The following is a 58837-nucleotide window of genomic DNA, read 5'->3' as shown; positions in this document are numbered from 1 at the left end:
TTATTCAGTAGCTCACAACTTCAATGCCAATAGCTCATGAAGCAGAAGTTTTGCTCCCAAGGCTCCACAGCGTAGAGGGAGGATAGGTTGCCTACTTCAACAACGCCCCCTTACAGCCCAGACCACAATCTTCCAGCGACTCCTCCATCAACCCGCAAAACAGGTCTGGATCCATTCCTCCTCGGAAGAAAGATGACCTGGTGACGGCATACATGCATAACTTATTTATTCCTTTTAAAGGTAGCGCATTTCTTCCATTTCTCCTGCAGAAAAGGGCTGCTTTGGAAAGCGAACTGCGGGACAGGAGATCCGATCGAGGCCGAGCCGAGCCACTGGACTCCAACTTTGTTCTTTTGCTTCGGAGCAACATGGCTACCCGCCTGAATCTAAATTTGAGTGTGATTCTTTTCTGCCCCACCTCCTTAGACCTGCTGACTTGCCCTTCTCCTTTCCCGAGATAGCCTGAGGTGCAGAGCAGTTGAAATGTTGTGTTGCTAAGACAGAGATCTCCTCCCAGTTAAAATCATTTGCTCCTTCCCTTTTTTCTTTTTGACAAAGGCGTAAGAGTTCCAGTTCTTCACGGGCGGAGGGGGGGGATGCCTTGTGAGCCGGAAAGACCCTCTGCACCGCGGCTGGGAGAAAGACCTTCGCAGCAGCCATAACCCAATGGAAGCAGGCCAAGGCGAGGGCAGCGGCCCCGTTCCCCTCGTGGAGAAGGCGGTTAGCCATCCAAGTGGCCCCCGGTGCGGCCATAATAAGGGGGCCGAGCGTCTTTTGAGTATCACTTTCAGCTATTCTGAAAGTTAAATGCCTGTTTAGAGCCCCCTATTGAAGGCCGAGACAGGGGTCTGGCATTGTTGAAGCCCCCTTCCCGCCTTTGTTCCTCCCCCCCCCCCGCCTTTCAAGGAGCCTGTGAATGGAAAGAGTGCGCTCCCTTCCCCCCCCCTCCCATCCATCCAGCCACCCACCCACCCAACCTACCCCTCCAACCCGGCAGTCTGAACAGAAGTGCCTCCTAAGGGAAGGCAGATAGTTTCCTGCAGGCCCTAATGACATACAGGCCTCTTTTGGTTGGGGCTCCCGCTTCCTTTTAGCTGCAGTTTAACCCAGGCTCCGAGGACGGCCTCCACCTTACTGATCTCTGCTTGACATCCAATTACCACATGAATAGGGAAGAAAAGGCTTTAACTCCCTCTGACCTTCCCTTCCCTTCCCCCCCACTCCTTCTCTTCTCTCCCCCCCCCCCCCAAACCCTTTTCTCTGATGCAGAAGGGAGTTCAAAACTGAGACTCGCGGAACTGAACAAAGCCTTCCCCCAGTCACTGCTGCTGTCATGGCTCCAACGTCTCCCCCTCTATTCTTCAAGCCTTGAAGCTTGACTTGCCTGGGCCGAGGCCTGCAAACAGCTGTTTACGGATTCCCTCTGACCGCCTGATGGAGAAATAATTTGAACCCTTCCGACGGGGAGAGCTCTGATTTAAAACGTCTCCTCGCCGGGACTGGCTCTCCTACGTCAAACGGCACAAGCGTCGCTCTCGGCCTTTTTGAAAAATTAAAAATAGACCGCCGGCCCCTTGTTCTCGAAGTAGCATCACATTAACTGTTCGGTGGAGTGTGCTACAGGAATAGGATTTCTCCTCGCAGCAGCACAGGATACGGGAAGACAAAGATCATCCCGGCGTTTCTCAAATGAAAACGAGGGCATTTATAGAGGCCTGTGGCCAGGCCTCGGATTCAGTAGAAGCTCACAGGAGCACAGCTCCTGAACCTTTCCGAGGGTTCCCCCTCTTCCTCCTCACCTACCTTGTCCATTGAATAGTAGGCACAGCTGCATAACAATCCTTGGATTAGGAGAGCAGCCAGCTACCTGGAGAAGCCCATACCACCCTTTCTCCACTTTTTATATGATTTTGGGAAGTGGGTGGCTTGCTGGGCTTTTGACTGGGGAGGCAGTCCAGGAGAGCCCCAGGCAAGCGAGACCTGCTTGGGCTGGCTGGATCTCTAGCCTGCCCAAGCAGACCTCACTTGCCCAGGGCTCTCCTTTCTTGCATCAGGTTGCTTTTGGCTGGGGGAGGGTGTGGCATATGCTAATGAGTTATACTAATGAGCTCCACCGCCTGTTTTTCTACAAAATGACCCCTGCTTTTGGCGCCTCTCTTTTCGCATCCGCTGAGCTGCACGTCTCCAGTCGCTTCAAGCGGTGCTGTCTTTTTGAAACTAGGTGGCGTTAGTAAGCCGACTCCCTTTTAAAAGCTCCGATAGGTTTGCTATGATGCTTAGTAGGGTTGCCAACCTCAAGGCAGTGGCTGGAGAGCTCCCAGAATTACAACTGGTCTCCACACAATACGAGGTCCGTTCCCCTGGAGAAAAATGACTGCTTTGGAAGTTGGACTTTATGACATTATTAGGATTAAAGCCTGTTGTGGAGGAAAATACTATGGGCTCTAGAAAGAGGCTCTGGGTGAGTGCCCCCCCCCAGCCCTGCTGTCTTCCCACCCACCCAAGTGAAGGCATTCTCTCCTTGCCCCACACACACACATACCTCAAGGGTAAGTAAGTAAGTAAGTAAGTAAAATTTTATTTGTATCCCGCCCTCCCCGCCTAGGCAGGCTCAGGGCGGCTAACAACATTTCATAAACATACAATAATAAATATAAAAACTTTAAATTTAACCATAATAAACTTTAAATTTAACATCCTTTAAAAACCAGTCAACGTAGTTAAAATTATATAATTTAATTTACTCTTGACACTAATAATGGCATTGTGACGCTAATTTCTGTCAGTTTGCATGATTTTCATGATGACATAGGTCCTTAAACAGGGCTGTGTTGGCGGATCCTTGATTAACAGCATTATTCAGCAGTCCGTGTATGCTAATTTGAAGAGGGTGGTCTTGCAGGCCCTGCGGAACTGATCAAGGTTCCGCAGGGCCCGCACCTCCTCAGGGAGCTGATTCCATAGGGCAGGGGACGCGATTGAAAAGGCCCGTGCTCGGGTGTTCTGAAGCCTGATCTCTTTCGGCCCAGGGATAGTCATCCTATTTTTCCCGGCTGACCTCAGTGCCCTCTGGGGTTCATATGGGGAGAGACGGTCCCTCAGGTAGGCCGGTCCTCAGCCATATAAGGCTTTAAAGGTAATGACCAACACTTTGTACTGGATCCGGTATGTAATTGGCAGCCAGTGCAGTCCACGTAGCTGATCTCTGCCATCTGAAGAGTAGTTGGAATTCTGCACCCCTCTCCTGGAGATGGGCAACAGTGATTCCCCAGGAGGAAATGGCATTGTATCTTTCTGAGGGCCCACCTCTCCTCAAACACCACCCTCTCCAGCCCTCACTCCTTAAATCTTCAGGAATTTCCTAACCTGGGATTGGCAACCCTAACTCCTTCCTATTATCTGCCCTAGGGTTGCCAAGTTCCATTCAAGAAATATCTGGGGACTTTGGGGGTGGAGCCAGAAGACATATGGGGTGGAGCCAAGAGCAAGGGTGTGACAAGCATAATTGAACTCCGAGGGAATTTTGGCCAACACTTTTAAAAGGACCGCACACCTTTTTAAATGCCTTCCTTCCATAGGAAATAATGAAGAATAGGGGCACCTTCTTTTGGGGCTCATAGAATTGGGCCCCTTGGTCTGATCTTTTTGAAACTTGGGGGTATTTTGGGGAGAGGCACCGGATGCTATACTGAAAATTTGGTGCCTCTACCTCAAAAGACAGCCCCCCAGAGCCCCAGATATCTGCGGATCAATTCTACATTATTTCCTATGGGAATAAGTCTCCATAGGGAATAATGAAGTGCTGAGCAGACCCCCTATGTCTCCTGGCTCCATCTCCAAAGTCTCCATAGGGAATAAGTCTCCATAGGGAATAATGAAGTGCTGAGCAGACAATTGTTCAGGGTAGTGAGAACCAGAGAGGATTGTGAGGAACTCCAAAGGGACCTGTTGAGGCTGGGTGAGTGGGCGTCAACGTGGCAGATGCAGTTCAGTGTGGCCAAGTGCAAAGTAATGCACATTGGGGCCAAGAATCCCAGCTACAAATACAAGTTGATGGGGTGTGAACTGGCAGAGACTGACCAAGAGAGAGATCTTGGGGTCATGGTAGATAACGGTAGATAACTCACTGAAAATGTCAAGACAGTGTTTGATTGCAATTAAAAAAAGGCCAACGCCATGCTGGGAATTATTAGGAAGGGAACTGAAAACAAATCAGCCAGTATCATAATGCCCCTGTATAAATCGATGGTGCGGTCTCATTCGGAGTACTGTGTGCAGTTCTGGTCGCTGCACCTCAAAAAGGATATTATAGCATTGGAGAAAGTCCAGAAAAGGGCAACTAGAATGATTAAAGGGCTGGAACACTTTCCCTATGAAGAAAGGTTGAAACGCTTTGGACTCCTTAGCTTGGAGAAACGCGGGGTGACATGATAGAGGTTTACAAGATAATGCATGGGATGGAGAAAGTTGAGAAAGAAGTACTTTTCTCCCCTTCTCACAATACAAGAACTCGTGGGCATTTGATGAAATTGCTGAGCAGACAGGTTAAAACGAATAAAAGGAAGTTCTTCTTTACCCAAAGGGTGATTAACATGTGGAATTCACTGCCACAGGAGGTGGTGGCGGCCACAAGCATGGGGTTTAGATAAAAATATGGAGCAGAGGTCCATCAGTGGCTATTAGCCACAGTGTGTGTGTGTGTGTGTGTATATATATATATATATATATATATATATATAAAATTTTTGGCCACTGTGACACAGAGTGTGGGACTAGATGGGCCATTGGCCTGATCCAACATGGCTTCTCTTATGTTCTTATTTATCTCCCCCCCCCCCATTTCTGATGACCCTGAAGTGGGGGGAGGGCCTCCAAACCGGGGATCCCCTGCCTCCATCTGGGGATTGGCAACCCTAACACACACTTACTTGCTCTGAAACTAAAGCAAAACAAACAGGGGGACTCTACTTTTACGAAGTCTGCTGCTGACTCTTCCCAATGAAGTACTTCCTGCTTCCTGATCTTATTTAAAGGCACATGCACACATTTTAAAATGGAACCTATTTGCAGGTTTCTAAAGCTGCTGAAGATCTACAGGTAGGTGGTGGCTGTGGTGGGCGGGGCTTCCTCCCATCGGCCAGCTGACTGAGGGCGGGGGGAAGCCTGTAAAACTGGGGGATCCCCCACTGGGACCTGGGGATTGGGTCTGCCCCTCTGTTTTCATGTTTCTATCACCTTCCCCCTCCCTGCAGTCTCTACACAGGAAAAGGATAGCCTTTCTCCACAGTGAGGAGGGGGGACCAAAGCAGCTTATATCATTCTCCTCTCCCCCCGCCCCTGATCTGAACAACAACCTGTGAGGCAGGTTAGGCTGGAAGTCTGTGACTGGTCCAAAATCACCCAATCAGCTTCCACAGCAAGAACTTGGGTCTGGCAGACTCCACTCTGAAGCCCTAACTCCTATGTCCTCCTCAAATTCCACCACAGAATCTCCAAGAATTTCCCACCAACCTGAAAATGGCAGCCGCAGTCAGGACTGGCCTCAATGAGTTCTGCCTCAGAGGCCTTTCAGACCAACAGTCTTTCTCTGAGAATGTTGTTGGTCTTAAGCACAGGACTTCAATCTCTCTGTGTCTCGTTTTCCCTCTGCATCTGGTCTGTTGCCATAGGATGACATTTTTCCCCTTTCCAAAGGAGGACAGGGAAGAGTCCTCAGCCAATCAAGGGAAGCCTTTCTCTGGCTGTTTCTCTCCTCCTCCCTCAAATTGAGGGAAGGGTTTCTTTCTCTCCTCTGTGAATCAGTGTGACAGGCAGCTCAGCCAATGGGGAAGTAGGGAGAGCCAGTAACTGCTAGAACTAACGTTGGTTGCCTTTTACTCACATAATCAACTTTGCTGGCTAACAGCAGCCACTTGGGTGGGAGAAAGGAGTGGACTCAACCAATGGCATGCAAGTTCTATTGATTGATAATTTGATGGGCCAAAGGTTGATGTACCACAGTCCCAACCAATCAGGTTGCTTGGTTTTGCCAAGAATGGGCTTTTATTATGTTAAGATAGACACATGATTCCCTGCTGAGGTTCCTTCCCTCCTCAAAACCCAGCCTCCGCAGCCTCTACCCCCAAAACCTCCAGGTATTTCCCAGCCTAGAGTTTACTACCCTAATGTTTATACAAAAGCTTATACCCAGAATAAAACCTCGTTGGTCTTAAAGGTGCCACTGGACTTTTTTCTGTTGTCCTGATTGCAGCTCAAACCCATTCAGCAATATTTACAATGCAAACCTAACCTAGGGTTGCAAAGTCTAACTCAGAAAATATCTGGGGACTTTGGGGGTGGAGCCAGGAGACTTTCACATTCCCTAAAACAAATAAGTAATACAGCAGTGCAGTTCCCCTGAATACAGTCTTCATTTCCTCATCCCCAAGCATATCCCCTATACCAGAGGTGGCCAAATTGTGGCTCAGGAGCCACATGTGCCTCTTTCACACATATTGTGTGGCTCTCCAAGCCCCCTCTGCCCTGTTGGCTGACTTGGAGAAAGTTAAAGTTGCTTTCTTTCAATCTCTCTCTCCTCCCTTCCCTCCATCTATTTTCCTTCCTTCCTGTCTTGTGTCTCTCAAACATCTGACATTTATTTTATGTGGCTCTTGCATTAAGCAAGTTTGGCCGTCCCTGCTCTGTACTCTCTCTCTCTCTCTCTCTCTCACACACACACACACACACACACACAAGAGCCAGTTTGGTGTAGTGGTGAAGTGTGCAGACTCTTGCCTGGGAGAACCCGGTTTGATTCCCCACTCCTCCACTTGCAGCTGCTGGAATGGTCTTGGGTCAGCCATAGCTCTTGCAGGAGTTGCCCGTGAAAGGGCATCTTCTGGGAGAGCTCTCTCAGCTCCACCCACCTCACAGGGTCTCTGTTGGGGGCAGGGAGGTAAAGGAGATTGTGACTGCTCTGAGATTCAGAGTGTAGGGTGGGATATAAATCCAATATCATCATCCAGAGAGAGAAACCAAAATAAAGTTTGCAATCCCAATTCGTGTGGTCTCACTGGAGGAATTTATTCACAAGTTGCTGAAGTTCCAAGTTCTTCAGACTAGCACAGGGAAACCAAAGGTTTTAGTTTCCCTTTGCTCTGCAACGACCTCTGAAAAGCTTGTAAAACAAACAGAGAGTCCGGGCTGCTTTCACAGCTCCTAGGAGCTGCCATGTTCTTCCGGTTTCCCCCCTCCCCTCCATTCAGCCTCATGGAATTTGTCTGTACACGTTTTTATTGGGAGCGGATGCAGACCAGCCTTGCAGCGATGTTTTAAAACATCCTGGCTTCCCACAGCCCTTTCTATTGAGCATTTCCCGCTCCGCTTCAAGATGTCTTTGGCGCCAAAAACAACTCGGAAGTGTTCTATGCAAAACAGAAGACTCGTCCTCTATTATCCTACTTCTCCTTAGCGCACGCAGGCCTCTCGGGCGTCCTTGACAGCGTTGCTAGGCGACCGCCTCCTAACCCGGATGTAGGAACTGAAAGTTTCCGGTTTGGGCAGCGAGGTTCCCTGGTCAAAGATGGCGGCCCCCTTGTCGCTTCAGCTTGAGTTCGGGTAAGGGAAGCGTTTGGGCGGGAGGGAATAAAGGGGGTCAGGATACTTGGGGGGGAGAGAGTGGAAGGGGTGGCTATGTGGCCTGGTTAGGAGCGTGGCCGAGCCAGGGAAGCTAAACTACGGTGAGGCATGTTTGAAGGCGGAGAGGAGAGGACCCGGCAGTCTGAAGGGGTGTTCGGCAGTTTGGGATTCCTGGGATTGGTGGGGGTAAACTGAGAAGTTAGATCAGAGCACAGTATCTTTGCATTAGAGCTGGGTTTAAATACTTTCCCGTGTTGAGTGATACTCAATGGGCAGCGCTGGACCAGAAACACACAGCTTAGATTGCCTCATATTGTGCTGAGCAGTCTCTTAGCCTAGCCTGCCTCTTGTGAGAATAGGAAAGTACCATCAACCGGAGTCCCTTGGAGGAGGGATAGCATGATAAAAAGGGGGTAAATGGATTGGGGGGGAAAAGGCTCAGATGATGGGAAACTACTGAGATCCAGAATTGGGTTTTTGTGTAGGAGTGTGTAAGGTTTGGCAGACTGTAATAGGATGAGGAAGGACTGGGGATGGGATACATGTAGGGAAATGCCTTCTAGTGTGATGTGTAATGTTCATGGAAAGATCTGGGGGCTTAATGTAGTTTAAGAAATGAAATGGGTGGCAGTGTTTTTAGCAGTGATTTCTGTCGAAAGATGCAATAACTGGAGTGAGGAAGAGATCAGTTGAGGGAGTTTTCTAGCAATACATTAGAACTCATATAGTGATTCTTTTGAAAGAAGGGGCTTGGGAGGGGGCAGTTAGAAGGAAAATCCATGTCATCAAGGGAAGAATTACAAACTGGGAAAAGTTGTAAGTCTAACAATCTAGCTTTGCTCACGGATGAGCATTTTATCACTATAATGTGATGAAGGAATAAGAATTTGGAATACTGAAGCATTGATTGTTTAGAAGGGCTGTTCTGAAGGACTAAAGAGGGTAATAAACAGTGTGCAAATCTATATGCTGAAAGTGAGCAGGGTTATGTTTGTAGAACAAGCACACCAGGAACTCGTTTGTATATTAGGCCACACACCCTGACATCACCATTGTTTCACACAGGACTTTTTGGTAGAAAAACCCAGCAGGAACTCATTTGCATATTGGGCCACACCCCTCGTGCCAAGCCAACCAGAACTGCATTCCTGTGCGTTCCTGCTAAAAAAAAAAAAAGCTCTGCTTATGAGTAACAGGATTTGGTTTGATTCAGGTGGGTAGCTGTGTTGTTCTGAAGCAGCAGAACAAAGTTGAGTCTAGTGGCACCTTTAAGACATACTCAACTTTATTTTAGGTATAAGCTTCTGTGTGCATGCCCACAAATTGAGTTAGACTGTAGGTCCATAATCCATTTTTTAAAAAAAATATGACTCAATGTAAGCATGTTTGAAGAACAAAGAAAAATAACTACATTCACTGTAGTGCCTTTTTCACTACTTGGTAACAAAAAACAGTCCCTTCATATGTAGATTTTAGAGTTCAGAGATGCCAGATCAGAAACTATGCTTTTTCAGACATATATTCTGAAAAATCTATCACAGACAATTTTAGCTCTGAAGTAACTTTGGTGCACCATTATCTTTGGGTCTTTCAATAGGAGGGTCTAGTACAGGGGTCCTCAAACTACGGCCCGCGGGCCAGATGCGGCCCGCTGAGGACGTTTATGCGGCCCGCCGGGTTATGGCAAAATCAGACCGGAAGTGACGTTGGACCTAAACTCGCGTTAGCAACGCACACTTCCGGCACTGGGCTGAGGCGGCGGAGACAGAGTGTGAGGTGATACCGAGGTGAGGTGAGTTCCCAGGCCGGGGTGTGTGGTGTGGGGAAGGGAGAGAGATGCAGAAGACGGAGAACTGACGGCCCGCGGCCTTGTACAGTAACGGCAGTCCGGCCCTCCAACAGCCTGAGGGACAGTGAACTGGCCCCCTATTTAAAAAGTTTGAGGACCCCTGGTCTAGTAAATGGGATCATCAATGGAATGGGGAAAGACATCTGATTCACCAGTGCAAAAAGGCTGCATGTCGTTGGGCTAATCCAGTTTTAGGGTACTGATTATCTTTCCCTCCCTCTAGTGAGATTGCAAGAGAAATTAAAAAAAATCTAACTGCTGTGATTTTTGGAACACAACATCATTTACACATTTGGTTCCTGGTCTGGAGAGGTTGCTTTCTGCACTGAGTAATCTCAAATGTCTGTGCTATTAAATGTACATTAAAATATTAATTGTAGTGATGGAGGGGGTGGTGGGGAAATGGCTAAAAAGATGTCAATGTATTTCTGAAAAAATTGGGAGTCACAGTTTTTTACACAGCAAGAAAGGCATTATTGCGTATCCTATTTTATCTAGAAAGGGATTTAATTTCACTCTAGTTTCTTTGATTGTATATATATTGAAATTGCCAGAGGGTTTTATGAACAAAAGATGAACGACACAACAATGAAAAAAGAGAACAAAATGTAGAGAGAGAGATAACTGAGGCCAGTTTGGTGTAGTGGTTAAGTGGGCAGACTCTTATCTGGAAGAACCGGGTTTGATTCCCCACTCCTCCACTTTCAGCTGTTAGAATGGCTTTGGGTCAGCCATTGCTATCACAGAGCTTGTCCTTGAAAGGGCAGCTTCTGGGAGAGCTCTCTCAGCCCCACCTACCTCACAGAGTGTTTGCTGTGGGGGAGGAAGATAAAGGAGGTTGTGAGCCACTCTAAGACTCTGAGTGGAGGGCAGAATATAAATCCAATGTCATCTTAAAAAATGTCAGGCCTGGTTGTAGGAAATCCAGGCCTGAATCCCTGTCCAGCAGCCAAATTAACTGGGAGGCCCTGCAGAAGTAATTTGCTTACCTTATAGATCGAAGTACTGCATAATGCAGGGGTGGCCAATGGTAGCTCTCCAGATGTTTTTTGCCTACAACTCCCATCAGCCCCAGCCATTAGCCATGCTGGCTGGGGCTGATGGGAGTTGTAGGCCAAAAAAACATCTGGAGAGTTGTAGGCCAAAAAAACATCAGGGGTACCGTTGGCCACCCCTGGCATAATTATATATGCCAAGTCTTCCAAATGATAAAGTACTATCTAAGTATAAAATAGGAACACTAGCCATAGATCATGCTTCCTCTCAGCTTGTCATGAAACCTTTTTCTTCAGGGGCAAAGTGACCTCTAGTGACATATAAATAAAACCTCCAATGTATTGTGTCTGATTTTCTACTTAGTTCATAACAACTTGGAGGCCTCCAAGGAACTGTGGGAGGAAGAAACAATTTTGGAATTCCTCCACCACAATGTCCTACTCTGTAGGATTTGGTTAAGACTGTCTGGTTGGTTTCCTTTGGGTTCTCAGTCACCGTCAACATTCTGGGCCTTCTGAAACATATACAGTCCTTGTCAGGTTATCTTAGGGTGAGGTTTTCTTTTTGTTAATAGCAAAGTATGATTTGTATACATAGGGAATTCTGAGCAGCCCCTTTTTGCCGCCTTAGTGATTCTAATGGGTTCCCAAACATTTTGCTATTAGGAGAGATCTCTTTGTTAAAAAGCTGTTAATTCCTCAGCATTAGAAATAATACATTCAGTCACATTACTGCACCTAATATCATAAATGAATCCATGGGATGTTGGGTATAAACAGTAAAAACATAGCTTTAAAAACCCCCAACTTTTTAAGCTGCTGGGTAATTCTTTAGCTTCCAAAGAATTCTTATTTTTTATATAAAATGGATTGATATCTGTTGTGTTTTGATAGGCCCCAATCCTAACAACCTGCCAGGATTTCTTAATTTATTTCCTTCCACTGAGCCTGCAGCCCTTTCAGATAACCACTCCCCCAGGGCTTTTTTGTAGCAGGAACTCGTTTGCATATCAGGCCACACACTCCCTGATGTAGCCAATCCTCCTGGAGCTTACAGTAGGCCCTGTCTTAAGAGCCCTGTAAGCTCCTGGAGGATTGGCTACAACAGGGATGTGTGGCTAATATGCAAAGGAGTCCCTGCTACAAAAAAAAATCTCTGACCACCCCACCTGGGCGTCCTCACTAAAACTCTCCCGACTTTCCAGAAGAGCAGAGTGTGTCAGCCCTTTCTATCTCTTCTCCCTCCCTCCTGCTTTCTTGGAAATGCCTAAATGAGCGCTCTATGTGTATCCATTGCAGCTGAGTTCCCCCTCCCCACACCCCAGCTCGCATGTTACAGAAGGACCTTATCTCCCGTCCTCGTCTTTGGTGGCAACAAAGTGTGAGCTTGTTTTCATAGCAGGCGCCCTGAAGATGTCTCTTCCCTACAATCGCTGGGACTTGTTCTCTGTTGCATGAATCTCCAGATTTGTCTAACATTAATAACTGCTACTTCAGTTTTCAGATAACTGTGTTTTTGTGAGCCTAGGGAGCACCCAACAGAGCCATCTTTGGGAGCCTGACTGTACATAAGTAGCATTGCAGTAAGCACTACAAAGGCGCTGTTGTGCTCTCCCATAGTACAGCCAAAAACGCTCCTTCACGTAGCTAGATTTAAAGGGACTGGGGTCGTTGTTAATATCCCCCATTCATATGTCGATATTACTTTTCTCTGGGCTGGCATTCTTTGATAAGGTGATTTGTAGAGTAATATTGAGGCTAAAGGACAGGGTTCCAATAAAGTCAGTTTGGTGCTGCGGTTAAGTGCGCGGACTCTTATCTGGGAGAACCGGATTTGATTCCCCACTCCTCTACTTGCAGCTGCTGGAATGGCCTTGGGTCAGCCATAGGTCTCGCAGGAGTTGTCCTTGAAAGGGCAGCTGCTGTGAGAGCTCTCTCAGCCCCACTCACCTCGCAGGGTGTCTGTTGTGGGGAAAGAAGTTATGGGAGATCGTAAGCTGCTCTGCGACTCTTTCAGAGAGAAGGGTGGGGTATAAATCTATGGTCTTTTCCTCCTTCTGTTCCTGGAATCTTGCCCTCGTGGCTCTCTACGGATCTCAGTTGTGTGTCTGCAGTCCATGGTTACCTGAGCCGTCACTGTGATTTATTCCGTGGCCGGAAACTGTTTCCAACTAAGCAGTCTATTTTCCCTCCTCCTTAGCTCTAAGAGAGCTTCTGGTTCCAGTTAGGGAGCATCCACTGAAGAGTTCTCCTGATGTAATATAAATCCATCCATCCCTGACCTCAATAACCCGGGCTAGCCTGACCTCATCAGATCTTATGAAGCTAAGCAGCATCGGCCCTTGTTGGTATTCGGATGGGAGACCACCGTGGAAGTCCAGGGTTGCTACGCAGAGGCAGGCAATGCCAAACTACCTCTGAACATCTCTTGCCTTGGAATCCCCACAGGGTTGCCATCAGCCGGCTACAACGTGACGGCCCCCCCACCCCCCTCACCCCCAATCCATCCAGCTCAGTATTGTCAGTTCTGCAGGGTCTGAGGTACAGATGGATTATTCCTAAACCCTTGTCATCTGAGAATCTTTTAACTGGAGAGGCTGGAAGTCTTTGACCTGGGACCTATTGCGTGAGCAGCGATAATGCAACGTGGACACATCGAAGCAAAGTTGGTGCTCTGCCCTCTCAATGCCGCGAGCTACGGTAGGCCGAGTGAGAATGGCTTAAAATGGGGATGACCACACTGTGGCTCTCAGAACCCCCCCGCCCCTACCCTGTCAGCTGGCTTGGAGAAGGCCTCTCTTTAAATCACTTCTATAAGCTAAGTCAGCTGGCAGCTTGGAGAATGCATTGACAGTTAAAGTTGCTTTCTTTCCCCCTCCCCCATCTGTTTGCTTGCCTGCCTGCCTTCCTTCCTTGTGGATCTCAGACATCTGACATGCATGTCTTGCAGCTCTCAAATAGCTGACATTTATTCTTTGTGACTCTTACATTAAAGCAAGTTTGGCCACCCCGGGCTTAAGGTCACCTAGTGATCTAAGTTGGGATTGAAGCTGGGTCTCCCTCAGATTGCTATAAATCTCTCAAATCCCGTTATAAAGCCTATAAATTCAGATTCTGGTTTTTAAAAAATGTTTGCTTGCCCATCTTTACCTTCTCGTTTCCCCTATATTCGCAATTGTCAGTCTGCTGCTGATTGATGTATCGCCTCTGCTGACCCTGCTGCAACCCATGTGAGTTCACGAGAGATGGCCTGCCATTAAATCCACGTGCCCTTCCCTTACCTGGCTGTTTTAGGCCAAGAGTGTCAAACATGCAGCCCAGGGGCCGAATCAGGCTTCTGGAGGACTCCTATTGGACTTGAGCACCTGACTGTCATCTGCTTCCTTCTGCCTCTCTCTTGCTTCTTTCTGCATCACAGCTTGCTTTGGCAGGCTCTCTCAATCGCACAGCAGAGCTACTGAGCCAAGCCTCTCTTCTTTCTGTTGGCTGAGTTAGTGCCTTTCTATTGGCCTTAAGCTAGTGCCTATTGGAAATGTGATTAAGCGGTCTTAGTTGATGTCAAAAAGAAAAATTGAGCAGATTGGCTCTTCGAGGAAGCATTGTATGCGAAACGTGCTCCACGTTGACGGGCATGTAAGGGAACGTCACCTTTGGAGCCAGGATTTATAAGGAATTTGGATCCCACACAGGATTAAACAAGAAGGGAGAAGGGCTGGACATTCTCTGAACATTGATATACTGTGGAGCCTTTCCTTTTGAGAAACTTTTTGATATACTGTGTATTTGGTATTATTTGAAATTAATATAGACTTTAAGAATTATTTTGTATATATTTGTATGGTGGGTTTTGTACACAGTGGTTGTCGTTTTCTGTCCCAAGAGAAGGAGCAAGATGGGTGGCTCTGAACTAGCAAAAGGAGGGGGAGGGACACTGTTAAAGGATTGACAAAGACAGGATAGGGAAAGCTGACTTGTAGCAAGAAACGTGGAAACGTTGAGACCGGCTATTACCAATTTTAGCTGTCTGTGTGCATTCCCCAGTACAATTGCAATAAATATTGTCTGACATTTGCTGTTTCCTCCTCCTAAACTTCTGTTCCTACTCACCAGCAGGGTTTGGGGAGGTAAAAGGGGAGAGAGGGAAGATGGCGACAAGAGGAGGAGAATTCACGGGGCAGCAGGAAAGGGGCTTTGGCACTTGCTTCCCATGGTTTTGTAGTGACAAAGTTATGGGAGACTGGCACACCCCATCCTATGCTGCCTGGAAAGAATTTGTTGTTGTTCAGTCGCACAGTCGAGTCCAGTTCTTTGCAACCCCATGGACAAAGTCACACCAGGCCCTCCTGTCTTCCACCATCCTCTGAAGTCTGCTCAAATTCATGTTCGTTACATCAGTAACGCCATCCAGCCATCTCATCTTTTGCCGCCCCCTTCTTCTTTTGCCTTCTGTCTTTTCCAGCATCAGGGTCTTCTCCAGTTTGGTGTAGTGGTGAAGTGCGTGGACTCTTATCTGGGAGAACCAGGTTTGATTCCCCACTCCTCCACTTGCACCTGCTAGCATGGCCTTGGGTCAGCCATAGCTCCTTGAAAGGGCAGCTGCTGTGAGAGCCCTCCCAGCCCCACCCACCTCACAGGGTGTCTGTTGTGGGGGAGGAAGGTAAAGGAGATTGTGAGCCACTCTGAGACTCTTCGGTGTGGAGGGCGGGATATATCCAATATCTTCTTCTTCATCATCTTCTTCTCCAGGGAGTGCTCCCTTCTCATTGGGTGGCCAAAGTATTTGAGCTTCAGCTTCAGCATCTGACCTTCCAGGGAACAGTCTGGGTTGATTTCCCTTAGGACTGACTGATTTGATCTTCTTGCAGTCCAAGGGACTCTCAAGAGTCTTCTCCAGCACCACAGCTCAAAAGCATCTATTCTTCTGTGCTCGGCCTTCCTTATGGTCCAGCTCTCACAGCCATTCATTACTACTGGGAGTACCATTGCTTTGACTATACGGACTTTTGTTGGCAGGGTGATGTCTCTACTTTTTATTATACTGCCCAGGTTCGGCATAGCTGTCCTCCCAAGGAGCAAACGTCTTTTAATTTCATGGCTACAGTCACCATCTGCAGTGATCTTGGATCCCAGAAATGTGAAGTCTGTCACTACTTCCATGTCTTCCCCTTCTATTTGCCGTGGTGTGATGGGGCCGGATGCTATGATCTTAGTTTTTTTGATGTTGAGTTTCAAGCCTACTTTTGTGCTCTCCTCTTTCATTCTCAGCAAGAGGCTCTTTAGGTCCTCCTCACTTTCTGCCATTAGAGTGGTATCATCTGCATATCTGAGGTTCTTGATGTTTTTCCCGGCAATCTTAATTCCGGCTTTTGCTTCATCCAGGCCAGCATTCTGCATGATGTACTCTGCATATAAATTAAATAAGCAGGGTGACAATATACATCCTTGTTGAATTCCTTTTCCTATTCTTAACCAATCAGTTGTTCCATATCCCGTTCTGACCGTTGCTACTTGATCCTTATACAGGTTTCTCAGGAGACATGTGAGGTGGTCTGATACGCCCATCTCTTTAAGGACTTGCCACAGTTTGTTGTGATCCACACAATCAAAGGCTTTAGCATAGTCAATGAAACAGAAATAAGACATTTTTCTGATACTCTTGTGCTTTCTCCATAATCCTGGAAGGAATATCAGATAATAAATACAGAGTGGGAAGGTATGTCATGCTTAGAGTTTGGCCTGATCGCAGAAGGGGGTGACACTAGCTAAGATTTTTAAAAAAAATAAAATAAAATTTTCAATTTTTCTGTGACTTGTCTTGACAAAAGATCACAGCTTGCCTTTCATCTGCATTTCAGAGGTGGAGCAGAACTCTTGTTCGATGGCATAAAGAAGCACCAAGTGACTTTGCCCGTCCAGCCTGCACCTTGTGAGTATTTGAGGATGTTCTTTTATTCCTTAACTTTGGCCCTGTAGGTAGGACATGGTATAAAATTAGTAGCAACATGATTTTTATGGTGCCATTGTCGGGTTGCCAGGTCCTATCTGGCCTCCAGCAGGGGGCTCCCAAGTCTGAGCCAGTTTGGTGTAGTGGTTAAATCCGCGGACTCTTATCTGGGAGAACCGGGTTTGATCCCCCACTCCTCCACTTGCAGCTGCTGGAATGGCCTTGGGTCAGCCATAGCTCTCGCAGGAGTTGTCTTTGAAAGAGCAGCTGCTGTGAGAACTCCCTCAGCCCCACCCAGCTCACAGAGTGTTTGTTGGGGGGAGGGTAAAGTAAAGAGATTGTGACTGCTCTGAGATTCAGAGTGAAGGGCAGGATATAAATCCAATATCATCATCTTCTTGGGATCTTCTGCCACACACGCAACACGACAATGTCACTCAGACATGGCATCATTGTGTCGCCTACATGGTGGGGGTGACGCTAGTTTTTGGGCAAACTCTATGGGGTTTTGACCTTCAAAACCGTATTTCTCAACTGACTCTGGGAAATACTGCGATACATTTGTGCAGATGTGGCTCCCGATAGTTACTTACCTTGTTGAACATGATATACTTCCAATCAATCCATATTACCCCGATCTGATTTATTTTTAAATTATCTGAAAGTAGATTACAGTTGAAAGTATAATTGCGGTCATGAACCTTTTAAAATATTATACCGTTTTTTTCTGAAATATTATGTTAGCGGTAATTACCTGTAATAAGATTGTTGCTTGCTTATTTTATGATATTTGAAAGTAGATTGTAGAGTGCAGAATTTTGTTTATTAATAAACTAGTAGTTTCATTTTTTAAAAAAAAACCATGGCGTTTGCCCGAAAACTTGAACATCACACCCCCTCCAATGTCAGCAATGCAGTGATGTCACTTCCTGTTTAGGGCTGGTCTTCCCCTGCTGACCAGCTGGCCGGTGACTGATGAAAGCCCTGAAAAATGGGTGAACTGCTGCTGGAACCTGGGTTGGGAGCTCTATGCCATCGATGCATGTGGTACTTTGTAGAGAACAGGGAGATGGGTCTCTGCCCTGAAGTGCCTGCAGTCTGGCACTGTATACAAGAAGGAGGCAAGGGAGGGAGGAGAATCGGCATTAATTTTGTTCCAGCCACACATGCTTGGGCTTAGTTTCTGGAAGACACTGAAAAGTTGTGCCAAAGATTTCATAGAAAATATAGGCTTTGAGGAGAAGGGAAGAAGATATTGAATTTATATCCCGCCCTCCTCTCCAAAAAGTCTCAGAGCAGCTCACAATCTCCTTTACCTTCCTCCCCCACAACAGACACCCTGTGAGGTAGATGAAGACATTGGATTTATATCCCGCCCTCCACTCTGAAGAGTCTCAGAGCAGCTCACAATCTCCTTTCCCTTCCTCCCCCACAACAGACACCCTGTGAGGTGGGTGGGGCTGAGAGGGCTCTCACAGCAGCTGCCCTTTCAAGGACAACCTCTGCCAGAGCTATGGCTGACCCAAGGCCGTGCTAGCAGGTGCAAGTGGAGGAGTGGGGAATCAAACCCGGTTCTCCCAGATAAGAGTCCGCACACTTAACCACTACATCAAACTGGCTCTCCCAAACTGGGAGTAGAAGAAGAAGAAGACTGCAGATTTATACCCCACTCTTCTCTCTGAATCAGAGACAGAGCGGCTTACAATCTCCTTTACCTTCCTCCCCCGCAACAGACACCTTGTGAGGGTGGGGCTGAGAGGACTCTCACAGCAGCTGCCCTTTCAAGGATAACCTCTGCCAGGGCTATAGCTGACCCAAGGCCATTCCAGCAGCTGCAAGTGGAGGAGTGGGGAATCTGGCTACACCAAACTGGCTCTCAAGGGATTTGAAGGGAATTAGAGGCGTGGTATTGAGCAGGGTGTCTTGAAAAGCAGTTCCAAGCAATGGGAAAGCAAGGGCAGAGCCATGTGGAGGAACCCTTTGGATGGCTGCAGCTGGCGGAACTGGAGGTGTGGAAGTTGTGGGCAGATGTACAGATAATGTGGAACATACCTCATTCCTGTGTGTGGCCCCCACCTCTGGATATCTAAGTATGTGGATTGGGGCCACATCCTGTAGATTTGGAAGGCCTCTCAGGCTTACAGAGAAAAATCTGAAATCTTTAACAAAAATATTTGGGGGAGGTTTAGATTTTGAGGCCATTCTGGGCCTGGTTGCAATGGATGCTGGGAACCACTTCCAGACACCACCACAGGCTCAAAGGTGGTAAAGCCCAGTGACTTACGTAGAGATGGGTCTTCCCCACCCCGCCCCTTTCAGTCAAAAGATTGAGGCAGGGGAAGCTTTCAAGGGAGGCAGAGACACAGAATAAAAGACGAAAGAAAATGGAACAAAGCAGGAGTCAAGTGGCACCTTTAAGACCAACCCATTTTTATTTAGAACGTAAGCTTTCGTGTGCTCTTAAGCACACTTCATCAGACGTGGAATCCAGCACAGTGAGCAAAGCCGTACATAGCTGAGCAGAGCCATACATAGCTGGTAAACAGTGGCCCAGAATGCAACATGGTACAGATTTAAGAACCAATGACAGTGAAGTAAAATTATCTGGTAGGCGGTGGTTTAGAATGTCAAATGGTACAACAGAATAGTAAAATTTGCTCAATATGTTAATTTTGCTGCATACTGCTGTTTTGTTGCTTTCGCATGCTCATGCTACTCAGTTCAAAGGTTTGCTCAATTTGTTAATTTTGCTATTCTGTCATTGTACCATTTGACATTCTAAGCCACTGCCTACCAGATAAAGAGGGGCTTAACGTTTTGGGCTGGGTCCTATAGATCCACTCTGCTAAGCACAACGCATTCCCCTGGAGCAAGAAGCCTTCCGTCCTTGCGTCCAAGGAAAGTACCGCTGCGCATGGAACAGATCCATGGGATGCGAACCATTTACCGGAAGAGGTGAAGCAAACAATAAACTATTACAGGTTGGAGAGGGAAGGGATAGAGCGTCGGTGGCTTGCTAAAAAAGCCAACTTCTAGCTGAGATTTGGGTCTGGGGTGAGCGGCAGAGGAGACTTCCCAAGACAGACCTCTGTCTCTTCGCAGCACCGCCTCCGTCGGACCCCTCCCCTTGACCTCAGGGAAGGGTCAACTTGGCAGAGAAGTCAGCTCACTTTCTGAGCCTCTAGGAGGCAATTAGGGGACAATGGGGCTCCAAAGGGAAACCCGCAATTAGGGATGATGAGAACACGCTTATCGGCGCCCTTCCAGAAATGAGAGCAATGGGGCTTTTGCTGCGACTCAGTAGGGGAGGACCGAGCCAGCCGTGCTTTTGGACTGCCTGCCTCCTCCTCCTGTGCCCCCCCCGTACAGTGTGGGGTTTGTCTGCAGCCCTGAGGAGAGCTTCACCCTCTCCCTTCTGCATGGAAAGCGAGCCAGGCATAGTTTTAACTCTTTTCGTGCTAAGTTCTTGCTGGAGAGCTGCTAACACTGGGTTTGTTCTCTCCCTCCTACGTCTGCCTGGTACCATGCATGGAACTTGCCTGTCTGCTACCATTGTAACATCTGTTTAATGGCGACGGGATAGGAGGCACCGAGCAGAATCCTCAGCGGGTTTCTCTGCTTCTCTCTCTCCCTCCCTCCCTCTGTGGCCAGGGGGTTCGCAGGGCACTGACTGGGCAGGGCCTGGGGGGAGCGGATAACAAATGCGCTTGTGGAGGGGAGCCAAGTCCTGCACTGGTGTGAGCAAACAGGTGTGAAAAGGACGCTTGGTCCAGCTGTTCCTGATCCGATGGGCTGCAAGGTACCCTCTGAGCCTCATTGCCGGTCTGTATTTGTCCTTTCTGTCCTGCTTCTCATGTGAAGCTGAGAATTGTCACTTGCTGATGAAGATGAAGACGAAGGCCACAGCTTTATACCGCCCCCCCTTCTGTCTGAATCAGTGAGTCAGAGCGGCTTGCAGTCTCCTATATCTTCTCCCCCCCACAAGGTGGGATAGGGGAGATCAAGCAACCCTGGGCACCAGAAGGCATGCCTTCAACAGCAGGGCTTTTTTAAAGCAGGAACGCACAGGAACACAGTTCTGGCTGGCTTGGTGTCAGGGGGTGTGGCCTGATATGCAAATGAGTTCCCGTTCGGCCCTTTCTATCAAAAAAGCTCTGAAGAGCAGTATACCCTATATCTTCTCCCCACCTTCCGACTGCTGGTATTCCGAGGAGGTCTCCCTTCCAGGTACTTGCCAGGGTCAGCCCTGCTTAGCTTCTGAGATCCAGGGCTTTTTTTTTGTCGCAGGAAAGCCTTTGCATATTAGGCCACACCCCTCTTAGGTAGCCAATCCTCCAAGAGCGTACAGGGCTCTTCTTACAGGGCCTACGGTAAGCTCTTGGAGGATTGGCTACATGAGGGGTGTGTGGCATAATATGCAAAGGAGTTCCTGCTAAAAAAAAAAAAATCTGATGTAGCTGCAGTAGTTGCTAGGTTGTTGGGGAGTTTGGGAGGGGAGGAATTTTTGTTTTGTGTGTGTGCGTGCACCTGGAAGTCATGGTGACTTCTGGTGACTGACCTCTACTGGAGGATATTCAGAGAGGTGGCTGAATAAAGCCTGCCCCCACCTCCCAACTGCTGGTATTCCAAGGAGGTCTCCCGTCCAAGTACTTGCCAGGGTCAGCCCTGCTTATCTTCCGAGATCCGGGAACGCCTTTGCATATTAGGCCACACCCCTCTTAAGTAGTCAGTCCTCCAAGAGTTTACAGAGCTCTTCTTACAGGGCCTACTGTCAGCGCCAGGAGGATTGACCTACATCAGGGGGGCGTGGGCTAAGATGCAAAGGAGTTCCTGCTACAAAAAGAGCCCTGAGATCTGATGAGATCGGGCTAGCCTGGGCTATCCAAGGTCAGGGCAGTAAATGCTGTTGTTGAAGGCATGCTTCCTGGCGCCAAGGATTGCTTGATCGCTGAGAGCCAGTTTGGTGTAGTGGTTAAGTGCGCGGACTCTTACCTGGGAGAACTGGGTTTGATTCCCCACTCCTCCACTTGCATCTGTTGGAATGGCCTTGGGTTAGCCATAGCTCTGGCAGAGGTTGTCCTTGAAAGGGCAGCTGTTGTGAGAGCTCTCTCAGCCCCACCCACCTCACAGGGTGTCTCTTGTGGGGGAGGAAGATAAAGGAGATGGTGAGCCGCTCTGAGATTTGGAGTGGAGGGCGGGCTATAAATCCAATATCAACTTCTTGATCTTGCTTCTCCCACCTTGAATGTTGCTTTTTGTTTTATTTTAGCATTTTGTTTCCAGATTCTCCCTTGCTTGTGCTTTTCCAGCCAGGCCTCCCTGAAAAACCTGCCTCATCTCGCCTGCATCTCCTCTCCTTCGCTCTCAGACTCAGCCCTGTTCAAAGTGGCCTTCTGTCCTCCTCCAGCACCTGTCTCTTTCCAGGGACTTCTGTCCTTGCACACTCTTGCTGGTGGAATACTCAGTAGCAGCCCAGGCGGGTGAAGGTGCCCTCGGGGTCTGTTTGCATGGACTCTTCAGCAGGGCTTTATTCTTGAAGCTGTTGTTAGGAGTGACGGTTTCCAGGGGGTGATTATTGGGTTGGGGATGATACAGGCCTCCAGCAACTGATCTTTCCTGGGAACACAGAGAGGAGGTGACCTCCCTCCCAAGCGGAAATGAGCGGCTTCTCAAATGCAGCATCCTTGTTATTCCCTTACTCTTTACAAGGTAATCTGTGGTGGTGGGGGGAGAGGAATTCCCAGTGCATCCTTTGGAAAACAAGAGAAGCCAGCATGACGGAGGGAGCCCAGGGCTCGTGAAGAACACATCTTTAAATCCCTCCCAGCTGTCACTGCTTCTGGTCTTGGTTCTCAAACTTTGACTATAGAAGGCCTCTCCCAGTGGCTCAGAAAAATGGCGAATGCTCTCCCCAGCGTAGTGCATACAGGGGCAGGGCTGGGGGGTGGGGAGGGGCAGGAGCACAAAACGTTAGAGGTCCCAGCCAATGCTCTCTCTAAGATGTGGAGTCTTGTGAGCAAAAATTCTACTTTGTGAGCTGCCGGCATTAAAGTGGTGAGCTACTGGTCCCGTGGCGCAGAGTGGTAAAGCTGCAGCACTGCAGTCCTAAGCTCTGCTCACCACCTGAGTTTGATCCCGGCGGAAGCTGGGTTTTCAGGTAGCCGGCTCGAGGTTGACTCAGCCTTCCATCCTTCCGAGGTTGGTCAAATGAGTACCCAGCTTACTGGGGGGAAAGTGTAGATGACTGGGGAAGGCAACGGCAAACCACCCCGTAAGAAGTCTGCCGTGAAAACGTTGTGAAAGCAACGTCACCCCAGAGTCGGAAACGACTGGTGCTTGCACAGGGGACTACCTTGACCTTTTTTTTTTTTACTGGCATTAAAGTGGTGAGCTACTGCATAAATTAGTTTGCTCTTGGCCATTTTTCCTGAGCTGAGTAAAAAATGTGTGAGCTGGAGGCTAAAAAATCTGTGAGCTTGCTCACACTAACTCAGCTTTGAGGGAGCGCTGGTTCCAGCTATCTGAGTGGCCTGTGGACCTGGACCAATCAAGGGATTTACTTTCATATGATAAATCAAGATGGAAAGCCATATTAGTCTTTCTGTAGCAGTGGAAAAGAGCAAGTTTCCCAACAACAGGTCTTCAGGGGGTTTGGCCAAGAATATAAGAGAAGCCATGTTGGATCAGGCCAATAGCCCATGCAGTCCAATACTCTGTGTCACACAGTGGCCAAAGATACCAGGTGCCATCAGGAGGTCCACCAGTGGGGCCAGGACACTAGAAGCCCCCCACTCCCCTCCCCCCCAAGCACCAAGAATACAGAGAACATAAGAACATAAGAGAAGCCATGTTGGATCAGGCCAACGGCCCATCAAGTCCAACCCTCTGTGTCACACAGTGGCAAAAAATGTTATATACACACATACACTGTGGCTAATAGCCACTGATGGACCTGTGCTCCATATTTTTATCTAAACCCCTCTTGAAGGTGGCTATACTTGTGGCCGCCACCACCTCCTGTGGCAGTGAATTCCACATGTTAATCACCCTTTGGGTGAAGAAGTACTTCCTTTTATCCGTTTTAACCTGTCTGCTCAGCAATTTCATCGAATGCCCACGAGTTCTTGTATTGTGAGAAAGGGAGAAAAGTACTTCTTTCTCTACTTTCTCCATTCCATGCATTATCTTGTAAACCTCTATCATGTCACCCTGCAGTCAACGTTTCTCCAAGCTAAAGAGTCCCAAGTGTTTCAACCTTTCTTCATAGGGAAAGTGCTCCAGCCCTTTAATCATTCTAGTTGCCCTTCTCTGCACCTTCTCTAATGCTATAATATCCTTTTTGAGGTGCGGCGACCAGAACTGCACACAGTACAGAGCATCAGTGCCCCAGACAGGGAGTTCCAGCAATACGCTGTGGCTAAAAGCCACTGATGGACCTCTGCTCCATATGTTGATCCAATCCCCTCTTGAAGTCATCTATGCTTGTAGCTGCCACCACCATCTATGCTTGTAGCTGCCACCACCTCCTGTGGCAGTGAATTCCATGTGCTAATCACCCGTTCTAACCCGACTGCTCAGCAATTTCATTGAATGCCCATGAGTTCTTGTATTGTGAGAAAGGGGTGGGAAGGAGGAAAGAGTTGGGGGGGGGGAGATTATAGTGTTGGAAGGGAGTTGGTGATGCAGAAGGGTGCTGAAGCACCTAAGGCGGAAGCAGAAGCCGGGAATCGGGGAGGGGGAGTAGTGTGGCTCTTCATCTCCTGAATTCTATTCTCCAACTCAACATCTTTGTTCCCCCACCCCCTCCGTTGGATACCCTTCCTGTTTCCCCCCACTCTTCCTTCCTTCCCACCCCCTGCCTTGTTTGCCGCCATGACACCACTGCTCTGAAGGTAGCTGAAGAGTATATGCTGGGGAGGGGGGGGACCTTGCGGGTAGGAGGTCCGTAGCTCTTTAAACTGTTCAGCATTCGGTTCACACGGTTCACGGTGCCAGCTGTTCCTTTCTCCTCTGCCTCGCCCTCCCTTGCAGGAACTGTTTGCTGAGCCGGGAGCTCCTGTGCAAAATTGCTTTTCAAAAGAGCCACTTTCTGCTTAATTAAACAATGAGCCGCCCGTCCCTCTACACATCTGTAAAGCCCCTTCTGTGGACCTTTTATCCCACAAACTGCTCCATTCTTAGCGCCTTTTCATTTGTAAATCTCTCCCCCCTTGCCAGTCCTCCTTTCCCTGCCCTTTCCCCCCCCCCCTTTCAAATGTAGCTGAGCAGCGTGAGCTGAGTAGCTCAAGGAAGATGGAGGAGATCGGGTTAATCGGCCTTGCGGGCTGTAATCTATAGATCTGTTTTTGCCCATCTTAGGAGCAATGTTCCCCTCTGAGCTGCAGAGTCTTGCGAGCAAAAATTCTACTTTGTGAGCTACTGGTATTAAAGTTTTCAGCTACTGGCATTAAGGTTGTGAGCTCCTGCATAAATTATTGTGCTCGGGGGTCATCCTTCCTGAGCTGAGACAACAATCTGTGAACTGGAGGCTAAAAATCTGTGAGGCAGCTCGTGCTAACTCAGCTTAGAGGGAACACAGCAGCACAATTTGAAGCGGAACTGTCCGAGAGCTGGAAGTCCTGGAGTATCCGGCTCCCCCAAAGCAGACCTGAATTGTCTTTAAAAGAAGCATTCAGATCTTGCTGAAAAATATTTCAAATATTCCAGAGCCTGCATTGAACTTTCAGCCCCTGGCAAGCCTGGTTGCTTAAACATTTCCAGCCATACTCAATGCCCAACTGGTTGCAAATGTACAAAGGAAGAGCTGCTGCGACTTTGTGGAAGCCTCCATGGCCATATCATCTGTGTGGTTCCAAGCGTCTCGTTTCTAAATTTTTACCTGCATCTGCCCACAGTGTAGACTCTGATTTCTCTTTGGATCTCCACTGGCGGATAAAGTAGCTTATTGTCCCTCCGTCTTTCTTACAAAACCCCCCAACTCTTTTAAGTGGCGAGCCTCCTCTCTGCATTCTCTTCCCCAGTTGAAATCTACTCGCTTCTTTTGGCTGGTTGGCATGACACTCTTACACCAAGTCAGGAAAACGGTTTCAGAGCCTTTTTTCTTAGAACTCAGATCAGCAACAGTTTTGGGCAATTCCAAAGCCCTGATTTGATCTTCAAATCAGATCTTCAAAACTGAATCACGTATTACTTGTGCTACTCAGCAGGCAGTACAAGCAGAATGCTTCTCAGTGTTCAGCAGAGTGTTTTACTACTTTTTTCTTCTTCAAAGTTTTATTGTAATTATGAATATAATCAGGCGTAAAAACAGTGAGGCAAGGGGGAGAGGGAAAAAGGGGGGGAAGTGGGAAGGAGGGATAAGAAGATATCATATACTTCTTGATACAATAAAAGTCTTCACTCTCAACCCATAGATGGTAGACTTCTAAACTAGGTATAAGAATAACATTTCAACACCTTACAACTCTATGAAAAAGTCCCATTTTCGTTACTTCTTTATCCATTCATAGAAAGGAGTCCATCTCTCCCAACACTGCTTGCTTAGGGTTATCATTTAAAATGTCGTTCAACATGTCCATTTCAGCTGTTTCTAGTGTTTTCTGTGTCAATTCGTCTATAGTTGGTACTTCTCTCTTTTTCCGATGCTTGGCAAAAATTATTCTCGCTGCAGTTACAAATACGTTGAACTGTTTTGGCTTAAGAGGAGAGGGGGAGCAGCAGTTGAAACTGAGAGTCAGTGTGGTGTCGTTGAGTGCATTTGGGATCTGCAGGACCCAGGTTCGAATCTCCACTCTGCCATGGACGCTTACAGGGTGACCTTGGACCAGTCACATGCGCTCAGCCTAACTTACCTCCCGGGGTTTTGGGGAGGGTAAAATGGAGGAGACAAGAACGACGGAAGGTGCTTTGGGGCCCCCACTGGCAAGAAAGGCAAGGTAGAAATGAAGTCAATAAATTGGTCCTTACCTTTAAGGGCCTTTACGGCCTGGGGCCTGCATATCTTTGGGACCGCCTCTCCCCATATGAGGGCCCCCCCCCCGGATTCTGAAGTCAGCTGCACAACATCTTCTCAAGATCCCTTGGCCTAAGGACCTCCGACCGGCTTCAACGAGAGCCAGGGCCTTTTCAGTCTGGGCCCCTACCTGGTGGTATGAGTTCCCGCTGGAGATCCGGGCCCTGCGGAACTTATCTAAGTTTCACTGGGCCTGTAAGACGGAGCTCTTCCACCAGGCTTTTAATTGATCGAGCAGGTGTCCCCTGAAACCGTCGCTCCTCCCAGAACCTTACGCTTATGTTATGCTGAACATTACCAGCCTATATGTGGTCTGTGACTTGTTGCCAATGATGTGGATCATGGTTTTTGTTAATTCTGTAATTATGAGGTTATCTAGTTTGGATGTCGTTTGTTTGATTGTTTTGTAAGGTTTCTTAATGTTGTAAGCCGCCCAGAGCCCGCTTGCGGGACAGGGCGGGGTATAAATCGAAACATTAAATTTAATTTAATTAAATAAACAAATCCAACTGGGGGCAGTGTTTAACACAGTGCAGATTCCCATTTTAAAGAGGCATGTGTCCTTAACAGTGCTTCTGCTGGCCACTCTTTCAGGGTGGCATTGAAGACCCTGCTCAACCCCACAGAGAGAGAGAACTGAGGCCAGTTTGGTGTAGTGGTTAAGTGCGCAGACTCTTATCTGGGAGAACCGGGTTTGATTCCCCACTCCTCCGCTTGCAGCTGCTGGAATGGCCTTGGGTCAGCCATGGCGCTCGCAGGGGTTGTCCTTGAAAGGGCAGCTGCTGTGAGAGCTCTCTCAGCCCCACCCACCTCAAAGGGTGTCTGTTGTGGGGGAAGGAGACAAAGATGATTATAAACCACTCAGGGTCTCAGATTCAGAGAGAAGGGCGGGGGATAAATCTGCAGTCTTCTTCCCATCACCAGCTAAATGACCATCACCAGCTGAGAGCCAGTTTGACGTAGTGGTTAAGTGCGTGGACTCTTATCTGGGACAACCGGGTTTGATTCCCCACTCCTCCACTTGCACCTGCTGGAATGGCCTTGGTTCAGCCATGGTGCTCACAGGGGTTGTCCTTGAAAGGGCAGCTGCTGTGAGAGCCCTCTCAGCCCCGCCCACCTCATGGGGTGTCTGTTGTGGGGGAAGGAGATATAGGAGATTGTGAGCCACTCTGAGTCTCTGATTCAGAGAGAAGTGCGGGGTATAAATCTGCAGTCTTCTTCTAAATGTTCTCCACGTGCTTTCAAGCCTCTCTTTGCAGCTTTAAGGTCTAGTAATGTATTTAAAAAAAAAAAAAAAGCCAGGATTCTCAGAACGTTAGTTGGCAGCTGTGTGTGCAAATTGCCATCAGGTCGCAGCCGACTTACGGCAACCCTGTAGGGTTTTCAAGGCGTGAGAGATGGTTTGCCGTCGCCTGCCTCCGAGTGGAGACCCTGGACTTCCTTGATGGTCTCCCGGCCAAGACCAAACCAGGGACGACCCTGCTGTGCTGCCAAGTTCTGATGAGTTAGCCTAGCCGAGGCCATCCAGGCTGCTAGGCGGCAGGCGCGGGGCTACTCGCGAGTAGGCAGCAGGCACGGGGCTACTCACGGGAAGGGGTGGTGGCAGGGGAGAAGAGGCAGGCAAACTAGGTGCCCTCTCCCCTCCAGATAAGATGCTGGCCGCATGGAAGCCGGTAGGGCCGAGCTGCGGCACGCTCTGATGGGGGGGGGGCAGGTGAAAAGGAAGGAAGGGAAGGAAAGGTGGGGGGAGAGGCGGGCATGCAGGCAAACTAGACGTTCAGCGCCCCTCCCTCCCAGCGCCCTAGGCAAGTGCCTAGTTTGCTTAGTGAGCAAGCTGGCCCTGCATCCAGGGCGAGGCCAGTCAGTGCTAACTCCTTGGAAATTACAGTTCTACTCAGGGCTTTTTTGGGGGTAGAAAAAGCCCAGCAGGAGCTCATTTGCCTATTAGGCCACACCCTCTAATGCGGAGCCAGCCAGAACTGCGTTCCTGTGCGTTCCTGCTCAATAAATGCCCTGGTTCTGCTAATATGACATAAATGCAAATTGCCCTTGAGATATTTTTTTTTAACTAAAATGTGACACTCTTGCTTTTATCACGGAGTTCCGGAGTTCCGACAGTTTTGTTTGCACAATTAATCTTCCCTCGTCCCCTCTGTAGCCCTGCAAAGTAGGCCTCTGTTTCCGGGTTGCCCGTGGGCAACTCAGTCTGGCGAGTGCCTTTCGCTCAAGGCGAAGGGTGCAGTAACGGAGATTTGAACCCGGGTCTCCCACTCGCTAATCAAACGGCCAGCATGAATCCTGATCGCTCGCACGGTTGACGGCGGAGATGTGTCGGGCGGTGGCGAGGGCTTTGTCTCCTGGCTGGGCTTTGCATCTGTCCATAAGGCCTTGTGGGGAGGAGAAAGGGGGGGGGTAGATATGAAATATGGCTCGTCCCAGAAGGCTGGGTCCCATTTGCATAACTTGCATACCATCTCCTTGACCGTGACAGATGCCAAACCACCGTTGGGTGGAAAAAGCATTTTGCGTGTGTGTGTGTGTGTTCATCAATTCCCCAAGGAGAATCAAATGAGCAGAGCACGGAGAAGGGACCCCAGCTCAGAGGCTGCTTGTGCCCCCCTCCCCTCCCCTCCCCACACCCCATCAGCCCTCTTTTATTTCAGGGACCCTGACACATTTCTGGGGAAGCCCTCTGACGTCTTCTTCCCTTTCCCCTCCTTCCCTCACCACGCACCGTCGGGCTTCTTTGTCGTTTCTCAGCCGCCAGAGAGATGCGGGTTTTTTTAAAATTTCGTTTCCGAAGGGTGCGAGGCAAAAAATAGAACCGAATCGCCCTGAACGTCTTTCTTGTCGACTCTTTCCCCTGCAACCTGTCCCCCCCCCTTCCCTCATAATTCAGCTGGCTAGGTCAGGCTGGCGGAAAGGGTGGGCGGAGGGGGCCTCTCGGTTCACGGTTGCCCTCCCCACACAGTTGAAAAATAAGTCATCTATCACTCAGGCCCCTCTTCTCATCTCTGTCGGCAGGAATAATGGAAGAGGCACGGCCAAAAAGAAGTGTATGGGGGGGGGGGGAGAAAGGGGGTTTGTCATGGCTACTGGCCGGTGGCTGAGAATGCAGGCGGGTGATGCTTGGCCGGAGCTAGTGACCTCAGAAAATTGGAGCTGGGCCATGGTCAGTATGATAAATGATCTCATTCTCTTGGGGGGGGGAGGAGAATGGAAGGCAGTGTCAAAAGCACAGTGCCCCACAGGGAGGTGTCTGGGTAGAGCTGGCCGCCTGCTTGCCGCTTTGACGCCTTGGTGACCAGTTCACCGTACATCTTATTTATTGCCAGGTCTCTTGAGACGGGGTAGGGGTGGTTCTTTTTTTCTGAACTGCCTTGCATTCCCGTCCCCTTCCCACAGAACGTTATGTCCGAAATGAGACCGGTGGCTCGGGTAATGTCTGCCCCCACCAAGGTATATCTGTAAAAGTCTGGGTGTTGCCTGGTAGGCAAGCAAACTCTGGCTCACCCCATGAGCCAGGGGGATTGCGGGCACAAGGATGAGAGCCCGTGTCTGGAGCTGGAGGCTGGCACCAGGCTGTGCCATGCTGTTTACAGGCATACAGCTTGTCCTGTATTGTGCTATGGCTCCTCCCCCTTGGACTGGACCGGGGGGGGGGGTGGCCAAACTGTAGCTCGGGAGTCACATGTGGCTCTTTCCCACTTATAGTGTGGCTCTCAAAGTCCCCACCGCCCCATCAGCCAGCTTGGAGAAGGCATCCATCTCTTTAAATCACTTCAATCCAAGTCAGCTAGCAGCTTGTAGAATGCAATTAAAGTTAAAGTTTCTTTCAACTTCTCCCTCCCCCATCTATTTTCCTTCCTTCCTTCCTTCCTTCCTTCCTTCCTTCCTTCCTTCCTTCCTTCCTTCCTTCCTTCCTTCCTTCCTTCCTTCCTTCCTTCCTTCCTTCCTTCCTTCCTTCCTTCCTCCCTCCCTCCCTCCCTCCCTCCCTCCCTCCCTCCCTCCCTCCCTCCCTCCTTCCTTCCTTCCTTCCTTCCTTCCTTCCTTCCTTCCTTCCTTCCTTCCTTCCGAAACAGGATGCAGGATGATCTTGACAGACTGGAAAACTGGACTAAAACCAATAATATGAAGTTGAACAGGGATAAATATAAAGTTCTGCATTTAGGGAGGAAAAATCCAATGCATGGCTATAGGATGGGGGAGATTTGTCTTAGCAGTAGTATGTGCGAAAAGGATCTAGTGGAGCATACGCCAAACATGAGTCAACAGTGTGATGCGGTGGCTAAAAAGGCAAATGCAATTTTGGGCTCTATCAACAAGTATAGTGTCAGCTTATCTCAAAAATTTATAATTGGCTGTTGGATTTGAAAATGCAGAATGAAAGTGTTAAAGAAAATTGGGTTATATGGATGCAGGGTTTTGGCTCTACTATTGAACTAAGTGAATGGGAGAAAATATGGAAGGAGAATCTGAAATTGACAAGATCCTCCCAGTTTAAAGAAAACTTATATAAAATGGCCCACCGATGGTATTTTACCCCGGAAAAGCTTTCTAGAGCCTTTCCGAATACTTCTAATAAATGTTGGAAATGTGGCAAAGTGAAAGGTTCTTTATTCCATATGTGGTGGAATTGTGATCTAGCCAAAAAATATTGGGTACAAGTATCGCTTTGGTGCCAAAAGATATTAAAATTGAGAATCCCCCATGTACCAGAACTATATTTATTAAATATATGTAAAGTCTCCTTACCTAAAACAACGAAAAAGTTATTACTCCACATTATTACTATAGCAAGGATTTTATACGCTAAATATTGGAAAATGTCCCAAATACCGACTAAAAGGGAATTCATGTTTAAACTGCTCGACGCAGCAGAAATGGATATGCTAACTTACAGGTTGAAAGATGGTAATGTAGAAGAGTGCAAGAAAACTTGGTATCCGATGTATGTATGGGCTAAACAATTGGGATTTGAATGGATAGAATAACATTATTTGTATTAGTTTCAGTAAATTCACTCCATTAGATAATGTATATAGGTTTAATAATGTTTCTTTACTTTTTGCTGTTTATTTGTTGTTTCTGTTGTTTATTTGTTGTTTATTTGTTTATTTGTTCTCTTGTCTTTTGATGTTGTTAATAAAATTTTTAAACCTAAAAAAAAAAAAAAGAAGTATAGTGTCCAGATCATGTGAAGCGATCGCTTTACTCTGCTCTGGTAAGACCTCACCTGGAGTACTGTGTTCAGTTTTGGGCACCACATTTTAAGAAGGATATAGACAAGCTGGAATGGATCCAGAGGAGGGTGACGAAGATGGTGAGGGGTCTGGAGACCAAGTCCTATGAGGAAAGGTTGAAGGAGCTGGGCATGTTTAGCCAGGAGAGGAAAGAGCTGAGAGGTGATATGATCACCTAGTTCAAGTACTTTAAGGGCTGTCATCTAGAGGATGGTGTGGAATTTTTTTCTGCGGCCCCAGAAGATAGGGCCAGAACCAATGGGTTGAAATTAAATCAAGAATTTCTGGCTCAGAATTAGGAAGAACTTCCCGACCATTAGAGCGATTCCTCAGTGGAACAGGCTTCCTAGGGAGGTGGTGGGCTGTCCTTCCTTGGAGGTTTTTAAACAGAGGCTAGATGGCCATCTGACAGATCTGAAGATCCTGTGAATTTAGGGGGAGGTGTTTGAGTTTTCTGCATTGTGCAGGGGGTTGGACTAGATGACCCTGGAGGTACCTTCCAACTCTATGATTCTGATTCTAGAATCTGTTGCCAGGCCTGTGTATCTGTCCCCATTTGAAAGTCTGGAAATCGGGATGGTCTCAGTAATTCTGAGGCCCTAGAAAAAGGTCTGGGATGGATCCCCAAAGTCATTGCCTCCTCTGTCAGTCCCTCCCAGTTGCATGCAAACACACACACACACACACACGCACCAGAGCCAACCAAGGAATGCCCCTTGATTTCTGTGATGCAGTGGTGACATCAGGGGGTGTGGCCTAACATGCAAATGAGTCCCTGCTGGGCTTTTTCTTCCCAAAAAAGCCCTGAGTATACCTGTGAATTCCAGAAACTCTGGTGATAAACAGAGAAAGCCATAGATTTTGGCCCCCGTTTATTTATTTATTCCGTTATATGTATGAATCACGTAATCTCTACTTTTGTAGGGCTCTAGGTGACACACGACATTATATAAAACATAAGGTTAAAAAAAGAAAAGGTAGTCCCCTGTGCAAGCACCAGTCGTTTTCGACTCTGGGGTGACGTTGCTTTCACAGCGTTTTCACGGCAGACTTTTTACGGGGTGGTTTGCCATTGCCTTCCCCAGTCTTTTACACTTTCCCCCCAGCAAGCTGGGTACTCATTTGACCAACCTCGGAAGGATGGAAGGCTGAGTCAACCTGAGCCGGCTACCTGAAACCAGCTTCCTCTAGAATCGAACTCAGGTCGTGTGCAGAGGGCTCTGACTGCAGTACAAGCCCCAAGAATACAGAGCATCACTGCCCCACACAGAGAGTTCCATCAATACCCTGTTAGTCTAAAAGCGCGACTGGACTCTCTACAATGTTGTGGCAACAGATACTAACATGGCTAACTCCTCTGGTTCAGCAAGAAGATCTGTGACAGTGGCAATCTAATTAAGGACCATGTTTGATTAATTGATTATGAGCAGCCCCGTGGCGCAGAGTGGTAAAACTGCCGTGCTCCAGTCCGAGCTCTCTGCTCACAGCCTGAGTTCGATCCCGGCGGAAGCTGGGTTCAGGTAGCCAGCTTGAGGTTTACTCAGCCTTCCATCCTTCCGAGGTCGGTTAAATGAGTTCCCAGCTTGCTGGAGGGAAAGTGTAGATGACTGGGGAAGGCAATGGCAAACCACCCCGTAAAAAGTCTGCCGTGAAAACCTTTCCTTTCCCAAATTTGAAATTCAGCCTGACAGGTGATTGCGGACTTCGTGATTTAGGCTTTCTTCAGTAAACCGAAGGTAACTGTGGAGGGGGGAGGCTCCAACCCAGCTATGAACTAGGAAGGGTGGGGGCACACGGAGCGACCACATGTAACTGCGTGCCAGATTGCCTTTCAGCTCTACCAAAGGAGGCTGAGCAGGCTGCTTCAGGAGGGCTTTCGTGAACAAGAGGGCTGGGGAAATCTAGGAGGGAAAACTCTACTTTTGTCATTTGTCCTTTCCATACAAACCTTTAACCAGTTATATTCTCCTGTTTCTCCTTACCTCTCAGGCAGGAAGTGAACCGATCTTATCCCCACGTAAAGAAATTGTTTTTTTGTTTTGGTTTGAGCAGTAAAATGGATACCGCAAGAAGGGAAACGGCCCCCCCTCCCCTGCCCGCCACTCATAGCTCTCCCCGATTTCTCCACGCATATGCATGCGCGTGCATGCGCCCATCTGTTCTGCCAGCCTCTGAAGCAGAAAGATAAAAGACGGACTTTAATAAGGGAAAGATAAACAGCTTTCCAGAGGAAGAGGTGCAAATGAGGCTAAAGAGTTTTCTTGGATCGGACTGCCCAACGGAGAAGTAGAAAGGGCACGTGCTATATGGAGTCCAGGGAATGCTTTGGGGGCAGGGGGAGGAGGAGAAGAATAAGAATATGATGATGATGATATTGGATTTATATCCCGCCCTGTACTCTGAATCTCCTCCCCCCCCCACCTGCAACAGACACCCTGTGAGATAGGTTGGGGCTGAGGGAGTTCTCACAGCAGCTACCCTTTCAAGGACAACTCCTGCGAGAGCTATGGCTGACCCAAGGCCATTCCAGCAGCTGCAAGTGGAGGAGTGGGGAATCAAACCCGGTTCTCCCAGATAAGAGTCCGCGCACTTAACCACTACACCAAACTGCTCCTGTACTCTGGCTTGAAGTTTGAGGGCTGGGACTTCACATGCTGCGATCAGCTTGCGTTTGTCATCCTCTGGCTGTAAACTCAGGAGCGGGGGCGGGGAGGGGACTGCTGTTGTACTGACAAGAACCCTGGGGCAGACCTGTGCCCCTTTCCTGGTCCACCTACTGTAGCATGTTCATCCAGGACTAAATCATCTTGGATGAGGGGATGTTTTGTGACTTGCTGACTTGGCATTCGATAGCAGAACGGCCACCCCTTGAAAGTACACCGCTATGGACGTCCCACAACAGTAGCTTCTGCTGGGAAAGAAGATGAAGAGAGCTGCGTTTCTCGAAAGCTTATGCCACAATAAAATTTGTCAACAGCATAAGGGAAGCCATGTTGGATCAGGCCCGTGGCCCATCCAGTCCAACCCTCTGTGTCACACTGTGGCCAAAAAACACAGGTGCCATCAGGAGGCCCATCGGTGGGGCCAGGACACTAGAAGCCCTCCCACTGTTGCCTCCCCCCACAAGCACCAAGAATACAGAGCATCACTGCCCCACACAATACCCTGTTAGTCTTAAAAGCGCTACTGGACTCTCTACAATGTTGTGGCAACAGATACTAACATGGCTAACTCCTCTGGTTCAGCAAGAAGATCTGTGACAGTGGCAATCTAATTAAGGGCCGTGTTTGATTAATTGATTATGAGCAGCCCCGTGGCGCAGAGTGGTAAAACTGCCGTGCTGCAATCCGAGCTCTCTGCTCACACCCTGAGTTCGATCCCGGCGGAAGCTGGGTTCAGGTAGGCGGCTCAGGTTGACTCAGCTTTCCATCCTTCCGAGGTCGGTAAAAGGAGTACCCAGCTTGCTAGGGGGCAAAGTGTAGAGGACTGGGGAAGGCAATGGCAAACCACCCCGTAACAAAGTCTGCCATGAAAATGTCATGATGCGATGTCACCCCAGAGTCAGAAACGACCGGGGCTTGCACAGGGGACTACCTTGACCTTGACGAAGTTAACGACTGTCCTAAATTGTGATTTTAAATACTTGGTTTTTATGTATTTTATTGCATGCATTTTATTTATATTGTAAGCCTCCTGGAGCTCCCTAAGGAAGGAACCGTAGAATCATAGAGGTGGAAGGGACCTCCAGGGTCATCTAGTCCAACCCCCTAAAGGCAGCTAATAAATATTCTGTGCATGTTAAGTGCTGTTTCTGGCGACCCTATGAATTCATGTCCTCCAAAACATCCCTTTGTTCACGGTCTTGCTCAGGCCTCGCCAATGGAGAGCCCCCACAGCTTCCTTGACTGAATTCCCTCCATCTCATGGCGGGTCTTCCTGCTGCCCTTGCCTTTTCCAAGCATTATTGTGTGTTTAGTCATATTAGCTTCTGGGGAGAATTCAGACTTGATTTGATCTAGAAGTCAATGTTTTAAATTTGCTAGTAGTGAAGTGCGCGGACTCTTATCTGGGACCATGGGGGTTGATTCCCCACTCCTCCGCTTGCAGCTGCTGGAATGGCCTTGGGTCTGCCATAGCTCTTGCAGGAGTTGTCCTTGAAAGGGCAGCTGCTGTGAGAGCCCTCTCAGCCCCACCCACTTCACAGGGTGTCTCTTGTGGGGGAGAGGATATGGGAGATTGTAAGCTGCTCTGAGTCTCCGATTCAGAGAGAAGGGCGGGGTGTAAATTTGCAGTCGTCTTCTTCTAAATGACAGTCTGTCCTCTTTATGCCTGAGAAAAGATACATCTTTCCTCCTGATCAAAAATAAATCCAGCAGTCTGTTAGATAAACTCTAATCAGGTTCTAATTAGAGCCAGTTTGGTGCAGTGGTGAAGTGCGCGGACCCTTATCTGGGAGAACCAGGTTTGATTCTCCCCTCTTCCACTTGCACCTGCTGGAATAGTCTTGGGTCAGCTCTCGCAGAGCTGTCCTTGAAACGGCAGCTGCTGTGAGAGCCCACTCAGCCCCACCCACCTCACAGGGTGTCTGTTGTGAGGGAGGAAGATAAAGGAGATTGTAAGCCGCTCTGAGACTCTTCGGAGTGGAGGGCGGGATATAAATCCAGTATTTCATCTTCTTCTTGTATTCTATGTCCAAAAGTAAACAGCTCCAGGCTGTCCTCGACCAAAGCAGGGCCTTTTCAGTCCTGGCCCCGATATAGGAGATTGTAAGCCAATCTGAGTCTCTGATTCAGAGAGAAGGGCAGGGTATAAATCGGCATTCTTCTAAATTTTCTGCAAGCAGACGATTCTTGCAGAATCTTGGATGTGATTCTAATCCCCAGAAACATTATAGCAGCCTCAGCCATCCTTTCTCGATGCCGTTTTCTGAGCAGGAAAACATTGCTGGGCTTTCATGTTACTCCACACAGGTGGTAAATCCCAAACGTGCTGACATCTCTCGTGTTCTTCATTTAAGTGTTTTTTAAGTGTTGCAAGTTGCCAGGAGCCTTCCCAGGTGAGCGGTGACTAATAAACTCTGATAAATAATAAATAAATCTTGATCTTTCCAGGGGACGTCAGGAGCCTCCTCGTGTGGATCAAAGGAAACCTGTTGAAAGAGAGACCGGAACTGTTCATGCAAGGAGATTCTGTGTAAGTACAGCGCTGCGTCCTGATCCAAAACGGACTTGGGTCATGAATGCCTTCAGTAGCCTGAGACAAGCTTCTGGCTCACTTCTCACACCTGAAGCTGCCTTTTACCGAGTCAGATGGTTAGTATTGTCTCCTCTTAGAGAGCCAGTTTGGTGTAGTGGTGAAGTGTGCAGACTCGTATCTGGGAGAACCGGGTTTGATCCCCCACTCCTCCACTTGCAGCAGCTGGAATGGCCTTGGGGCAGCCATGGCTCTCTTATCTGGGAGAACCGGGATTGATTCCCCATTCCTCCACTTGCAGCTGCTGGAATGGCCTTGGGTCAGCCATAGCTCTCTTATCTGGGGGAACCGGGTTTGATTCCCCATTCCTCCACTTGCAGCTGCTGGAATGGCCTTGGGTCAGCCATAGCTATCGCAGGGCAGCTGCTGTGAGAGCCCTCTCAGCCCCACCCACCTCACAGGGTGTCTGTTGTTGGGGAGGAAGGTCAAGGAGATTGTGAGCCACTCTGAGATTTGGAGTGGAGGGCGGGATATAAATCCAATATCATCTTCTTCTTCTCTGACTGGCCGAGGGTCCCATCGCCTGACGCTTTTAACTGGAGATGCTGCAGGTTGGACCTGGGATCTTCTGCGTGCACCGTGGGTGGTCTACCGTTGAGCCATGTCCCCTCCCTTCAAAAGAGTCTCTTGTGCTGTCACACAGCAGAGAACCAGGGAGGGCTTTCTACTGGCTGCTGCCACTCTGGTAAGGGTCTGTCTGCAAGGGCCCAGAGCACCCACTCAACCCTTGCGTCTTCCTCCTCAGCAAACTCCTTCTATCTGTGACCGAAGAGAGGACCCAGGCGCTACAACAACAGGTTTATTAGAAGTGCTCAAAACAAGAAGTGCCCTGTGGTGCAGAGTGGTAAGCTGCAGTCCTGCAGTCCACAGTCCGCTCACAGTCCTGCAGTCCGCTCACAACCTGAATTCGATCCTGGTGGAAGCTGGGTTCAGGTAGCCGGCTCCAGGTGGACTCTTCCTTCCATCCTTCCGAGGTCAGTAAAATGAGTCCCCAGCTTGCTGGGGGGAAAGTGTAGAGGACTGAGGGAGGCCATGGCAAACCGCAACGTCACCCCAGAGTCGAAAATGACTGGTGCTTGCACAGGGGACTACCTTGACCTTTAAAAACTTTTAGTACAGCAGTAAAACCTGATACAAAGAAATAAAAGCCCCAATGCGATTAACTGGATGTTCCCTTCTTCTGATTTAGGGTTGCCAAGTCCAATTCAAGAAATATCTGGGGACTTTGGGGGTGGGGCCAGGAGACATTGGGGGTGGAGCCATGAGCAAGGTTGGAACAAGTACAATTGAACTCCAAAGGGAGTTCTGGCCATCACATTTAAAGGGACAGCACACCTTTTCAATGCCTTCCCTCCATTAGAAATAACGAAGGATAGGGGCACCTTTTTGGGGGGCTCATAGAATTGGCCCCCCTGGTCCAATCCTTTTGAAACTTGGAGGGTGTTTTGAGGAAAGGCATCAGATGCTATGCTGCAAATTTGGTGCCTCTACCTCAAGGAACACCCCCCAGAGGCCCAGACACCCACGGATCAATTTCCCATTATTCTCTATGGAAATCATTCTCCATAGGGAATAATAGAGTGCCCAGTAGACATTTCCCTCCCCTCCCCCCGCTTTAGAAAGCGGGGAAGGGCCTCCAAACCAGGGAATCCCCTGCCCCCACCTGGGGATTGGAGTAACACAAAGAGTAACGTGGAAAAGTGAAGCAGGAACAAAGCCCGAAGGCATCCACGAAAAACCAGCCTCGAATTATGAAAAATTTTATGCAAATTCCTTCCTACAAAAACAACAATACTTCTAATAAATACAGTTACAAAATACCCCGTAACCAAAGTCCTTCCGTTCAATGTCAAACTTCATTTTTTGGGTAGTGGAAGTCCAGGGAAATCCTTGACAAGCCATGAAGTAGGAGTCCAGCGCTTCGACAGCCCTTTGAACATGGAAGGTGTGTAGACGAAAGGCAGCACAACGCTATTTCGCATAGGCGGCGCAGCGCAATTTCGCAACAGAGAAGCGCATATAGCCCTGTTTTACCTGAGGCTTTAACAAGCTTCACTGATCTTGAATAATTCATACATCGCAATAGCTGAACTATTTTTCTGCAGATTAGAATGGCCAAGTTCTAATCTGCAGAAAAATAGTTCAGTTTTTCATAATTCGAGGCTGGTTTTTCGTGGATGCCTTCGGGCTTTGTTCCTGCCCCACCTGGGGATTGGCAACCCTCCCCCGCTCTCTCTCTCTCTCACACACACACACACACACACACTTTCTGGGTCTGGTGACTTGCTCTGAAAACAAAAGCAAAACAAACAGAAGCTGCTGCTGACCCTTCCTCATGAAGTGTTCCAAACCTTTAATAATTCTAGTTGCCCTTTTCTGCACTTTTTCCAATGCTATAATATCCTTTTTGAGGTGTGGTGACCAGAATTGTACACAGTATTCCAAATGAGACCGCACCATCGATTTATACAGGGGCATTATGATACTGGCTGATTTGTTTTCAATTCCCTTCCTAATAATTCCCAGCATGGTGTTGGCCTTTTTTATTGCAATTGCACACTGTCTTGACATTTTCAGTGATTTATCTACCACGACCCCAAGATCTCTCTCTCTCTTGGTCAGTCTCTGCCAGTTCACACCCCATCAACTTGTATGTGTAGCTGGGATTTTTGGCCCCAATGTGCATTACTTTGCATTTGGCCACATTGAACCTCATCTGCCATGTTGACGCCCACTCACCCAGCCTCAACAGATCCCTTTGGAGTGTCTCACAATCCTCTCTGATTCTTACCACCCTGAACAATTTAGTGTCATCTGTAAACTTAGCCACTTCACTGCTTACTCTCAACTCCAAATCATTTATGAACAAGTTAAAGAGCATGGGACCCAGTACTGAGCCCTGCGGCACCCCACTGCTTACCGTCTTCCACTGCAAAGATTGCCCATTTATACTCACTGTCTGTTTCCTATTAATTAGCCAGTTTTTGATCCACAAGAGGACTTGTCCTTTTACTCCATGACTCTCAAGCTTTCGAAGGAGCCTTTGATGAGGAACTTTATCAAAAGCTTTCTGGAAGTCAAGGTAAACAACATCTGTTGGGTCCCCTTTGTCCACATGTTTGTTCACCCCCTCAAAGAACTGCAACAGGTTAGTGAGGCAAGATCTTCCCTTGCAGAACCCATGCTGAGTCTTCCTCAATAACTTGTGTTCATCAATGTGCCTACTCATTCTGTCCTTGATAATGGTTTCTACCAACTTTCCCGGTATTGAAGTCAGACTGACTGGCCTGTAATTTCCCAGATCTCTTTTGGAACCCTTTTTAAAGATGGGGGTGACATTTGCTACCTTCCTCAGGAACGGAGGCAGATTTCAATGAAAGATTACATATTTTTGTCAGGAGATCCACAAATTCACCCTTGAGTTCTTTCAGAACTCTTGGCTGTATGCCATCTGGACCTGTTGACTTATTAGTTTTTAATTTGTCTGTCAGTTGTAGGACCTCCTCTCTCATCACCTCAATCTGACTCAGGTCTTTCAACACCCCTGCCAAAATTAGCGGTTCTGTAGTTGGCAAACACTTCTCATCTTCCACAGTGAAGACGAAGGCAAAAAATGCATTCAGCTTCTCAGCCATTTCCCTATCCTCCTTCAGTAATCCTTTGACCCCTTGGTCATCCAAGGGCCCCACTGCCTCCCTGGCTGGTTTCCTGCTTCTAATATATTTGAAGAAATTTTTATTGTTGGTCTTTATGTTTTTTGCAATATGCTCCTCATAGTCCCTTTTTGCCTGCCTGATCACAGTCTTGCATTTGATTTGCCACAGCCTGTGTTCCCTTTTATTAATCTCACTTGGACTAGCTTTCCACCACTTAAAGGAATCCTTCTTACCTTTTACAGCTTCCGTAACTTTGTTTGTTAACCATGCAGGCCTTTTCTTATACCTGTTTGTGCCTTTCCTAACTTGCGGTATATATCTTAACTGAGCTTCTAGGATTATAGTTTTAAATAGCCTCCAAGCTTCCCCAAGGGTTTTGACTGCATTTATCTTTCCTTTCAGTTTCCTCTTCACATGCCTCCTCATCTCAGAGAATTTACCCCTTTTAAAGTTAAACGTGGTTGTGCTGGTCTTTTGGGGCAACTCCCTATTTATAGAGATGGTGAAATCAATAATGTTATGGTCATTGCTCCCAAGCGGTGCAATCACTTTTACATCTTTCACCAAGTCTTGGGCATTACTTAGGACCAAATCCAGGATCACCCCACCCCTGGTAGGTTCTGTGACCATCTGCTCCATAGCACAGTCATTGAGAGTGTCTAGAAACTCTTTCTCTTGACCAGAACACATATTGACCCAATCAATCTGCGGGTAGTTAAAATCATCTATTATGACAGTTTTTACGATTAGCCACTATCTTTAAACCTTCCATCATATTATAATCGTCCTCTATATTTTGATTTGGTGGGTGATAAACTCCCATAGTTAAATTTCTTTTTGGGCCTTCTATTTTGACCCAAAGCATTTCTAGAAGGGATTCTAATTCTCTGACCTCTGTCTTACTGGACTGTATACCCTCTCTGACATACAGAGCCACCCCACCTCCAACCCTTCCCTCCCTATCCTTCCGATATAACTTATATCCAGGAATCACCGTGTCCCACTGATTCTCCTCATTCCACCAAATTTCTGAAATTCCCACAATGTCTGTTTTCCCCCAACACTAAACATTCCAACTCCCCAATTTTACTTCAAACACTTCTAGCATTTGTATACAAACATCTATAATTTCCCAGGCAAGTTAGGCCCGCCACCTTCCTCCTGCTGCCTCGAGACCTTGGCAGACAGTCCATACTGTTTGTCACCATCTCAGTGGACAACTCTGATCCATTACCCGGTAGAAAAGCAACAGGCAAGTGTGCTGTTGCCTTTCTCTGCAGAGCCTTTCTTGGTGGTCTCCCTTCCAAGTACTGACTCTGTTTAGCTTCTAAGATCTGACAAGATAAGGCTGTACAATACTGCCTTCTGTCCTGGGCACCATCTTAGAAGAGGCATTTCTCTGTCTCTCTCTGTGTGTGTGTGTGTGTGTGTGTGTGTGTGTGAGTGAGAGAGAGAGAGAGAGGGATGGATGGATTTACTTGTCCAAGACTACTCAGTATGCTTCATGGCCGGCTGAGATTTAAACCCCTCCTGTCCCCCACCTCCAAAGCAGGGACCCTTTCTTGCATACTCCAAAAAATTTGAACTTCATATGCCAGCTGAGTGGAAGCGTCAGTTGCAGACAAGCTGAAGGTTACCCCCTCCCCCCGCCCGGCCAAAATGCCAGCATAGTGCATGTTTACTTTTGATACGGCAGGGGTTGGCTGCCCTAGTGATCCCTCTATTGTCTTGGCTTCTAGAGGAACAGCGGGGAGGGACGGTGACTCAGTGGTAGAGCATCTGCTTGGTAAGCAGAAGGTCCCAGGTTCAATCCCCGGCATCTCCGACTAAAAAGGGTTGAGGCAAGTAGGCGTGAAAAACCTCAGCTTGAGACCCTGGAGAGCCACTGCTGGTCAGGGGAAGGACGGTGGCTCCATGGTAGAGCATCTGCTTGGGAAGCAGAAGGTCCCCGGTTCAATACCCAGCATCTCCAACTAAAAAGGGTGCAGGCAAGTAGGCGTGAAGAACCTCAGCTTGAGACCCTGGAGAGCCACTGCTGGTCAGGGGAAGGACGGTGGCTCAGTGGTAGAGCATCTGCTTGGTAAGCAGAAAGTCCCAGGTTCAATCCCCGGCATCTCCGACTAAAAAGGGTTGAGGCAAGTAGGCATGAAAAACCTCAGCTTGAGACCCTGGAGAGCCACTGCTGGTCAGGGGAAGGACGGTGGCTCCATGGTAGAGCATCTGCTTGGGAAGCAGAAGGTCCCCGGTTCAATACCCAGCATCTCCAACTAAAAAGGGTGCAGGCAAGTAGGCGTGAAGAACCTCAGCTTGAGACCCTGGAGAGCCACTGCTGGTCAGGGGAAGGACGGTGGCTCAGTGGTAGAGCATCTGCTTGGGAAGCAGAAGGTCCCAGGTTCAATCCCCGGCATCTCCAACTAAAAAGGGCCCAGGCAAGTAGGCATGAAAAACCTCAGCTTGAGACCCTGGAAAGCCGCCGCCAGTCTGAGTAGACAATATTGACTTTGATGGACTGAGGGTCTGATTCAGTAGAAGGCGGCTTCATATGTTCATAACTTAAGGCTGGAATGGGCACTTCACTTGGAGAGAGCAAACTCGGGCTTTGGTGACATGAGACGCCTGTCCAGCCAGAGAAGCCATCTCTGTCTCTGGCAGGCCCCGGCTTCAAGGCGCAGCCTGCTTTCCTTCTTCTTTTTGCCATGGCTGAGCTGGAGAAGCATCACCAGCTGCAGCCAGAGCTGGGAGAGCTGAGCAGGGCACAGTGCAGCGCAGCAGCAAAAGCAGCAGGCGGAGAGGAGGGAGGCGGAGGAGTGGGAGGTGGAGGAAGCCGTGTGGAATGGGTGGGGAGGGGGGATGGATGAATCCGCTGGCTGCAAAGTGCCAGAGTGGGATGAAGGGAGGTGGGAGGAAACCCCTCTGCAGGCACGCAAGGTGCCGTCCCTTCTTGACTCCAAAGTGTTAGGGTTGGCTGCCTCGACTTGGCCACTTTCAGAGCAGGGTTGCCAATCCCCAGGTGGGGGCAGGGGATCCCCCGGTTTGGAGGCCCTCCCCCCGTTTCAGGGTCATCAGAAAGCGGGAGGAGGGGAGGGAAATGTCTGCTGGGAACTCTATTATTCCCTATAGAGATTTATTCCCATAGAAAATCATGGAGAATTGATCCGCGGGTAACTGGAGCTCTGGGGGGGGGGCTGTTTTTTGGGGAGAGGCACCAAAATTTCAGTATAGCATCTGGTGCCTCTCCCCAAAATACCCCCCAAGTTTCAAAACGATTGGACCAGGGAGTCCAATTCTATGAGCCCCAAAAGAAGGTGCCCCTATCTTTCATTATTTCCTATGGGAGGAAGGCATTGAAAAGGTGTGCCGTCCCTTTAAATGTGATGGCCAGAACTCCCTTTGGAGTTCAGTTGTGCTTGTCACGGCCTTGATCTTGGCTCCACCCCTAATGTCTCCTGGCTCCACCCCCAAAGTCCCCAGATATTTTGTGAATTGGACTTGGCAACCCTATTTCAGAGCCTCCAGCTTTTGCCCCACCCCAGAAAGCTTCTGAGAAGCAGCAAGCCCCTCAGTCGATGGGGAAAGGTGCCCCCCCTAAATTTTTAAAAAGCTCCCCAAATCTGGCCCTGGTATCTGGCCTTTGGCAGCGTGGCACATACAAGCTGAAGCAGGTGCTGTATTAGAGAGCAGTGCCCGTCGCCTCCTGGGCCCGCACTAGCATAGCGACCTTGAGTGGGGGCCTGTATATGGACCGCAGTGGCAGAAGCACTGAATGGGGGAAGGGGTGTGACTCAGTGGCAGAGTATCTGTGTGAAGTGCAGAAAGTTCAAGCCCCAGTTTCTTCGGTTAAGTATCAGGCAGTAGGTAATGTGAAATTGCTGAGCAGTCGGGTTAGAACGGATAAAAGGAAGTCCTTCTTCACCCAAAGGGTGATTAACACGTGGAATTCACTGCCACAGGAGGTGGCAGCGGCTACAAGCATAGACGGCTTCAAGAGGGGGTTGGAGCAACATATGGAGCAGAGGTCCATCGGTGGCTATTAGCGACAGAGGAACTCTCTGTCTGGGGCAGTGATGCTCTGTATTCTGGGTGCTTGGGGGGGGCACAGTTGGAGCGCTTCTAGTGTCCTGGCCCCACTGATGGACCTCCTGATGGCACCCGAGTTTTTTGGCCACTGTGTGACACAGAGTGTGGGACTGGATGGGCCATTGGCCTGATCCAACATGGCTTCTCTTACGTTCTTGCCTCCCACCTGAGACCCTGGAGAACATCTCCCAGTCTGACTAGACCAGGGGTGTAAGACTTATGAGGGCCGAATTTGACATAAATGGGACCTTGTTGGGCCGGGCCATGTCGGGTTGGGCCGAGCTATGTCGGGCTGGGCCGTGACAGTTCAGGCCATGTGTGTACCTAGATAGCAGAGATATAAGGGAGGAGCCTCAGCCAATGGAGAAAACAGATGTTTTGCTCTGCAGCTCCTGTGCGATTGAGCAAGCCTTGCAAAGCAAGCTGTGATGCAGAACGAAGCAAGAGAGAGGGGGAAGGAAGCAGATGACAGCCAGTTGCTCAGGGGCCTGATTGAAGCCCTCGGGGGGCCTTATTCAGCCCCTGAACTGCATGTTGGACACCCCTGGACTAGACAGTGCTGACCTTGATGAGCCGAAGGTCTGATTCAGTAGAAGGCAGCTTCATCTGTTTCATATCCCTGGGCACAGACAGGGCCGGCCCTAGACTGTCTGGCACCCTAGGCAAGGCTCGCACTGATAACATCGCCGATTCACATGGGGGATGCTCAATTTGGCACCCCTATAAAGCCAGCGCCCTAGGCAGTTGCCTAGTTTGCCTAGTGGCAGGGCCAGCCCCGGGCACAGAAGGCCTGTCCGGTGCCGGCCGTCACTCCATCAGCCTCACTGCAAGTCAGCCAGATTAGGGCTTCCTTGTCCCCTCTCCTGTTCTGTCCTCTCTTGCCTCCCCTGTGCCGGATTCGACACTGTAAACTCCTGGGGTGTTTCCTTCATAGCATGCTCTGCGTGGGAGGCTGCCTGTGATAAGCATTTCTTTTGTCTCCTAGTGGCAAGTGCAGCACCGACAGGCAGTCCCTCCATTTGTTGCTTCGAACGCCCGACACCAGTGTTGTGCCGTCTTTGCCGGGTCCTAGCTTGTTCCTGGGCCCATTTCAAAGTTCAGCTGGTCTTGATCGTTGTAACCCTAAAATGTTCCAAACTTGGGCGTCTTATGGGCCATCCCTGCTCGTGTGAATTTCCCTGCAGCTTACATTCTCAACGAAGACTTTCTTCCAGAGAGCCAGTTTGGTATAATGGTTAAGTGCATTGACTCTTATCTGGGAGAACCTGGTTTGATTCCCCACTCCTCCACCTGCAGCTGCTGGAATGGCCTTGGGTCAGCCATAGCTCTTGCTAAGCGGTTAAGTGCACGGACTCTTATCTGGGAGAACTGGGTTTGATTCCCGGTCCATCTGGCCTCGATGAGAACCAGGGCGTCCATCTGGCCTCGATGAGGACCAGGGCATCCATCTGGCCTCGATGAGACGTCCATCTGGCCTCGATGAGGACCAGGGCCTTTTCAGCCTTGGCCCCTGCCTGGTAGAATGAGCTCCCCCTGGAGATCCAGGCCCTGCGGGATCTGCTTCAATTCCGCAGGGCCTGTAAAACAGAGCTCTTTTGCCCGGAAAGAGTGGCAGCGGGCGTCGCTTCTTACCAGCCTCCCCCCGCTTATTCCATCCCAGCGCTTCGAGACCTGCTGGACCTGGACAATAGGCCATGTCTGTGAGGCAGAATCTGCCATCTTAGTCTTCGCAATTTTAGATTTTATCTGTTTAAAGTTGGTCTTTTACTGTTTTTACTGTTGACTGTTTTCAGGATGTAGCCTGCCCTGAGCCTGTCCTACAGGAAGGGTGGGCTAAAAATCAAAACAATTAAATAAATCAAACGGTACAGCGGGTGGATACTGACAGTAGATCAGGAGAAGGCCTTGTTCTGGAGAGGCAGCAGAGAATATCAAGGAACTAAATGAAGGATGGAGAACAGGGGTCTCCAACGTGATGCCCAGGGGCACCACAGTGCCTGCCAACACCGTTCCTAGCACCTGCCAAGCTTTTAAAAAAGTGGGTGGGGCTTTTGCTCAGCAAGACTTCTGGCCAGGGCTATTTTTCTAGCAGGAGCTCCACTACTTATTAGGCCACGCTCCCCTGATGTAGCCAATCCTCCTGGAGCTCACAGTAGGCCCTGTACGAAGAGTCCTCTAAGCTCTTGGAGGATTGGCTATATCAGGGGGGCATGGCCTAATATGCAGAGGAGCTCCTGCTAGAAAAAGAGCCCTGCTTCTGACCCTGATAAGCTCTTAGCTTCCTCACCGCCCCCATGGTTGCCCAGCCAGATTAGCAAAGAACAGAATAAGTAAAGCTATAGAAATTATGCATAATGTTGCATTGTACTCAGGCAGACCATCCAACTTGGTCATTTATGACTGTGACTGGTAGCCATTCTTCAAAGTCTTGGCCAGAGAAGGGGCTCTCCCAACACCTGTGGCCAGAGAGCCTTTCAGCGATCCTGGGACCTACTGCATGCAAAGAGCGTGATCGACCAATGAGCAACAGCTCCTCTTCCAACCAAAACGTATGTGAATAGACTATGATGCTTCATATTGGGTTGGCCAAATTTGCTTAATATAAGAGTCACGTAGAATAAACCTCAGATGCTTGAGAGCCTCAAGACATGGACGTCAGTTGTTTCAAAGCTCGGAGGAAGGAAGGAAGGAAGGAAGGAAGGAAGGAAGGAAGGAAGGAAGGAAGGAAGGAAGGAAGGAAGGAAGGAAGGAGGGAGGGAGGGAGAGGTGGAAGAAAATAACTTTTAAGTGTAATTTCCAAGCCACCGGCTGTCTTGACTTGGTGAAGTGATTTAAAGAGACCAGTGGCTTCTCCATGCTGGCCAATGGGGCAGGGGGAGGGGCTTCGAGAACCACACAACATGTGTGGAAGAGCCGCATGTGGCTCCCGAGCCACAATTTAACCGCCCCTGCATTATATAAAGTCAGACCATTGGTCCATCTAGCTTGGCGTTGTCTAGATTGTCCAAGGGCTCAGGTAGCAAAAGGTGCTTCCCGACACCCGCGATCCTTTAACTGGCAAAGCCAAGGAGAACGCTCCCGCTAGAATATCGGCTTTCCCAAGAGCAGACTGCAGCTTCCCTTAGGGACAGGATTTGAGCGATCGTAGCAGGCACTCTTGTTTATCGCCCAGACGCTCCCGCCTTCCTCCCTCCAGGGCTGCCCCCAGATGCAGAACTTTGCAGGCTGCGACTCACAGCGCCTTCCTCTCGTGTCGGCCGCCTCCCGCCTCGCCACATCAGTGCAGAGCACATTGGCACAGCCGGCCTGCCCGCCCACCCGCTTCTTGGGCTTGGAATGGCTCCTCCAGGAAGCGCCAGCGAACCCAGCCTTCATGGGGATTTATTATTATTATTTTTCAGTTGCCAGGAGGCAGGAGTCCTCTGCAGTGCCGGCAGACACGTGTTTAACATTCATCACCAGCCCCCGTAGCAGCCGGAGCGTATGCCAAGGTCCCCTGGCAGCCGGAGAGGCAAACTGCGGGGGAATCCCTCTTGCCTCTGATCCAAGGCTTGGAGTTGATCCTGGCTGTTTACAGCTATTAGCCAAAGGGGGCCGCGGTTGCTTCCTTCAGCCGCATCGGCCGGCCCGCATTCCATTTGCAGGGCACGGATTTCAATTACGAGGGCTCAACGACGGTCGTATTGAAAAGCTGTCAGCCCGGGTGACATCTTGGGAACGGTGTCTGTCCGTGATCTCTGCGTTCCCTCCCCCTGCCCCTTGAGGGGCAATGGCTGGTTTTTAAAGAGGGGCATTGCCTCTCTCTGCAATCGTGCAACAGTTTCTGCCATTTAATTTATTTTTTAATCCTCCTTTATCTCCTCACTCCTGCATTGTTTCCAAGTGCTGAAATACTATGGAAAGGGGTCGGGAGTGCCTGATTCCTACCGTTCTGATCACCACGTTTCTAAAAGGATCTTGTAAAGCTGGAACGAAAAGGAGCCCCCCCCCCCCCAAAGCAATTGAGGGATTGAAGCGCCTTCTCTCAGAGGGAAGGGGAAAGTGTTTGGAGCTTCTCAGTGTAGAGGAAAGGTGACGGTAAGGGATACAATAGTTTCGGGGTCCCTGACCTGCCGCCCACGGGCTTTAAGGTGGGTGCCATGAATGGTGTTGGCAGGCACCCCAGTGCTTTTAGAAAGTGGGTGGAGCCAGGTGGGGCTTTTGCCCAGCAAGGCTTCTTATTGGCCACCGGAGATTTGATTGGCGGTGCAGATTTTTCAAAGTGTTGCTTTGGCAGTAGCTGCCACCGTATCACAAGGAGCTTCACTGCAGCGGCACTTTGTGGCTATGATGATGATGAGGCAGGCACCCCAGTGCTTTTAGAAAGTGGGTGGAGCCAGGTGGGGCTTTTGCCCAGCAAGGCTTCTGATTGGCCGCCGGAGATTTGATTGGCGGTGCAGATTTTTCAAAGTGTTGCTTTGGCAGCAGCTGCCACCATACCACAAGGAGCTTCACTGCAGCGGCACTTTGTGGCTATGATGATGATGATATTGGATTTATATCCCGCCCTCCACTCCAAAGAGTCAGAGTGGCTCACAATCTCCTTTATCTTCCTCCCCCACAACAGACATCCTGTGAGGTGGGTGGGGCTGAGAGGGCTCTCACAGCAGCTGCCCTTTCAAGGACAACCTCTGCCAGAGCTATGGCTGACCCAAGGCCATGCCAGCAGGTGCAAGTGGAGGAGTGGGGAATCAAACCCGGTTCGCCCAGATAAGAGTCCGCACACTTAACCACTATACCAAACTGGCTCTCTAGCTGCAAGTGGAGGAGTGGGGAATCCAACCCGGTTCTCCCAGATAAGAGTCTGCACACATAACCACTACACCAAACTGGCTAGCCCCTCCTCCAAGGGCAGCCATTTTGCGGCTGTGCCCACCACTCTAGGTCAGAATTCCAAAGGTGCCCTCAGGTTCAGAAATGTTGCAATAGACGTCCATTGTGACCCTGAGCTTTGGAGGGGTGACTGAGAAATGCCCTCCCTCTTTTATAATGCTGCCCGTTCCAGATCGATGGGCAGTAGATTGAGAACAGACAAAAAGGAAGACTTCACATAAGGAAGAATTCATTGATGAAAATCTGTGATGATAGCAGCTTTTAAAGGGGATTAGCAATCACCCAGAAGTCAGGCAAATGTACACGAGTATACCGAGCCTCCATTTTCAGAAGGGGCACATACTTGAATATCAGTTGCTGAAAGCCGGACACTGCAACGAGGGCTTGTGGTCTTCCATGCCTTTGTGTGGGAGTTTCCCAGAATTCTCCGGCTGGGTCACAGTTGAAAAGGATCCTGGATTTGGTCATCCCACAGTATACCTTTGAATAATAGATACCAGGTACGAGCAAATGGGGAAGACCCACCAGGCACAGATTTCAGTTGTGTGGCTGAACGGCACTGGAACACTTTCCCTATGAAGAAAGGTTAAAACGCTTGGGGCTCTTTAGCTTGGAGAAACGTCGACTGCAGGGTGACATGGTAGAGGTTTACAAGATAATATATGGGATGGAGAAAGCAGAGAAAGAAGTCCTTTTCTCCCTTTCTCACAATACAAGAACTCGTGGGCATTCAATGAAATTGCTGAGCAGTCAGGTTAAAACGGATAAAAAGAAGTACTTCTTTACCCAAAGGGTGATTAACATGTGGAATTCACTGCCACAGGATGTGGTGGTGGCTACAAGCATAGCCAGCTTCAAGAGGGGATTGGATAAAAATATGGAGCAGAAATCCATCAGTGGCTATTAGCCACAGTGTGTGTGTGTGTGTGTGTGTGTGACAGAATGTTGGACTGGATGGGCCATTGGCCTGATCCAGCATGGCTTCTCTTATGTTCTTATGCCTTGCATTGAGAAGCCATCAGCCCAGGGCTCATCCTTTGCAAAAAAATATATTACAAGGATTGTGTACAACACATAATAAACAATACAATAATGATAGAGGCTGGCGGTGCTAGGGCCTTTTAAAGTAACAGAAATCCCAGGGGGGGCCAAAAAACCCACCCCCAAATGAATAGATATGTCCAAACTTGGAAATAGTTCAACTGAAATTCACAAGGTGGGTTCTCCCGAGGAACGTAGCTTCAACGCAGCCGCTTTCTTAAAAAGACATCTCTCTAGATTTTGATGATGTTTCAATTCCTTCTTCAGTTTAACAGCTCAATTATTTAGGAAGCCCGTTCTACATTCTCTAATCACAGCATTAAGCTTCTCATTTCAGTGTGAACATTGGGAAAATGAGCTCAATGTTCACACTGAAATGAGAAGCTTAGTGCTGTGATTAAAGAATATAGAATGGAGTTCCTAAATAATTGAGCCGTTAAACTGAAGAAGGAATTGAAATGTCATCAAAATCTAGAGGTGACGTCTTTTTAAGAAAGTGGCTGCGTTGAAGCTACATTCCTCAGGAGCACCCACCTTGTGAATTTCAGTTGGACTATTTCCAAGTTTGGACTCATATCTATTCATTTGGGGACAGGGTTTTTTGGCCCCTTGGAGTTTCTGTTACTTTAAAAGGCCCTAGCACCGCTGGCCTCTATCTTTATTGTATTGTTTATTATGTGTTGTACACAATCCTTGTAATATATTTTTGCAAACTGAAAGACGGTGTAATACTTGGTGGCTTCGATCAGTCTACTAATTACACCAAGTGCCCTTCAAGCAGCAGGGCTCATCTTTGGCATGGTGTGACCAGTTTATGGGCTCGCTGGACTATAGAGATCTTTAGTCTGATTTGCTCTGCTCAGAGGCTCCTCTTTGTAGTCTTATCCAAGTTTGGACTCATAGAGAGCCAGTTTGGTGTAGAGAGAGCCAGTTTGGTGTAGTGGTTAAGTGTGTGGACTCTTATCTGGGAGAACCGGGTTTGATTCCCCACTCCTCCACTTGCACCTGCTAGCATGGCCTTGGGTCAGCCATAGCTCTGGCAGAGGTTGTCCTTGAAAGGGCAGCTGCTGTGAGAGCCCTTTCCAGCCCTACCCACCTCACAGGGTGTCTGTTGTTGGGGAGGAAGGTAAAGGAGATTGTGAGCCGCTCTGAGACTCTTCGGAGTGGAGGGCGGGATATAAATCCAATATCTTCATCTTCTTCTTATCCTGTAGCTTTGTACACAGGAGAGAGAAGTATCAGTTGGCATCTTCTGGGCCAATGCATGCCTTTTGAAAAATCATTCTAACTAAAACTCCCCCCTCCTTCCCCAAACTCATCATCTGTTTTGCCAATAAAGGTGGTGGTGGTTGTTGTTGCAACTCATCATCTAACCCAGTGCATTCCACCTGCCATCGTGGTCAGAACCGGCGCGTCAATTAGCCAATATTCGGCAATTGCCTTGGGAGCCGGCTCTTGCAGGGCGCATTGTTTCTGGGCGCTGAATGGTCAGAGGAACTCTTCCGGCCTCCTCAGCACCGAGAAACAACAGCACTTTCAGTCCTGGGTGAACTCGGAGAGCACCCAGGACCGAAAGCGTGGGTTGTTCCTTCAGCTTTGAGGGATTGGATTTTCCTCCATTCCCTCAAAGCCGAAAGAGTCGCGTTTCCCTCCCCTCGCGTCCTCTGAGAGCGCAGGGGAAGGGAAAGGCAGTGTGTTCCTTTGGTTTTGAGGGATCAGAGGATTTCCCCCTGATCCCTCAGAGCCAAAAAAGTGTCACTGAGTGCCCAGTGGCATGATGACGTCACTGTGACGTCGTCATGGTGCACGCGCAAGTTTCAGCTTGGAGGGGGCGCATCTTGGACGGCAGAACTCTATGCACCGGGCCTAATCATGGTGCCAATTTGAGTCTGGGATTTTTCTGCTAGGAGCAGAGTGCTGGCACTGGAGTTAGGGCGACTTGATTTCGTTTTGGCACACAGGTCTGCGGATGCAACCAAGCAAAGGCGCGTGTTTCTGTACCCACCACGGAGTTCAGCCATATCCTGTCAGATTTCCTCCTGTTGAAAGGGATTGGATGAAGATATTGAAGAAGATATTGGATTTATATCCCGCCCTCCACTCAGAGTCTTAGAACGGCTTACAATCTCCTTTATCCTCCCCCCTCCCCACAACAGACACCCTGTGAGGTGGATGGGGCTGAGAGGGCTCTCACAGCAGCTGCCCTTTCAAGGGCAACCTCTGCCAGAGCTATGGCTGACCCAAGGCCATTCCATGAGGTGCAAGTGGAGGAGGGGGGAATCAAACCCGGTTCTCCCAGATAAGTGTCCGCACACTTAACCACTACACCAAACAAGGCTCTAACCACTGCACCAAACATCTGGAGCAGAGGTCCGTCATTGGCTATTAGCCACTGGGTATTCTCGGAACTCTCTGTCTGGGGCAGTGATTTTATTTTTATTTTTTTTTTGCAGAAAACAATCCTTTATTCAGAATTCCAAAATTACGATGAATATAACAATAAAAGTTAAATGCATAATATTAACTTGAGATTCATACTTATAATACCATTACACTTTTAACAGATAATAGGTTAGTGGAATGCCGTTAATGAGACACTCCTTTTGTGCCACTGTCTTGAAACAAGATGCGTTCCATCGAAGGAAAGGATCCCAGTTTTGGCATAGGTTTCAATGAGTCCGAGTATCTGCCTTACTTAGAGTGTTGGGCTGGATGGACCACTGGCCTAATCCAACATGACTTCTCTTATGTTCTTAGCTCTCTGTCTGGGGCAGTGATGCTCCGTATTCTTGGTGCTTGGGAGGGGCAAGAGTGGGAGGGCTTCTAGTGTCCTGGCCCCACTGATGGACCTCCTGATGGCACCTGGGTTTTTTGGCCACTGTGTGACACATAGTGTTGGACTGGATTGGCCATTGGCCTGATCCAACATGGCTTCTCTTATGTTCTCTTTTGTTTTTGTTTTTTTAAATCAAACTTTTAAAGAATCCCGATCTTACGGTCTTCAAAGCACTTTGCACGCACGAGCTGTTGCCTTCCAACACTGCCCAGTGAGGTAGTGCTTCTTAACAGCCACCTGCAGGCAGTAAAAGGCTGAAGGAGGGCCTTTAAACTGAAGTTCATACGGACAAGACGGAGATGCTGTTGGCAAGTTCTGTCCCACATTAGAAACTGAAGCGTCAGCCTGTCAGGCATGGGCCATATTTCTCTCGAAAGAATGGGTTTCACTGTTCCGGGGAGCTGTGAAATCTGCTTTTACAACTAGATTTGGGTTCAGAAGCTCCTTAGAAACCGGCAAGAGTTTGAGGGCGGAAGCTTTTGAGAGTCAGAGCTCCCTTCACTGGGGGCTTTAAGACTCATACACTTAAACCCTCACAATCTCCTTTATCTTCCTCCCCCCACAACAAACACCCTGTGCAGCAGGTGGAGCTGAGAGAGCTCTCCCAGAAGTTGCCTTTTCAAGGACAACTCTGTGAGAGCTATGGCTGACCCAAGACCATTCCAGCAGGTGCAAGTGGAGGAGTGGGGAATCAAACTCAGTTCTCTCAGATAAGAGTCCGCGCACTTCGCCACTGCACCAAACCGGCTCTCAAGTTTGCCAATTGCAGTGAACTGTCATTTTCTTTGTCGGGGTCAACTTTCCCTCAAAATAGTGTGCTTATGTTGTCATGTTCATGTTTTAAAATTGCCAAGGAACAAACTGAAATTCGGATTCTTTATGGAGCAGTAGGATTTGCATGGTCCTTGGGAGGGGAGCCCCGTGGCGCAGAGTGTTAAAGCTGCAGTACTGCAGTCCTAAGCTCTGCTCACGACCTGAGTTCGATCCCCGGCGGGAGCTGGGTTTTCAGGTAGCCAGCTTGAGGTTGACTCAGCCTTCCATCCTTCCGAGTTCAGTCAAATGAGTCCCCAGCTTGCTGGGGGGAAAGTGTAGAGGACTGGGGAAGGCAATGGCAAACCACCCCGTAAAAAGCCTGCCGTGAAAACATTGTGAAAGCAACATCACCCCAGAGTCGGAAACAACTGGTGCTTGCACAGGGGACCTTTCCTTTTCCTTTCCTGGGAGGGGGAAAAGAGTGGAGGAAGGGTGCAGAACTCTGTTCTGGAGAAGGAGAAGAGGGATCCTGTGATCAGACAGCAAAAACATGGGTTAAAATGGCTTGAATGAACACGTTCACATGCCCTTACTTTCTGTTGGTTTTCTCCCCCCCCTGCAGGCGGCCGGGTATCTTGGTGCTCATCAATGAGGCGGACTGGGAGTTGATGGTTTGTACCGTTTCTGCCATTTTCTGTCTGTCTGTTTTGTGTTTCAAATCATGATGCAAATGCTCTCACTAAACATTGTGTGGAGGTCAGAGGCACCTCGATCTCCCTGCATTTGAGCAAGAGCAGAAATGGTGCAGAATGTAGTTGCATGCTGGAAGAAACCGAGGGGGACAGCACACTCGTAAGATTGAACCGGCGCTCCGAGACCCTTGTTCAGACAGTTCGTTCTTGGCCACTGGAAAATGAGATGGAGCCACCCATATGTTCTTAGCCAGGGTCCCCAGTGTGGTGCCCTGGGGCACCAAGGTGCCTGCCACGAGTTTTTTAGAAAGCAGGCATGGGCCAGGTGGAGCATTTGCCCAGCAAGACTTCAGATTAGCCATTGGAGTTTTGATTGGTTGTGCAGGTCTTTAAAGACATCGCTTTGGCTGCACCACAGCGCAAGAGTCTTGTGCGGTCACACTGAAGGTAAGCTGCTACAGCCATTTTGGTGTAGTGGAGAGCCAGTTTGGTGTAGTGGTGAAGTGTGCGGACTCTTATCTGGGAGAACCGGGTTTGATTCCCCACTCCTCCACTTGCTCCTGCTGGAATGGCCTTGGGTCAGCCACAGCTCTGGCAGAGGTTGTCCTTGAAAGGGCAGCAGCTGTGAGAGCCCTCTCCAGCCCCACCCACCTCACAGGGTGTCTGTTGTGGGGGAGGAAGGGAAAGGAGATTGTGAGCCGCTCTGAGACTCTTCGGCGTGGAGGGCGGGATATAAATCCAATGTCTTCATCTACCTCACAGGGTGTCTGTTGTGGGGGAGGAAGGTAAAGGAGACTGTGAGCCGCTCTGAGACTCTTCGGAGTGGAGGGCAGGATATAAATCCAATGTCTTCATCTACCTCACAGGGTGTCTGTTGTGGGGGAGGAAGGTAAAGGAGATTGTGAGCCGCTCTGAGACTCTTCGGAGTGGAGGGCAGGATATAAATCCAATGTCTTCATCTACCTCACAGGGTGTCTGTTGTGGGGGAGGAAGGTAAAGGAGATTGTGAGCCGCTCTGAGACTCTTCGGAGTGGAGGGCGGCATATAAATCCATTATCAAAATATCAAAAAAAAAATTGTGTCTGGCTCCACCTCCTGGGGCAGCTGTTTCACAGGAACCATTTTGTGGTTGCGCCCATCACATAGTGTCAGAACCCCAAAGGCCCCCCACAGGCTCAAAAAGGTGGGAGACCCCTGTTCTCAGCTGTGGCTGGCTAACTTTTCTGGGAGGCTCTTAAGAGTGCCGGATAGAAAAGCAGAAGTGACGCCTCCTCCTTGGCCAGAGAGGTCTGACATCAAACTAGGCGGTTGCTTACTCTTGCTCCCCCCCCACACACACACACTTACCCTCTCCTTAAAATAAGGATGGGCTTAGACAGCCCTTGATCACCCCAGTGAGTTCCTTCCTCCTCCTGCACTTGGGTCTTTCTTCCCAGCAGGTATCCTTCTTTGCAAAGACTAGAAAGGACACTTCGTGATGTAGGATTCTCAGCCTCCATCACAGAAACCCCAGGGGTTCCCCCAATTTCACGACCTCCAACCCGCCGCCATGGAATTGCCCGGTGGGGAAGCCCCTCTCCCATAGAGCAGCAGTGTTTGGGGGAGAATCTCTGATAATCATAGAGTTTTTTTCAAAGTGCTAGATCATCTCTCCCCACCACCACCACAACGCGCCTGGCGCAATAGCGTCACTTCCAGGTGACGTCAATCATGCCGCGTGCACGAAGAAATCTCCCACTGGGGGCCAGGTAAGACTTGGCAACCCTATAGGGATGCGATGGTGAGGGGAAGGCCTTCCTTTTTGCCTGCTCCCAAGCCCTGCACCTAAACATCTTGACATTCTGTAGGAGAGAAGGCAGTCGAGTGAGATCAGGCAACCGTTAGCCTACAGTGTGGGGTCTCCAACATGGTGCTCCCCAGCACGTTTTTCTGACGCCTGCCAAGTGTTTTTTAGCGAGTGGGTAGGGCCAGGTGGGGCTTTTGCCCAGCAAGGCGTCTGCTTGGCCACTGGAGACTTGATTGGCTCTGCAGAGTTTTAAAAACATTACTTGTGAGCAACTGCTGCCAGAGCACAAGGCTCTTCACTGTGTAGTAAGTTGGGGCGGCCATTTTGTGGCTGGCTCTACCTCCTGCGGTGTCCATTTTGTGGCTGGGTTAGGCAGCCAAAGGTGTTCAAAGGCTCAAAGAGGTTGGGAACCCCAGCCTACAGGTTTGCTCCAGTTCCCAACGGGTGACATCTGGCCAAGGCTCTTTTTCTTTTGTCACTCCAGACGGCAGGCAAGGGGGTCGGCTGCAGGCTGAGCCCTTGATGACTGGATGGAGCCTGTAGAGGACCAACCGTGGCTTTGACAGACGGCCATCTTCTCCCCGTCCCGCCGACCAAGAGGGGTCCCTCGGCGATGTATTTTTATGAGTCATATTTGACCGGCGAGTCCACTCGCTGGCCTCCTGCTGGCGTAATACTCGGTCCTCTGTGCTGTTTTCTACCCTGTGCCCTTAAACCAAGTTAAAATCCCAAATAGCTATTATACAAAAATGCTTCTCTTTTTTGTTTTCTTTGTCTGCCTTCAGGGGGAGCTCGACTATCAACTCCAAGACCAGGATAACGTGGTTTTCATCTCTACCTTACACGGCGGTTAGACTTCTGGAAAAGGCACTTTTTACGTCTGGCCGCAGAATATGATTAATCTCTCTCACGCCGGCTGTCTGCATTCAAGACGAGGCCAAATCCGATCCAGTTTCTTCTTGGATGCCTCCTTAACCAGCCCTTTGACACTCCGCCGCTCCCGTCCTCCGGTTCTGCTTCTACCGCTTTTTTTTGTCTGGAACAGCGATTGGAACGTTTCCTGCATTTGATTGCTGTTTTCCTTGCATGGTAGGGAAGACTCGTGCCACTGAACAAATGACTTTTAATGATCTTCTCTGAGCGCTGAACGGCAGCGGCCGAGCTCCAGAGCCCTCTCCGGTTGAGCACGCTGCCGCAGTCGCCCAGACTGTCTCTCCGCCTTGGCAGCAGGAGAGGCGACAGCCGGTTCTTCTCAGAGAGGGGGGATACCCCTTCCTGCCTCTGATCCAAGGAGCGTTCAGGCTGCTCTACAGCCATTACGGAAAGGACTGCAGTTGTCAGTCTTCTCCGCGTCAGCCTATCCACGCCCGCGATTTGTCGGCCAGGGATTCTGATTACGTGGCTGAGCTAATAACGCTCTGTTGCAAAGTAGTCGGTCCAGAGCTCTGAAATTATGAATTTGTGGACCGCAGAGAACTCTCTCACCTGCCTTTTTATCTTCTGAAGGCGTTGCCTTGTCCTGTTTTCTTCCTCCCTAGCGCTGTTTTCTTTTGTTTTTCATCCTCAGTCACAGAAGCCGGCCGTCTCCATTGCAAAAGATTTTGCAGAGACAGTTAGACGCAGAGGGCAGGAATCAGATCCTCTGCGATGCAGAGAGCAGAAGGCTGCCTTAGGAGGTCTGGATTCGAGTTCTGCCTTTGCTGCAAATCGAACTGCACTGGTCGCTCCGCATCTGTGCAGTGGGATTTGTAACGGCCTGCTTTGCAGGGGGGTTGGGAAGAGCTTCAATAAAAGATTGCAAAGTGGTTTGAAAAGGGCTTTGTCCGCAACGGAGGCTGCTCCTGTTCGTTCACGATCTGCGTCTCACAGATCAGTATCTTTAAGGGATGCGTCGTGTTCTTTCGGCTGCTGGAAACAGAGGGAGGAACACCAGAGCCGGAGATATCCTTTTTCAATGTCTGGCACCGCAGAAGAGGCAAGCCACGCCTCCATTTAACGGGTCAAAAGCTTGCCACTTCGGCAGTTCAGAAAAAAATTGCACTAGACCTTCAGAAAGAACCTGAGCTGCAGCAGTTTGCAAAGAACGAGCAGACTGTCAGTTTACAATAAGGTTTTTCTGAACTGCCGGTATAAACTCAAGCATATGGTATAACATAGCCCAGGCCAGCCGTGTTGCTAGGCAAATTAGGTGATTACCTAGGGCACCGGCCT

The 58837-nt window shown here is 49.1% G+C and overlaps 1 protein-coding gene across 1 annotated transcript; it reads left to right on the top strand.

Annotated features, from left to right (window-relative positions):
* The first annotated feature begins 7460 nt into the window (after positions 1–7460).
* On the top strand, positions 7461–58455 carry URM1 (ubiquitin related modifier 1). The gene is made up of 5 exons (XM_060251720.1): positions 7461–7596; positions 16317–16387; positions 36772–36853; positions 54771–54819; positions 57412–58455. Exons 1-5 carry the CDS (start codon positions 7562–7564, stop codon positions 57478–57480), a joined length of 306 nt encoding a protein of 101 aa, XP_060107703.1. The 5' UTR covers positions 7461–7561; the 3' UTR covers positions 57481–58455.
* The last annotated feature ends 382 nt before the right edge of the window (positions 58456–58837 follow it).

This window comes from Heteronotia binoei, chromosome 12 (assembly GCF_032191835.1).
Source record: "Heteronotia binoei isolate CCM8104 ecotype False Entrance Well chromosome 12, APGP_CSIRO_Hbin_v1, whole genome shotgun sequence".
Lineage (NCBI taxonomy): Eukaryota > Metazoa > Chordata > Lepidosauria > Squamata > Gekkonidae > Heteronotia > Heteronotia binoei.
The sequence above is the reverse complement of the archived record's forward strand: the minus strand, read 5'-3'. Positions and strand labels throughout refer to the sequence as shown.

Bases quoted from the DNA above. Each gene is read 5' to 3' on its own strand.
- URM1 (XM_060251720.1), top strand. From the start codon at position 7,562: ATGGCGGCCCCCTTGTCGCTTCAGCTTGAGTTCGG. The intron at 7,597-16,316 runs GTAAGGGAAGCG...TCTGCATTTCAG, and splicing joins TCGCTTCAGCTTGAGTTCGG to AGGTGGAGCAGAACTCTTGT. The intron at 16,388-36,771 runs GTGAGTATTTGA...TGATCTTTCCAG, and splicing joins GCCCGTCCAGCCTGCACCTT to GGGACGTCAGGAGCCTCCTC.